Below are 72,089 nucleotides of genomic sequence, written 5' to 3' on the forward strand. Positions count from 1 at the left end.
TCTGTCCCGAAGACAAACACCAGAATACTAATTAGATATATATTTGTCACCACTCTCACAGAGCTGTCTTTGTCCTCCGAGGTCGAAACTAGTCGTGGTCTGGTCTGCATACCCGAACGGCAAAGACTAAAGGGCCTGGATTTCAGTAGTTCGCAGCTTGTGTGTGAGTGAATACGTTCTTGTGGAGCTCCAGAGGGACGGAGCAGAGGCTCTGCTGACTGCCGAACCCAGAGGGGAGGCAGCGGCGCTTGCTGAGTGCAGCTCTGCTCAATCTGGGGGCCAGATGGCTGCGGGCTTTGGGCAGGTAGTGGAGGCAGAAAGTCTGGGAGTCGAGTAGTCAGGCAGAGCAGATTCCCCCAGCTCGACTTTAATACCTTCTTGTGCCACCGCCATGGGCAAAGGCCACAGACAGGCCAGCGGACCCCTGACTGAGTCTCCAGTACAACCTAGATGTAGTTGCCTCTCAGTGGAAGTCCGGGCACAGTTTATTGTTGCACTTATTTCTGAGATAGAAAAAAACAGATAATAATAATAATAATAATAATAATAATAATTATTATTATTATTATTATTATTATTATTATTATTATTGTTATTATTATTATTACTATTATTATTATTATATAACAACACTCATCATTAATTTTGTATGATAATACATTATTACTTTAATTCAGTTTTATTATATAATTATTATGTTCATTATCATTTACTTTTATATTATAATTCTAATAATAATGAATTTTTAAGAACATATAGTTGCAAACACTTAATCAAAAATTAACTACTTAAATACTGATTCAGTTTCGAATCCTGAATTATTTCTACATTCAATAAAATTTAACAAATTGTAATAAAATTGTATATTTTTTATTAATAGTTATAGAAGACATTGTCAATGATGCACTGATTAAGATTCATAAATAATTTGCCTGGTTTATGAAAAGGGCATGAATGAAATATAATTAAAATAAGGTTAATGCCATGTTAGATTTAAATGTCAATAATAGTACTAATAATAGTACTAATAATAGTAATAATAATAATAATAATAATAATAATAATAATAATAATTTTACTAGAAATGGTTTTGATTGATTTAATTGATTTAAAGATGACGATGATGATGATGATGATGATGATGATAAGAAATGAAAAGCATCATTATTATAATAATAATAAATAATACTAATACAATTTTATATAATTTATATCCGTCAATGAACTCAAAATTATACTAAACAATTTAAAAAGTAATAAATTTTAAAGTCTTACCGAATGCATATTATATTATTAATATTGTATTGTATTATAAATACCAGGCCTTCTACATTAGATTTATTAATCTGTAATTTTTCACTTTACCTGAATTTCAAACAATAATTTAACTTTAATTAACTTTTTACATCCTCATCATCCTTGACAAACAGCAAAACCACTGTAAATAAACAGACATCTACACATAACTAAAAACATCATTCCCCAAGCACAAAATTAAATAAAAACATTTGTAAACAGTTAATAGGCTGATAAACGATTAAAGGGTATCTGAAACTTAGTTGACTCCAAAATCAAATGCGACTCAATCAGTATCCCTCCCAAACCACTTCCTAGCCTCCGTAACATCAAAAGAAGGCGTCACACGGCTCCTAATAGAATATTTTGCCTTTGGCTGGAACTCATGCATCCGTGTTTGCATGTGTTATGTTTATCCGCCGGTGCGCCGCTGTAACCACCAGGGCTTTAATCGGCATGACTGGCAGCGAGACTCCGGCAGGACGCGCCCGGCGAGGTGAGTCTGGCGCCGCCCTTCCGCGATCCCCGCGCTCTCCTGCCTGCTTCTCCGCGCTCGCCCTGCTCGCATTATATAAAGAGTGGCAGCAGGCAGAGTGACAGACTGCCCCCAGAGATGACACCTGTCACAGAGGGGAGCGCTGCTAATCTACAAGCCTCATTTTGTTTGAACTCTCTGTCACCTCACTGTCAAATCCTCATCTTCTCAGTCACTGCCAGCGTCCCTCCCTTCTATTGCTCCAGAAAGCGACCCTCCCCCCGCCGGCGACACCCCCGGGCTTCATCGCCCGCCCTGACCAACATCACCCGGCGGAGATGCAGCCGTTCATCCGCCCGGCCGCCACACACATGCACACCGTTATATGTGAACATTCAGTTGGATAACATGCATCAGGATGAATTCGTGTTTCGGTTGACGTTTTTCCTGCACATGTCTCGTTCGGTGTTGATGGGGTCAGGATTGTGTTGTCATTCACAATGTGCAAGCATCAATGAACAGAATACTAATTTAGTGAATACATTCATGCAGTTTGAGTACTTTTCATGCTGTTTTGGAATGTTTTCAAAGCTTGTTGGGTTCCCAAGCCAGTAATATTTTGAAAAATTGTTACAATTTATAATTGTTACAATTTGGATATTTACATGCATTTGTTTCTTTGATAAAAAGCTGCATTTTTGGAATCATTTATGAAAAATTATTTATAATGTCATATGATACTTCAAAAATAAAATTGATATTTGATTTGAAGCTAAATGTTATTAATATTTTATTAGAAATAGTTTTAATTGATTTATTCCAAGGATGATGATGATGATGATGATGATGATAAAAATTAACAGCATTATTATCATAATAATTATAAATAATACTAATACAATTTTATAATATTTATATCTGCCAACGAACTCAAAATTATTCTAAGCAATTTTTAAAAAGTTATAAAAGGCTATTTTGAAATCTTACCAAATGCATAATTATATTATATTATATTATATTATATTATATTATATTATATTATATTATATTATATTATATTATAAATACCAGGCAAGCTACATCAGATTTACTAATCAGTCATTTTTCAATTATTCTTGACCTGAATTTTAAACAATAATTGAACTATTATTTTCATCAGCAAAACAGCAAAACCAGCTTAAATAAACAGACAACTAAACATAAGAAACAACCTTCCTCAAGCACAAAATTAAATAAAAACAGTTATAAACATTTAATAGGCTAGAAAAATATTTTTAAGGTCATATGATACTGATATGATACTGATATTTGATTTACAGCTCAATTTGATAATAATTTACATTTGAAAACATATTAAAATGCAAAATAGTTTCCAGAAATTGAAATAATATTTCCAAGCATTTTTTGCAGTGCTGGCAAACATTCATTAGCTATTATTCACATCTGAAATAAGTGTTTGTTTTGACAATGCGTGAGATGTTACAAAGATATTTAAATGTATAATTTGCATCACATACATAAATATTTTATACCTAAATATAACTAAACATTTTATGAAATATATGCATGCATATGTTTATTTATATATGCATAATAAATATACACACTTCACACACCTCAAACTTTTATTTTTGGATGTGTTCAATTGGCACTGACTTCTGCTATACCTATTTTTTTGTCAAATAAATCAGTATATTAAGTTATGTGTTTGTTTAAAATAATATTTGTTTTATTCTGCTGAAGGCATTTGCTCAAAATTGTACAAAAAAAAAAAAAAACAGTTGCCATTTAGATTGTTTTAACTTATTGTATGAACTACCAAAATTTGCCATGTTCATTTTTTACAACATAATATATTTAAATCTCATAAGAGCTAAGAAAATAATATTTGCTGGAACCAAACCAGAACAATAACCATAGCATAAAACATTTGTTATTCTGATGACAAAATATTATAAATTCTAAAAGACAATAATTTGAATCAATTCTTATTTCATCATAACTTTTTACCCTTTAGGACTCTTCATTTTCAGAACAGTCCAAAATAAAAAAAAGAAGATAGAAACAATATTTTAAACAACTGTCAGTCTGTGTAGCGATCATCCCAATGCACATTAAAAAGCCTGAAGTGCTCTGCATACTGCGAGATAAAGCCCATTCACGGCGGCAAAAGCTAGTGTGCAATCGTGTTAAAGAGTGTGAATGACCGTGCTCTGAGGCCGAAGTCTCAGTGGAACAACCCTCTCCACCCCCTGCTCAAATATCTGTTTTGTCCCTTTTGCGTCCAGCCTGTATTATAATTATAATGTAATTCATTATGTCTCCGCAGCACATGGCACAAAGGGGGGAGTGTTTCCCCCAAAGTCCCTCCTCGCTGTTCAGGCTGACCCAACACGTCCTACCTCACCCTACAGCTCCTACTTCCCAGGCATAAATGCAGCCTCACACCCCCAACCCAAATCATGCATCCCTCCTTGTGTTGATTAAGATATCAACACCCCGGTTGACAGCTGTGTGCAGATCCAGCTCATATAAGGCACACTCTGAGGTCCAGACCGGCACCTACGATCAGATAGACACAAATAACAGAGGCGGACCAAGTGTAAAGCACTGGAGAGAAATCAAATAAAGAATTTTTTTTGTAAAAAACGGCAGAATTTGAGTCTTCAGGCAGCAATAGGAGCTGTTGCTGATTACAGATTTATTGGCACCGAGTAAGTATTGTATTTTGTAGTTAATTGTTTAAATTATTTGGAATAACTTTCCATCTGTTAATATTATTTCAAATATCCCTTACCATAAAATAACTTTTATTAAATTGACCTGTATAACTTTAAAATATTGAAGTATGATTAACTTATATTTATAGGTTAAATTAGCATAATAAAACTATTGATTCATGACTTATTTACCATATCTAGGTGCATTAACTACAGATAAACCGTTGTTGCACAATGTAAATAGCTATTTTTCATAGATTCAAGTTATATATATTTTTTTGAATAATTAGATCATGTTTATTGCTAACAATGTTACTAATTAATTATCTTACTAACTAACTAATCTACTAACTACTAACTAATCTTAGTTTTACATATTTTGTTTTAAAATAATATTGTTTTTAATTGACAACAAGCTAAAATAGGGTATATTCATGTTTTCGATAAACCAGTTATTCATTCATTCATTTTCTTGTCGGCTTAGTCCTTTTATTTATCCGGGGTTGCCACAGCGGAATGAACCGCCAACTTATCTAGTAAGTTTTTACGCAGCGGATGCCCTTCCAGCCGCAACCCATCTCTGGCAAACATTCACACACACACTCATATACTATGGACAATTTAGCCTACCCAATTCACCTGTACCGCATGTCTTTGTACTGTGGGGGAAACCAGAGAACCTGGAGGAAACCCACGCGAAGGCAGGGAGAACATGCAAACTCCACACAGAAACGCCAACTGAGCTGAGGATCGAACCAGCGACCTTCTTGCTGTGAGGCACAGCACTACCTACTGCGCCACTGCCTCGCATAAACCTGTTAATATTTTTATTTAATATTTTTATTTATTTTAGATTTTAGTTTGTCTTTATAGGAAATTTAAATGACTTTGTTTTTAATTACAAAGGAAAAGACAAAAACAACCTGCTAAAACAGAATATATATCTTATTGATCATTTAAATTACTTAGTAAGACTTTAAATTAAGTTCTCATCTGTTAATATTATTTAAAACATTGAGATAATAGCTTATATTTTAACACTTATCTATAATTTTTAATAAATTGACTTATATAACTTTAAAATATTGAAATATGTTTAACTTATATTTCTAGGTTAAATTAGCATTATAAAACACATACTTTATGACTTGTTCACTATATATATATATATATATATATATATATATATATATATATATATATATATATATATATATATATATATATATATATATATATATATACTGAACTGTTTTATATATGAACTGTTTTATATATATATATATATATATATATATATATATACTGTATATTATATATATATATATATATATATATATATATATATATATATATATATATATATATATATATATATATATATATATATATATATACTGTATATTATATATATATATATATATATATATATATATATATATATATATATATATATATATATATATATATAAAACAGTTCTGTCTGGTTCTCATATGTGATTGGCTGATAGCCGTGATATATTTAAGTAATATCAGCACCCGTACAGCCTCTTTACCCTTTGTTTATTACTCCGCCCACATACTGCCAGCAAAAACCACACTACAGATCTAAAGTTAAAAAAAAATGCTTGCTCGGCTGTTTAACTGTCAGCATATGATTTGAATCCAACATGGAAGAAAGTAGTTGCTCATACAAAAGTGTTTTTTAAAACTTTCCATATTTGATTTTGTTTTTATATACAAAATTATGCCATCAAACTGTTGTATAAACGCAATATCACACTCGTAGCAGTGCGATATTGCTGTATATCGGCACTGGTGGGGGCACTAAGGCACTCGGCCTGCAACCTCGAGCCAACGCACGCCTTCCACCAGTGCCGATATACAGCCATATCGCACTGTTACTCGTGTGATATTGCTCATATATATATTTATTTTATATATAAGTTTTAGTTATTGTTTTTTTTTTTTAAATATAACTATATATTTTTTATTTCTATAACTAATTAACTTAGCTTTAGTTATATTTGTTTTAAATAATAATTATTTAATTGATAACAAGCTAAAATATTCATTTTTTTTATTAAAAAAATGTATTTTGTTTTAGTTTTAGATTTTGGTTTATCTTCATGAAAAAATTACATAACTATGTTTTTAACTACAAAGGAAAAGACAAAAAAAGGTGTTTCCGCTTTTCATTTATTCTTTTTTTTTTTGGAAGACTGCTAACTTTTGAAAACAGGTTTTATGAAAACAGTGCAAGTTTTTAAAAACAATAAAGATAAAAATAAATAAATAAATAAAAATAGTCATGTAAAAATCTTCTGTCAAACCCCTAAAACACAAGTCAATGAAAAAGTTTAAAGTCAAACGGATGACTATTACAATATCAGACTACGGGATAGTGCAGTTTATTTTCAAAGTGGCAGTGCCAACTACTGGCCTGGCATTCTAGCCACAGCATGTTTAGCCATTATTGTAATTGTAACATTTTGAGGCAAAATTTTCACTTTTTGTAAACGGCTGTAGTGTTCACTGCAAAGTTAACCACAATAACCCTGTTTTGGAAATAGTGCAAAGTAACATTATGAAACAACAATGTATATAATAAGCATTGGCACAATTCAACCACTGCGAATGCCGTCTATTACACACACACACACACACAGAGAGAGAGAGAGAGAGAGAGAGAGAGAGAGAGAAATACATATCATAGTATACTAAGGTCCAGTTTGGGCTCCAGTCAACGTATTCAAAAGCCCTCCATTAAGAGGAATTATCTTTTCGAGACACATGATTGTGTCCCAAAATTACTTTCTTTTGGAATGTGTTGGGCTTAATTAAATCCTTTGGCTGAACAGGATGCTGCATTTTTGACAATGGTGAGGCCGTTCCCCATTGAACATAATGGTTCTGAGGTTAAATTGAAGGTTGTGTGAATTCTGAAGAGAGCGGCTTTTGCTGTACCCGGGATGAAGCATTCATATTCAAATGCTTAAAGATGGACATATACTCCAAGTACATGTATGTTGCAACATTAATAAAAAAAAACTCTGCCAATGAAATTTAAAAAGTTATAAACACCTCACTGCATCCATAGGACACAGCAATGCATGAAATGATCGCATTACTTATTTACTCACATACTGTACAGATAAATCACTTCCACAACAAGAAATGTGCATCATGTACATTTACGTTCAGAAGATGATTGCAAACTGAAACATAATCAGACATTGTGTGCATATGAATTGAAATAAACCATTATATACAATCACAATCTGCCATATAGCACTATTAAAAGTGATATCAGTATGGGATGTCTAACGCATGCCTAACCAGCATAATAAGTCTTTATGTTAAGATATAATTTATATTTTACTTTCTTTCTTTCTTTCTTTCTTTCTTTCTAAATATATATGTATATAGGCTTAACTAGGTAAATTAAGGCTTTTACTCTAGCCTAAATAAAACAAATAAGACTTTCTCCAGAAGAAAAAATATTATCAGACATACAGTGAACATTTCCTTGCTCTGTTACACCATTTGGGAAACATTTAAAAAATTAAAAAATAAAAGAGGGTTTATTAATTCTGATTTTAACTGTAATTTATTTATTTATTTATTAAGAATATTTGTGGATTTTATATTTCTGAATCCTGTACTACAAAACATCATAAGGGTCAGTTAGTGGAAATTGAGATTTATTCATCATGAAAGCTGAGCAAGTATGCTTTCATTGATGTATGTATGTGTTATTCAAGCAACAACAACTTGAAAATCTAGAAACTGAGAATGCAAACAAATTAAAATGTTGAGAAAATCACCTTAAAAGTTGTCCAAATTAGGTTCTTAGCAAGATGAATGTGCAAATTACTAAACAAAAAATAAGCTTGAATGCATTTACAGTTAGAAATGTAAAAAAAAAAAGACTTAATGAGATAGTATCTTAATATGATTTTTAGCATAAAGCAAAAATGTATAATTTTGACACATTGTATATTTCGCTATTCCAACAAATAAACTTGTTCGACCTAAAACTAGTTTTATTGTCCAACTCCAGGGTCACATATATATTTTTGGTCACACTTTACAATAAGGTTTATTAGTTAATGTTAATTAATGCATTTACTAACATGAACAAACAATGAACAATACATCTACTACTGTATTTGTTCATGTTAATAAATGTTAGTTAATGAAAATACAGTAGTTCATTGTTAGTTCATGTTAACTCATGGTGCATTAACTAATGTTAACAAGTATGGACTTGGATGTTCTTAATGCATTAGTACCTGTAAATGTTCAATTATGATTAATAAATGCTGTGCATGTGTTGTTCATGATTAGTTCACGTTAGTAAATGCATCAACTAATGAACCTTATTGTAAAGTGTTACCATATTTTTTTATTAATACATCTATCATTTTAATTTTAAGCTATTTTAGTTCAAATCTTATTCTTTAATGTGGAAGTTTTTGCGATTGATTTAGAACTTCCGATTCAGTTGCCTATGGGAGAAATGTTAAACCACAGAAATTGGTCAAACTTCTTGCTCTACAAACAAGTGCTTGCATAACTATACAGACAAAGTAGAATAATATTATAAGAAAATATCAGTTTGCAACATCAAGCAGCATAACAAGCTGTTTTTTCCCTCTAAAAATGAATGGAAGTGAATGAGACCGAAAGTCTCTAAGCCAAAAAGATTCCAATGGTTGCGCCCGCTCGTTCGCAATGAATAAGAAAATTAATACAATGAATACTTGAAATCGAATAATTACATTTAATTAAAATATGTACTTTTTTATTAATTAAATTTTTTTTAATCGTTAAATTATTATTTTTTTGGTTATCTTTATTTAAAAAAAAATAAATAATGCAAATCACCTACACCAAAACATAATCAGCCATCTTTTGCATACACATTTAAACAAGGCATTATATACGAACACAACCTGCCAAAACACATTAAAAGTGAACTCAGTATGGGGCATCTAACACGTAACAACATGCCTTAGCAGCATAATAAGTCTGTTTAAGATGGGCGCAATGACTTATGGGAGAGTTGGAGAAAACGCATGCACTCTGCAATGGGACGGCCAACATCAATCCACCATTGCACCTTCCCAATTAACACCTCGCCTGGCAATCGTTGGTAGGGCACGAGGCTGCCTCCCTTGGCACCCGCTACCTGTCTCAGCTCCTCTCAACACGTGCCCACCTTCAATATGGAATTAACAGTGCAACTCAACCCCTCTCGGACCCAGCGTGCCTCAGATTAAGCCTGTGCGGGTCTGAGATATGCCAGCCCTTCTGAATGAAGGTTCCTGGGGGTTAAGATTCAGAGGCCAGTGCCAGCTATTGTGCTGCCATTCTTTTAATAATAATTAAACTCCTGTATGAATAAGTTCTTAACTAGAACCCCCCATTTCTAATTCCACTTCCAATGAACACCTGATAAGACAATCTTTTTTTTTTTTTATGGCCACCTGGGTCCTTGAGCATATCACACTTGATAAGACCTTAATAAATGTAATAAGTTGTTGGGGCTTAGCAAGGGGCTTTTGTGTGACAGAGGAAGTGCTTTTTCGCTCTGGCTTCAATTGAAAACGCTGCATTTCCATAAACACAAAGATGGTGCGTTTTATCAACAAAGATCCAGGTGAAATCTTATATTTGTAATGACGCACACATACTCACGCACACACACACATACACACACATAAAAAGGCTTTTAAGATTTTATTAATTACAGATGGGCATTGTGCTAATATCAGAGGTTGATAGATTTACGTTGGCTTTGTTAAAGATGTCTTACCTCTATCAGAGAGATAATGGAAAAGATTCAAGTGAGAATTTGTGGCATGTGGTAAATTGGAGTGAAAGCAGAAATAAGAGATGGAAATAACAAGTTCTTTGCACATAGTGAAGTTGTTAATTAAAAGTTGTTTCTATAAACAAAATACTGTGACATTTTCTTGGAATAGTATCTAAATAAAATGTGTGTTCATTAAACAGTCCAAACAATAAAACATATTGATACAAATATGAGAATTGGGTAATTTACTGTTTTATGATTCTGTAATGCCACTAGGCATGGGCTGGTATATGTTTCTTATGGTATGATAACCTTCAATAAAAATACCAGTTTTATGGTATCACGGTTTTGTGATTACTGCTCTAAAATAAGGTTTTTGTTAATGTCCGGGTAAAAAAACAAAAACATTTTTCCCCATTGAACATTTACATTTAATTAGGAAACATTTACAATATTTTAGAACAAGATGGTGTGTTTTATCAACAAAGATCCAGCTGAAATCTTATATTTATAATTAAAAGGTTTTGAGATTTTAATAATTACAAATGGGGCATTATGTTAATATCAGAGGTTGATAAATTTACCTTGGCTTTGTTAAAGACGTCTTACCTCTATTAGAAAGATAATAAAAAAGATTCAAGTGAGAATTTATGGCATGTGGTAAATTAGAAATAAGAGATAGACAAAAACAATCTCTTTCAGCATAGTGAAATTGTTAAAAAATAATTTTAAAAAAAACTACAAAAAAAAAACATATTGTGACCAATAGTATCTGAATAAAATGTTTGTTCATCAAATAGTCCAAAAATTAAAACATACTGAGTAAATCACACAATTCCCATGGATGTATCTGTTTTATGATTCTGTAACGCCGCATGGGCTAGTATAAGTTTTTACGGTATCATGGTATTGCGATTACTGCTCTAAAATAAGCTATTTTAAAATGCCTGGGTAAAACAAAGAAATAATAACTCCCCCATTGAACACAGTATATTTTATTTTAGGAAACATTTATAATATAATGGAGCAGTAAACATGTCAGGCTAAATAACTAAAATAAATCATTGACTTCTGCTGTCTTCGCTAGTTTCAAAAACACAGATTTATTTACAACCTGAAAAGGCATCTTTGGATATCTTTCTTATTTTGGATATAAAGTTAGTCACATGCTGGATGTTGGCGATGTTGGTTTATAAGCGATTTGTTTTCCAGAATCATGGGCTGACCAGCAGATTTTGATGTGGAGGGTCCTTCTGCTGGAGATTCTGTTTTTAAATAAATTTGCTTAGTATATTAAGAAACAAAATTTAAAAAAAGAGATTGTCAAATTATATCATACTAATAATTATTTTCAGGTTATTTTTATGGTATCTTTGTTATGCTGCAATTGCCTATTTAAGCACTGAGTATTATTAATTAACCATAAATACTGCATGATTTCCTGTTATAATTTTAATTTATTTATTTTGTTGTTGTAAATGTGAACTGTTATTCTCTTAACTCTTTGTTTAATGTCCACAAATATATTCAAATAATTGTAATTGTAAATAATAAATTGTATTCAGTACATTTAATGAATATGATTACTTAAAAGATCAGCAATAATAGCATCAAATTAATTTCAATATTTGCTTTAGATTTCACAATAATACTTGAGTATTTAATACATCGCAACTTCAAAACTTAACCTGAAAAAAAACCTCTTGCACCAGCAGGAAATTGATTCACTTACTTGTTGTATACTTGTATTAAGAGATGTAATTATTTTCCTACTTTCCTTATGCTCATAGAATAGTAAATGAGGATCTTTCCTGATATAGTGTTTAATAAAAGCACACTTATTAAAATGGTAATTTTTTTATCTAATGTTTAACTGCAAAACCGGCGCATACTGTGGACGGTATTACGACTGTATTATCTTTTACTTTGGGTTCGACATCATTAATCCATCTACTTTTCAGAGATATTATGAAGTGATGATCTGACACATGCGGCTCCCTGCTGGAAGACACCATCACTAAATTCAATTTCTAACCACACTAAATAGGCAGGTGAACAGCGGTCAATTGCAATCTGTGATCATCTACATTCATAATTCATTTCAGCCACATTATAACAGATTTTCAATTTGCTGCTTTTATGAGTTGCAGCAGCAATTAGACAAAGCAACTGATATAAACCCAATCACTGCAGATTGACGACTGACGACCTAAATCAGATTAATATCTGCACATTAGCCATGAAAGTTTACTATTTGTAAACTTCAATTAGATGATCGGCTATAGCGGGAGTCAAAAGAATTGAAATATACTAAAAATTAGGGGAAATGAAGCAGTGGTTTACAGGGGTATAAATCAAAAATAGCTGTGTAAATTTTAATTGTAAAACCCAATAAGTTAAGGTAACTCAAACCATTTGAGGAGACCAATTGCAACAAACAATTTAAGTTTATAAACTAATCCTAATGAGTTCTGTGAACTTACTCCATTTAAGTTGAAGTAATGGGGTATTAAATTAACTCTTTACCTTCAACACTGAGATCAAATCTCTTTTCAAATAAGTAGAATTAACTTCACTTTTTTGGGTTTTACAGTATAGAGTCATATAAATAAAATAAAGCCAAGCTGGACAACATTGCAGTTAAAATTATAATAATGTATACTACACAACTGCTAAGTTGTTGTAACCCAGGGGTTGGATTTTTTTTTTTTAAATCAAGCATTTTCAGAGTGCATAATAATTGTCCCTGGACCACAAAGTTATTTTTCTATTTATGATTAAATTTTTTTTTTATGTTCTTGAATAATTTAACAGTACCATCAGTTTACACATTTTTAAATACATTTAACACCCCCTTCCCCTCCACAACAGCGGCAGTTAAAGTTATTAGATGTTGCTATCATAAATCCAATAAATACAGATAAATAATATAAACTCAATAAATAAAAAAGAACAAATACAAGAAAATAATAATAGTAAAAAAAAATGAATAAAAAAACAATGCAATAATAATACATACATACATTGTATGGGACAACATTATATATATATATATATATATATATATATATATATATATATATATATATATATATATATATATATACATACACACACACACCACTGTAAATATATCAAGACACATTTTTGATTAGTGATGTGCATTGCCAATAACTTAATTTGAACAAATGTCAACACAATTTGCTTAGCATTTAGATTTTTTTTTGAACATCAAGATTACAGATTGTAAAATGGTTGTATCTCAGGAAATAACTGTCCTATCCTAATAAAGTATGAAAGGAGAGTTTATTTATTCAGCTTTTATTTATTACATAAATCTCAATTGTCCAAAATATACTCTATTGACTGGTTTTGTGGTCCAGAGTCCCAATATTTTGTCAAATTAAAACATAAAAAGAAACAGAATTTATATTATAATTTCTATAACCAATCTGGGAAAAAACTCAACAAATTTAATTGGAATAAAAGAGGAGAACCTAAGAAAATAATGTATATATACACATTACAGGTCAAAAGTTTGGGGTCAGTGTGATTTTTAAATGTTTTAATATAAGCTCACCAAGGCAATTTTTTTCATTTCGGTTTAGTCCCTTTATTAATCTGGGGTCGCCACAGTGGAATAGCCGCCAACTTATCCAGCATGTGTTTTTACACAGAGGATGCACTTTCAGTCGCAACCCATCTCTGGGAAACATCCACACACTCATCCACACTCGTACGGACAATTAAGCCTAACTAATTAACCTGTACCACATGTCTTTGGACTATGGGAGAAGCCGGAGCACCCGGAGGAAACCCACGCGAACACAGGGAGAACATGCAAACTCCACACAGAAACGCCAACTGACCCAGCCCAGGCTCAAACCAGCAACCTTCTTGCTGTGAGGCCACAGCACTACCTACTGCGCCACTGCGTCACCGGGCTGTATTTATTTATTCAAAAATACAGTATCAAATGTAAAATTGTGAAATGTTCTTGTACTACAAAATAACTGTTCAAAAGTAGTTTATCATTAAATTTAATCTACTGACTTTATTAATCAATTTTCAGCCTCATTACTCCAGTCTTTAGTCACATGATCCTTCAGAAATCACTGTACTATTAATTATCATTATAATTATTATTATTATTATAATTATTATTGGTAGTAGTAATAAAAGCAATAATGATTGGAGTAATAATTTCATTTAAAACTACATACAATAAGTTATAAATAAATATTTAATAAATAAGTAAATAATTTTATTTTATATATTAAAATTATTAAATAAAACTAATAATTTATAATATATATATATATATATATATATATATATATATATATATATATATATATATATATATATATATATATATATATATATACATACATACTATGGGTCAAATATAAACCCAACCATGCAATCAAAAGACAATACAAATATTATATTTTTTTAATATATTAGTATTTGCCATCACATTTGACTCTCAAACGGCTCAAATCCAAAAAATAGATTTTTCTTTAATACTGTAAATTATTGAGTGTAAATTATTATGTAATGGAACGTTGGTCCAAGCACCAAACTCTGGAGGAGCACTGTGATTTATATTTGGATTTTTTGTCAACCTGGAAACAAACTCTCCAAATGTACAATCACTAAAAAATATGTGTGCTGCTTGATCAAACTACTTTATTTATAATAAGCTTAAACGACACAATTCTTCAGAATAAATTGTGAAAACTTAATTATTTTATGTTCAATACACTTAAATTTAATGCGTTGACTTAATCGATTTGTGTTTGGATGACATAAATTAATTGTGTAACCCTGCATTTTCTACAGTGTTCAATTTCAAATACATAGCAATCCTAAGAAAACTGTAAAAGCATGAGTCTAAAACAACCCAATATAGAAAAACCAAACACTTGGAGTACAATTTTACTTTAAAATTCAAAGTGTAATACAACTGTTGGTTTTATCCATATCCTATCTGCAACAAAATGCTATTGTCTACTTGAATATTCAACTTTTAATCAGTTCAATATTAGCTTTGTCATTAGTTTTGAAATTTACTACCAATTTCTTTTCAAAGAAATCTTGCATGTGAAATCCCTTGGCATGGACCATGAGGCTTTTGAAGCACAGGTCATATAGCATGAGAACACGCTGTCCCTTTACCCTTGTGGAATAACAATAAAGTGTACAGTAGCCACGTTTCTGCTAGATAAATCTGCTGCACCCACACTGTGCTCTGTTCAGGCTTGATTGACAGGAACACATAGTGAGCTATTAGCTGATTATAAGTACAGGCTAATCCCACATTTGTCAGTTTCCAGCTGATGTCTGTTTATGGAACAATGAGGCCCAACTCTCCCCTTCTTTTCTAAAAACAAGTGGACCGCAATCTCACACACCTGTAACACGAGCGAACACAAGCCACACGCTGGCATCCGCTCTCACACGCCGCACGACACACATATCGAATAAAGCCATCATGTACTTATTAGAGGATGGCTTTGGCACAGCGTGACAGCCTTTATACATGACTGTCTATTAAATACTCCCACAAACGCTTCAGACGAACTTTGAGGGCTATGCAAAAGACCTCTCATGCACTTCTGCTTAAGAAATGTTTTTCTGTTGTTGTTCAGTTGATGAAAGGCATTTAAAAAATAATTACAGAAGGAAAAATAAGGTAAAATGCCCTTGACATGGTCATTGTGGGGAAATGTGTTTGGATGTGTGTGTCTGTGTGTTTAGCTTTCACGAAGCCATTTCTTATTTATAAATATGACGAGAATGAAAGATGACCCCATCGTCTATGCGGACACTTTATTTATTCTTATTCTTTGACACGGAGATGAGCACTGGCCTTGGATGTTTCACCTTTCTATATTCTTTTTTTTTATGAATTTCAAGGTAGCAAGTTGTTTTCTTTGTGAAAAGAAGCTTCCTGTGAAGAACCACAAAGCGTTCAGATTGAATTGTGCACTAATTTTGTTTATTCAAGTTATGCAAGTTGCAAATAATATATAAAAGATCTTACAATGCATATTAAAAGGCCTATCACTCAAACAGATGGGCATAAAAAACTTAAACAGTAAATATAGGGATTTTGATGGTTCCCTTCAAATATCTTTCTGAGTTAGGGCTGGGCAATTAATCGAAAAGTGATTAAAATCAGCATTCAGAACCTGTAATTTTTCCAGGTCAATTTTTTCAGTTACTTTCCCTACCGCGTGTGGGGTCACGTGACCCGACTCCGTTAAGGCTGATTTATACTTCTGCGTTGAACGCACGGGTATGGTCTGAATCAGCCTTCACATGGTCGCATACCTCTTAAAAAATGTGACTACACATCGCACGTTTGCACCACATTGATGATGATTGGAAGCAGCGGCAGAAATGCCTTGAGGTGGCACCCTTTTACAATAAAATTATTATTTACATGAAAATATTTGTTTACAGAAGTTTCAAGAAACGCACAATTTAAAATATTATATACAAGATATACAAGAGTTATTTAATTTAGAAGAGATGCTGCTTGTTTTCTACTTTGAAAACATTAAAAATACTTAATTTGGTTTCAAAAAGTGCAAGTTATTTATTTACCCTTTTTTGGTTTTAGGCAAAGTGTGTTTTAATTTCAGTTCTTCAACGTTGATGTTCAGTAAATCATCATAAATAGCAGATAATGTATGTTTCCTTCAATTATTTTAAAATCAAACAATGCCCTTCATTCAGAAAACCCTTACTTGTAATATGCGAGCATATTTACTGTACAAAGCTTATCAACGAAGGCAAAAAATAAAATAAATAATTAATATAATCGATCATTAATCGTTAAGTGTTCAATTAATTGAGATTTTGATTTAGGCCAAATCGCCCAGCCCTATTCTGAATATTTGTCACATTGTTAACTAATTATCGTTAGAGTTTTAGTAAACATTGTGTTAGCGTATGTTGAAAAGTTCCTGCATACTGTAGTTATTCATAGTCAGTGTTGGTGGAAAATCAAAATAAAGTGCTAGCAAAAACATTAAAGGGACAGTCCATCCATAAATAACATTTCTGCTGCTCATCCTTCAATTGTTCAAAACTTCCTTTTCTCTGAGTTTCTTTCCTCTGTTGAACTCAAAAGAAAATATTTTGAAAAATGTTGGTTGCAGAGACCTTTTGCCTTCCATAGTATTTTTTATTACTATTAAAGCCAGAGGTCCCAGCAACCAGCATTTTTTTAAGTACTGTATCTTCTTTTCTTCATGTAAAAGTACTTGTATAGCCTGCCTTTCGTGTATAGTTTTAAGTATTTTATTTTATTTTATAGTATGTTAGTTTTTTTTTTATAATAGCACCGTTGTTCTGTGAGAAATGACATTTTGTTCCTCTGTATGTCCACACACGTAGCAGAATAACAATAAAGCTTGACTTGACTTGACCTGAGTTCAGAGGAAAGAAACTCATCAAGGTTCAAAACTACATAAAGGAAAGTGAACAATAATGTAATTTTGCTTTTTGTGTGAACTATCTCTTAAAGCAGACAGTTTACTAATATTTGAAATACTAATGAGTAATGTAGTAATGGAAATGTAGTAGCAAAGTCCTATTCAAAGGGCTGGTTTTTTCCTCAAAAAGTGGAGCTTTTTGAAGTTATTCTCCTCAATTTCTATAAAATTACAAGGTTCAAATACTGCATTTTTGTGACACATCAAGCACTAATCTTTGCTACATTAGCTTGTCGGATGGTGATCTTAACCACCCTTTTTGGTGCAACAAAAATATTTCTCACTTAATAACCTAATAAATAGCTTAATGTTACACAAGCTGTTTTAAGTTATAAGTTCAATGGACTAATAAGGTTAATTTGATTCAGCTTAAAGATTCAGGACAACCTGGATTTTTTTTTACAGTGTGCAATTTTGTCAGTGTTTACCATACTATCATACCACTAAGCGTTTATTTAGAAATGTGCATTTCAACTATATTCATTTATTTTCTTATCGGCTTAGTCCCTTTATCAATCCGGGGTTGCCACAGCGGAATAAACCGCCAACTTATCCAGCAAGTTTTTACGCAGCGGATGCCCTTCCAGCCGCAACCCATCTCTGGGAAACATCCACACACTTACACTCATACACTACGGACAATTTAGCCTACCCAATTCACCTGTACCACATGTCTTTGGAGTGTGGGGGAAAACGGAGCACCCGGAGGAAACCCATGCAAATGCAGGGAGAACATGCAAACTCCACACAGAAACGCCAACTGAGCCGAGGCTCGAACCAGCGATAAGTTTATAAGTTTTTATAATTTTATAAATAATTTTATAAGATTAGAATTTTAAATAAAAAATTTAGAATAAAGAAGTATTACATTTTTTTATTTATTATCGTGCATCATGCAAAAGAATGTCTAATGCCTACAAATAATAATAATTCTACATGGAAAAATATAATAGTTAAATTTATTTATTTTCTTTTTTAGGTTCTTTTTTAGTCTACAACGGCTTATTATCTTTGCAGAGAGGTGTTTCAGGCCTACTGGGACCACTTAAAAGTTTATGCAGAGCACCGGCCAAGTAACACAGAAAAAGCCTTGAAGTATACACACATAGCGCCTTTTCTCTGAGCCTCTCAGGCCTGGCCAGGGGGAGTGTTGTTGGTTTATGAGAGGGAAAATAGCCCAAGCTTCAGCAAAAGTGAAACAGGATTAAGGCCTTTGTGACACACACAATGGTTAGGGGAATTAGCAATAGTTGTAGGCACTTAGAGGGGCTCTCACACTGAAGCTTATCCCAGATTTTGCACAATAATCATTTGAATATCAACAGTGTTTTGCAACTACAGCGCTAATGTATAAACTTCTCTCTTTTGCGTTAGTCCAAATCCCCCAGCTGATGAAGCCGTTGATTGAATTTGTCTGGGGGAAAAATATTATATTACATTTTGAATTTATCAAAAAATATCTTCTTTTTTTCTTATAACTCTTATTTTGGATCTGTCTCCTGTTTTTAGTGTTCCAATTTTAAACATATTTTAAATCGTTCTAATCTTTCCCCATGTCATCCATACTGTTCCAAAGATGATTTTTTTTTCTTCTTGTTGGCTTATAGATGATAAATCATTAGGTTGGTGTGTGGAAAGTAGCAGTGGGACATAGTGTGGAGTCTGTTGGCATCTGCTTATCTGCCTCATTAGACTGTCTTTTACGGGGGCTGGGAGGGAGGCAGCCACTGCTGTTAGCAGGGAGCTCACAGAGGGGAGTAATCCTGCACTGCTACCTCACTACAATCACACTGCCATGCCTGGAGGAGTGTGATGGTTTCAAATTTTTTTTTCTGAGAAAGAGAGAGAAGTTGGAGAGAGTGAGAAAGGGAGAGAGAGAGAGAGAGAGAAAGAGGGAAAAAAGTATTGTCTATATCACAAAACATTGAGTGAGATCAGCGGACTTGTCAAGAGGCCTTGGCTTGAATATGAATGATGAGAGAAGAGCAGGGTGGTCTGGGTGGCTCGGGCGGAGGCGGGCGAGAGAATAAGCCCAACTGTCCCTGCCAGCCTCACAGCAGGCAAATCAAACACAGTTGAGACACCTCCGCTCAAAAACTCTCTGATGACAAAATAAGAGAGGAATGCAGCCGAATTTCACACAGGCGGAGGGAAAGCCGGCGTTCACAGCTATCCATATCATCCTCTGCGGTGAGGAAAGTGAGCGTTCCATATTTTATAAAAAGAAAAAGTTTACAACATGGTTTCTTGTCGAGTGTTACTCAAAACGTTTTGCTGGCTGCTTATCGTGGTTAAGTTGTTTGTTGTTGTTTTTTTCCTCTCCATCTTGAGGGAAGCAGTTGGGTCAGCCACAAGTAAGATGTGACGTTTTTGGGGTTGCTCTAAATGAAGACATTAAGACATGAAATACCCCGCACCCCTTGCTCACACAACTCTCCCCCCGCTCCGCCGTCCCTCCCGGCCTTCCCCAATCCCCACAGACTTGTTCAATTCACTAGAGTGTCTGCATAGTTCTCTCATTCAACTGGATACAATGATCCGCGAGATGAATAAAGTTATCTCTGGGGTGAATGGGATGTTGCTGAAGGGAGGAGACAGGGAGGACCCAGCGGGGGCCTGAAAGAAGCCCCGTTTGAGGGGCAGATCTGAGGGGTCGGGACCCAGCTGCCTGGCCGGGTGAAAGGGACACCAGCGGGCTGGACAGGCCCAAGGAAACAACAAAACAAATCCCCTTCCAATAAAGACATCCCACGCCGGACGCACCCGCGTCCTGCTGCAAAAGTTGCTGATCACTCACATTTCACACACTGAAACTTAAGGCTGTTTAGACTATACATTTAAGTGGCAGTCAGCTACTTTTTCCCTCTGCTTTTTGAAAGGGGGAGGCAATGTATTCAGACTAGTCCTAGTTAATTTGATGAAAACGACAGGGCTACAAAGGTAGGAGCTGTTTTGAATTCTCCATTTTTTTTTTCTTTTGGCATTTGGATAACTTTGGCTGACTGTCAGTTGTTGTCACCGTTCTGGCAAAGTCGAATGTGTTTTCTACTGTTTGTGAAGCGACAGAACTATTATGTCAAGTGTCTAATACGTTATTTGGAGGGAAAATAAACGCCAAGTTTAAGCAAAAAAATAAAAATAAAAATGACATTGTGCTGGAAAACAAATGCAGTCTGTTAAAGTTGTTTACTTGCGTTGGAAAAAATTCCTAGACCTGCGCTATATGTCTCCTATTGGTTAAAAAGCGCATTAGTCGAAGGGGTCACATCTTTTCTGGGGTTACACCATTTCCTTGATGGCACTGAATTGCTCTAAGTTGGAATTTGCAGGGGGTAAGTAGGATGATAATCAGGCCATATTATAAGGAATTGATGGTTCATTTTCCCTGTCAGCAGTAGCACTGCCTCGCCCAAAGATGTGCCGACCTGTGCAGATGGGGTTCAAAGCCAATTTCCATGTTAAAAACTCCACACGCTCCAAAAATCCCCTCTGAGTGAGGGCTTGCTGATAGGAGCATGTGACCGCGCTATCTGTTCTAGCGTGCATCTGTGTCAGCCACTACTCAGAAACCCGCCACCCCGAAGTCTGTGAGTTTGCATGATAAGACGTAGTAATAGTGCAGATATTTTATGCATACGTCGCAACAGAGTAAATTAGCAGGTAATATTTTTTGGTGCGTCCGCGTTGGACTGTCAGATCACAAAGACTGGCTTTGTGTGCGTCGCTTGAGTAATAGACCAGGGCTGTCTCAAAGATTTTTTCTTATTACATCTCATTTATTTCTTTTCTGTTTTAACTGCCCACATCAAATGTGAGCCAGGAGTCCTCTTGCAGTGATCCGGCTGCCAGAAAATCAGCTTCTTCTCATTCATCATCTCCAACATTAAAACCCAATTGCCTTCAGGCTGCTGTATTTTTCGTACGCGTGCGGTTTAGATGCGGAATAAAACCTGAGGAAAGAGAATAAAGGCTCTGTGTAGACAGCGCAAATTGTTTGATGAGTTATGAGATGAACTCATATGAAATGCAGAAAGAAATGATAGTGCCAAGCAGCATTGCCTGTATCCCGAGGACAGAACAGTCTTGCTTTTTATCCTGGTGTCTGCCAGATCATTTGTTTTCATGTGATTGGGGGAGAGTATTTTAAAGCTAAGCTCTGTATGTAATTATCCCAAACCCAGATTCCACTAATTTCCACATTGTGTTAGGACTCCTATCTTAATTGCAATCACACATTCCTGTAGGAAGAAAAAAACCAGACGAGACATTTATTATTTCTTTTTTTTTTTTAAACAGACTTTGTCAAGATTATTAATATCAGAGAGAGTGGCACAATGGTGTCAGTGCAAAAGGAAAAGTGGAGCTCCTGTCTGCTTGCTCGAGCTTTACGGGAGATACTCCTGCATGATAACATTATCCCAAAACAGACAAAAGTTTGTCAGTTTACACCGCCATTCTCACCGGACACACTGCAGGTAATATGATAGTGGTGTGATGACTTATTAAACAGAGCAAACCTGCTGCTTGGCTTTTTCTCATTACCTTTTCACTCTTTTTTTTTGTCCTCTTCTCATCATCAACCCTTGGAGCCAATGAGACTGGCGACAAAGCTCCCACCATGCAATTCTCTCTCCTAGCCTTCTTTCATCAGGCGATTTGGTGGCGAAATATGAAGCCGATTTTATCTCGCTTTATAAATTCACAAAAGGCCCCTAGAGTGCCCCCGTGGAAGACATACCGCATCCCAACCATGTGCCATCACTATCGCTGATCCCCTGCAATTGATAACGCCACCTCTCCTATTTAATGATTTGACAGGCATCAGAAGCCAGTCCAGCAGCCACGCTGGGTTTTTTTTTAATATACTTTTTTTTCATGTCATTGCCTGTTTACACAGAGTGGGTCAGAAGAAAGAAGGTATCTGCTCCATCTCCCCCTCTGAATGTGAGATTTATATTAAAAAGCTTCTGCTCTCATGCCAGTGTGATGCTATTCTTAGTCCGATTTTACACTAAAATTCTGAGAAAAGACCTCTATTTGGTTCTGCTTAATGCTTTAAAATCATATGAAATATATTCAACTATTTCTAAATAATAAAAAAAATCATTTTGAATTTATAGAAAATGCATTTCAATTTGAACTAAACTATAGAAAATATTACAACATAAAATGTAGGATTATTTTACTTTCTACATTTTTAAAAGAATCATACATTAATTGTATGAAAATAGCATCAACATGTAAAAAGAGAATTATTTAAAGAATCCTCCTGAGATCAAGCGGTATGATAATGAAAGATGATGTTTAATTATAATAATAAAACACATAATTATGCAGCATGTTTTAAAATGCTAATTCCTTTTTTTACATTCAATTTAAAGTTGAAATCTTATAATAAACTTGAACATTCTGCCTTTTCGCTTTAATTATTCAGTATTCCTATCCAAGATTAATCAGTCCAAATATCAATCATTTGTACAATAGTGTTATAACATCATGAATATTTACCAAAAAAAAGAAAAGAAAAAGAAACGTATGTGTGGGCGGCTTAGTTTTGTTTCATTATAATGATTTATCAAGCAGACAGGTATTTCCACTATTCTCTTGTCTTGCATTATTTGATCCACTTTTTTCTCTCTCTCTTTAAACTTCTTTCCCAGTAATAGATTTAAATTTACTTTTGATGTCGAAATCTGGGAATTTGAAGAGCTGTCATGACAACTAAGCAGGTGGCACAATAATCTAAAATAAACCACGACAACCTGTTATCACACCAAGAATTGGCTCTGACAACAATCGTCTCTGTTTATCAATAATGTAAAGGCTTACACAGAATTGATATGCAGCAACAATTTTAAATTCATTTCATTTTGGCCACTTAGGTAATAAGAATTTTTAACATCGCCACAACAAAGTCTCCAGGACACTGATAAATCATTCATCACTTCAGAAGTGATGTATTATTTATTGGCAATACATTTTTTATGTTTTTTGGCTCAATGATCCTAGAAAGGTAAAATAAAAATAAAAAATTAAAAAGTGTGAAGGTGAACTATTGGAATGAATTTTAGGTAAAACAGAAATTATTTATGTAAAGATTTTAAGGATTTAATATGTGAATTTTTATTTTCTTTTAAATATGATTGTTAATATTATTATATCATTATCATTATTATTCTTATCATTACATTATATAAAATATGGGCTTTGGGAGGAGGTGAATTATTGAGTTGTAGCACTGAACACATGGCTGTGCAAATTAACTTTTCCCCCCTGTGCTTTCTAGTAAAAGCCAGGCAGCCTCCCCCCGGGGAAGGAAGTCAGCAAGCTCCTTTGCAACACACTCTCTGGTTCACAGGGTTCCAGTTTGATCAACCTTCCATGTAAGCACACTACTCTTGATACTCATTAGGTTTCCTTCATTAAAAAGTTTGATGTTTTTTTCACAATTCCATGTCTTTTATCAACACGTTAGTGTGAAAACAGTTAACTCTTTCACTGCTCAAAATGACCTATGAGCTAATGCATGTATAGCATCACAAGAAAAAAAAAAAAATAAATAAATAAATAAAAAAAGCAATAATCATTGTCATTATCACAAATCTGCTCTTGGTCTGTTAGTCCTAAATACTAATTTAGCTGCAAAACAGCTTCATCTATTTTGCCTATTCATTATTCTTCCCTATCATATATCTAAATACAGATCTTCATTTTATAACTGACAGCTTATTACCTCTGAACACATGCTGATAAATTTAATTCCGATGAGTTAGCTTCAATTTTCCTATCCTATTACCACCTAATATCACACCATGAGGGAGAACACTGAGCTGATAGAAAATCTGTGCAAGAAAAAAGGCATCAAGGAGAGGAAAAATAACATGTTTTGATGCCTGTTTAATACATATGTTCTTTAGTTTGACAATCAATATTATTATTATAATTATTATCGTTATTATTATTACTACTTGATTTAATTCATTCATAATTATAAAAAACTGAAAACATTTAATAAAAAATAAAAGACATGCTTTAATTTTAATGAAAATATATAACAACTCTCATTGATTACACATTTGTACTATCACAAAAATTACAACAGTCTACGAAAGTGAGTTAAATTCTAAGTTTAATGCATACTTCAATTTACATGAATACTTCAATTTAATATAAAATTTGGTATATAATATATTTAGTAATTATAATTTGGTATACTTGGTATATATTTGGTATTATAATTTGGTAATAATAAATACAAAGCAATTTTAAACTATCTGAAATTGGATTTGTTAATAATGATACTGGTTAAACCATTCTTACAAAACCTGTCGAGCTTTATTATTTCACACACAAGTACACTTTGTTGTGGAGAAATGCCCTCATGAGGAGCAACCCTCTCTGCTTTGTGACGCCGGACAAGAGACGTTCTTCAAAGCAGCAAAAATGCAACTGAAACGCATACCATCAGAAGAGAAAATATTATTGTGCTTAATGTTTTAAACATAATGGCACACAATGCGCCGCGCAACTAATAAGCCTCCTTCAGCATATACCCCCCACGAAAGCTGCATTTAGAACCCTGTTGGGTCTCTTATTTGCCAAAAATAAATAAAGGAGCTGCATACTCTTCTTTTTTCCCGCTTTGATGTTGCCCTGAATAGCACTCAATTAACAATGTGGCTAATGAGCCCATTAAGGATGAAAGACTTCTCAACAGGTATGAGAGGAGGATGCTGTTCTCGGAGTCTCGGGGCTCAGCGCTCAGTGCAGCAGGAGTTGCGCACTGCTCCTTTACAGAGGCTCGAGAAGCAAAGCCCTTGTGCTAATATCAAACAGAGAGAGGAATTACAGGCGTCTTTTCTCCGCACACTTCAACGAAAGAATAAAATAATCTTATATCCAGGCAAATATAAGTTGAAGCGGCGGGATTTATGCATTTATTTTGCGCGCGTCGGGGTGTATTTAAAATAATTCAGTTTTGTTTTTTAGAATGAAAATATTTGGAAGTAATTCAACGACCGAGTCAAAAATGTAGATTGAGCTAATGATACTGGTTTATGTGATATGCCAATAAAGAAACGCTAGTTCGTTATAAACAAAATGCAATTCATTTATTAAAATAGCGGTGAACAAAAATAAGCGCGGTGGTAAAACTGTCTGTTTTGTGAAATTACTCTTTATTTGCTCCGCACAAACTGCGCTCGTTTACTTGCTGTGATAATATCATGATCATTTTATTTCCTCCGAAACAGCATACCCGACTTGCCTGTATTTCTACGACCTCTACATTTGCAAGACCGTTTTGATATGTGAACACAACCTATTTATTCAGCCCACATGAACTTAAGAGAAATAAATAGCCAAAGGATGTTGGTTGTCTTTTGTGCGCGGTTGAGTGATTTCTTTAGACAGAGAAAGCGGGCTGCGTAAAATAAATTATTAAATAAATAAATACAAATAATTGCAAATTAAAATTCATCACATGCACTCTAACAAACGATGAAAGTCGTGACGTTGATCAAACTTCAGCAGGATTTTAATAATGCCTAGAGACAGTGTGATGGCAATGACGTGTGATGGAAATTCCTTCTTCCTTTTTTTTTTTTTTTTGGAAGAAAAGTTGGACCTGCCATGTACTTCAACATTTTGATCTTTCCGATTGTTATTCTTCTTCTCAATAATTTATTCATCAATTATTACACTGTATTTATAAAATTTTAAAGAAAAATTAACAAAATGAGGCATGTGATGCTAATGACAGCCACGCATTGTAAAAAAATAATAATAATAAAATTGTAATAATAATAATAATAATAATAATTTACAAATTAACTAAACTTACAAATATTATGTTATTGCTTACAAGAAAAACAGTAAAATATATATTTTCTTGGTGAGAACGCACTTTATAATCCAAGGTGATGAAAGTGTGACAAAAAGGAAAAAAAGAAAAAGCGGCAATATTCTTTGACGCTTTAAACGTGATTAAACCATAAACAGTGTCATGCTGCAACAATTTTACGCATAAACGTTACAATATTTTAATAATTTAAACGACAAAAATAATAGTAATAATTAGCCTAATTATAGTAGCCTATATGCTACTGTAGTAACTACTCAAAATAGAAAAGGGTTAAACAACGGAGTGTTTCGCACAATAAACGAATAAATACATGAATGAATAAATAAATAAATAACATAATGAATACATGAATAAATAAATAAATAACTTAATGAATAAATAAATAAATTAATTAAAAATAAATAAATAAATAAATTCTGATTCCATTTTATTGTATGGCTTTTCTCCAACTTTTATTCAGACTTAGCGTCGCAAACACATGTAACACCTAATTTAAAGTAATTAGCTACTTTTTATGATTCCAAATCTTAAATGCAATGATGCCCAAATTTAGATATTCTGATAACTGTTTCTCCGTTTACCGGCGTTGTCCGTGCATCTAAAACGGATTCTTCTGATTTTAAAAGACAGATACCCCTCTCCATCCATCAACGACTTTAAAGCCTAAACGTTTATATAAAAAAAATCAACAAGAAAAATCCAAAAATAAAAATAACAACGTGCAATCAAATCAAATTACAAAGATATTAACAGACTAATTGCATTTTTATTAGCTTGTGAATATATGGTGCTGTGCCAAACATTGTGTGGTGACAAATGGACTGATGCAAAGGATGGGGCTGGTGTCTGACCGAATGGGGGGCCCAGTAAACTGATTATGAAAATGTGCAGGGCAGCACTCTGTTTTAAACTCCCAACCTCAGCACTTCAGCTTGAACACATCTCTCTCTGAATGATTTTCCACCATGGTGCATCTGCAGGCGTCCCCCTGGATGCTTTCCAGCTTTTGTTGTGCTGATGTGCTCTATTTCTCTATTATCAACAACATTTATTGCATTTCGCTAAAGGTTTTGAGCCTGAACAAAGTGTTCGATATGGTCTGCAACATATTGAATCATTGCTTTTTTGTATGTTCAGTAGGTGTTGTGTTTATAAAATGATGGCACAGTTTACATTTCATGGATTGTTTGCAGACTGGACTGTTTAAACTTGTGGGGGTGCGAGTTTATTGGCATGTTTTGCATTGTTCTGATCAGTTTGTGTGCTTGATTCCTTGGATTATCTCGACGAACGGAATGTAGTGTATTAAATCTACATGCTTGGAATGCAACACTATGCATTACCAGACATCCACCAGCATGCAATTTTCCATTTCAGCCTGCCACTTACTCTACATTATCATGTTCGCTGCTTTCTGAATAGACTGAATGAAAAAGGTGCGAGAGAAAAACCAAATAGCATCATTTTGCTTTCAAAATAAATGCGTCCATCTAGAGAAGAAGCAGAAACGCAAATTATATGGAATCCACTGACATGGAGAAGCTAATAAATTAATAAAACTGCTCATCTATGGAATGAAGTTATTGAGATGTTAAAGCGGAAGTTTCCCAATGTTATCTGTGGCTTCAGCTCGGGGTGTTTGGAGAGTGTGAATCTGCCTAAAGCCGCCAAATGCAGACATACATGGCATATGCTAAATACAGATAAGAGTGTTATTTAATAGATCTGGAGAAAAGACCCGTCCACATGGCTCAATGAATGTGCTTTGAATGTGCTTGATAAGTTGGCTTAAGCTGAATGAAGTATCCAGTGCAACACTGAGTTGCTGTTTGAGCTTGTGACAAACTTGCTGTTTAGTTAAGCCTGCATCCAGGGGAGGGATTAGAGAAAAGCCGTCAGGATCAGCCTCTGTCTCCCAAAAATTCTCATCACAAGTAATTGCATATACTCCCAAACAAGGCCAAATCAGCTACTTAAAGAACCAAAATAATAACAAGGTCTGTTCATGGGTCATCGACGTTATAGCTGAATGTAAAAAAGCAAAAATTCCCTCACAATTTTTTATTTTGATAAACATATAAAACATATAAAAAGATCTCCTCGTTTTATAAAACAGGCTAAATGTCAGATATTAATTTGTCTGGTTTTGAATCTTTGATTTGCAGCTAAATTAATTCTGGTTCACAATTCAATTTTAACACAGAATGATAAAGTGTTTGGCGCAAATGAAATGTATACAAAAGTGTTTTCTCTTTGAGGTCTTTAACGGCTATTGAGTATAGAGGTGATGAGAAGGGCAGCTAAGCCTCTTTTAAGCTTCTCAAACCTCTTAGTGGTTTGAAGCTCCTGAGGCTTGTGCAGCTATAACGGGAAAGATGAAGCAAGTCCTCCAGTGAAATAAAAATGACTGCTTGTTTAATTGTTGAATTTCAGTCTATTTACACACACAAAACATAAACTGCAGTTGAATGGCAAGCTTTTCTGTTTACCAAGGGTGCATTTAGTGGTTCTGAAATACAACGAAAATAATAATGTTGTAAAATACCATATAATTCAAAATAACTGGTTTCTATTAGGCCTGGGCCTGTATAAGATTCTGACGGTATAATAACCTTGGATAAAAATATGAAGGTTTGGGCTTTATTGTGGTTATTGCTCTAAAATATGTTCTTTTTAAATGTCTGGGTAATAACATAAAACTGTCCCCTTTGAAGACAATATATTTTATTTTGAGAAACATTTAAAATATTTTGGGCAGTAAACATGTCATGCTGAATAATGAAAATGAATCATTAATGTCAATCTTCATTTGTCTAAAAACACAGAATTCTTTACAATTAAAAATGGCATCTTTGGATATCTTTTCTGCAGGAGACACTGTTGTCCTAAAACAACAACAACAACAACAACAACAAAAAAAGTAAATAAAAAATCTTACACATACCTTAGGAATGGTATAGCAGGCAATTGTGGCCGTTTTAAAACCTTGTCTTTTCCAAACCACAGTATACCTTGAAAACAGTTATCATCCGATGCCTAGTTTATATTCGAATTTATTTTAAAGTGCAATTGATTCCTGTAGACAAAATTACATTTTCAGCATCACTTTTCTAATTTTCAGCATCAAACAATTCTTCAGAAATAATTCATCATCATATGCTGATTTGTTGCTATAGTCTAGATAAATCAAATATAATTAACTACCAAAAAAAATGTTTTTTCAGGATTTTTAAACAACAGCATTTTAATAACAATGTGTAAAAATCTACATTGTATTTTCTGATCAACTGAATAATTTCTATCAAACAAAGTTTTTTATTTATGTAATTTATTTTCAAAGATATAAGTAAATTAATAATTAAATAACTGACCCTAAACATTTGAACGGTAATGTTACAAAAACTACACTGTAAACAAAAAATGTTATGGATCCTTTTCACAAGCCTGTTAAGATGCGTTTAACAGTCATCAGCATCCTAAACCCTTTAAAGTTTTTAAAGTTTCTTTAAAGTTAATACTTTTATTTAAAAAAAAACATATGAACATTTAAATGTATTTATGTATGTATTATATCATCTTTGCTTTAAATGACAAAAAACGAATTACCGCTTGTGCAAGGCGTTTCTAATGCAGTGTCTATGGACAGCACATTTGACATTATTCTCTCCTCTGGCTGCTGTCACCATGCAGTCTCGCACATTTTTTTTTTTCCTTTGTCTGAAAGACTTTATAACATCAACGTGAAGTTTTTCTTTTATTATTTGAGAAAATAGGATTGTAAAAAAATATATATTTGTTGTATTCTCCCATTCACGGCGGTCTAAGTTTTCCCAATTATGATGACTTCCGCTACTGAGAAACCCGGAAGTGTGAAAAGGGTCTATTTTACATTTTTACACCAGCTGCCAGAAGAAAAAAAAATAATAATAATAACAGCCATTAAATTTCTGGTAAGTTTCTGTAATTTACCTTCAGTTATTTTACGTCAAATGTCTGTAATGTAATGGTTGTTATTTTAGGTGTTTTGTTCCAACACCCCAGCTGCCAGAAAGAAAAAGCAAAATAACAGATTTTTTTTACAGTGTACTCAGCATATTAGAATGATTTCTGAAGGATCATGCTGATAATTTAGTTTTGCTAATGCTGGATTAAACTGTAAACAGGATTAAATTATCTAATAGAAATTTAACAAATATACAATTTACAATATCACTGTCAAATATATTAAATGAATGTAGCTTTGGTGAGCAGAATTAACTTTTTTTATGTTACTGTTCATACCTTCTAAACGATGTTATTAAGTGTATATCAACCCAAAAGATGAATTTAAATGCATATATTACTTTGTGCCCTTGAGGGACTTGAGAAATGTTATTTTGTCTTCTAAAGCTTAATAACTTCTCCACCAGAACTTTCCATTAATCAGGCCAAATTGGCTCTAAGGTATACACATTTTAGAGGGTGTAGAAAGCCATATCTCTGAAGCAGTGCTGCAGAGTTTCTGGCATATGAGCTGTCTTGTCAAATCAGCCTGTCTCAGCTTAGCTTCTTTAAAGTCGCACTATTTCAAATGTTGGCATATAAAAAAAGGAAGAGAAGTCTGATTTGCAGCAAGCCCCGGGCGATGGTTTTGAGGAGAGCATGATAAGCAGGGGGTTGGTGCACATACTGATCCATTTCTAAAGGATGGTTCTGGTGGAGCTGTTATTTCATGTTTTTTTGGGATACAGGCACCCCGTTCTCTTTGAAGTCACAGTCACTCAGGGGAAGGTGGTGAAGGTGATGCACTAGGGCAACGTGGCCTCTTGCATAATTCTTCATTCTTTCTTACCAGAGGGGCTGAGCAGCCTGACTGGAGCATATGTCACAGCAAAAAAGCAGCAACATCTGGCTATACAGACAATGAGATATGAGAGGTTTGAACCTGATTAAAGACTGGAGAAACATTCGCCGTTTTTCCTTTATGGTTCCTGCAGCTATATCAAGTCTTTTGCTCACTCAGGTTTTTTCTGTTTGGACGTTTATGACAATTACTTTAGAGAGAGACGTTTTGCAAGTGATAATCACTCCCAATATCATTATAAAACGCTAAAAAAGGTAAATGTATAAATGGAATCAAACATATAATATCTCAAAGATGCCAAAAGGATAAAATATGTAAAGCTTATGTCTCATGTAAAAAGAAGAGATACGTTAAAGATGAAATAAGTTGAAGTAATAAATGAATCGTGTGTGATAATGGGGAAGCTTGTGCTTCATCCCACTCCATTTCAACCATGTTGAAATGTATTTTGTTTAAAGAATTGTTTCGTGTATGATTTTTCTGTTCGAAATAATTACATCAAATCAATTAAAAAATAACGTGAAAAGCTATAAACACTTCTTAATAATGAAATATAACTAACTAATGTATTATAATTTATTGAAATATATACACAGTTGAAGACCAATTTTTTGTTATTTTTTAAATAATTCCCATGTGCTGTTTAATAGAAAAAAATTTAATATATTATAAAAAACTTTTTTTTTTTTTTACAAATTTTTTAACTTAATAGTATAAATAACTACTTATTTAAAAAATGCTAGTATATTCAGCATAACATTTCAACTAAAAGGCTTTACTAAGTAAATTAGGTTAACTAGGCAGGTTATGTTAATTAGGCAAGTCAATAGACAACAACAGTGTATTGTTCTGTAGACAACTGAAAAAAATAAGGGGAAATCTTAGGGCAAAAATATTTATGGTGAAAGATTTTAAAATTTCAAATCTGTTTCTCCAGTCAAAATAATGTAATAAGATTTTATCCAGAAGAAGAAATATGAAGGAAATACTGTGAAAATATATCTGTCAAACATCACTTGGCGATTATTTGAAAAATTTTACTTTATTTAATTTGAGTGTGTTAGTGTATAATAACAATAATGACATAATGCAAAACGTGTATTGTATTGGATGTAAACATTCTGAAACATGCCAGTTTTTATTATTTTATGCAAAAAATGCTTTTATTTTTTACACATATTAAATTTAAAAGAAATGTCATCACTACTTACTACTAATAACACAATAATTATGTTTTACTCAAACTGAACTATACATCATAATCTAGAAAAAACATTCTAGTGGTCTCTTCGTTTGGCTGTTTTTACATCCATATACCCATTTATACAGTTGAAGTCAGAATTTTTAGCCCTCTTTGAATTTTTTTTTAATATTTATCCCAAATGATGTTTAACAGAGCAAGGAAATTTTCACACTACGTCTTATAATATTTTTTCTTCCAAAGAAAGTGTTATTTGTTTTATTTTCGCTATAATAAAAGCAGTTTTTAATTTTTTACCAAACATTAAGATCAAAATTATAAGCCCCTTTAAGCTATTGTTTTTAATAGTCTACAAAACAAACCATTGCTATACAATAACTTGCTTAATTACCCTAACCTGCCTAGTTAACCTAGTTAAGCCTTTAAATGTCACTTTAAGCTGTATAGAAGTGTCTTGAAAAATATCTAGTAAAATATTATTTACTGTCATCTTGGCAAAGATAAAATAAATCAGTTATTAAAAATAAATTATTAAAATTATTATTTTTTAGAAATGTGTTAAAGAAATCTTCTCTCTGTTAAACAAAAATTGGGGAAAAAAATAAACAGTGGGGGTAATTATTCAGGGGGCTAATAATTCTGACTTCAGCTGCACTTATCAATCAAGAAAATCACTGATCTATTCAAAAAAATGAAGAGATCTGAAACGGTCTTTATTTACATTCACCTTGTGTATACGGTGAAGTGTCAGCTCACCGGACTGGGCAATGGCCTTTGACTGCACCGTGAGCGGTTAATGAGCTTCAGTGACTTCTCCTCTGCTCTCCTCATCACACATGCATGAAGCCCGTTAAAACAGGCTGTTAAAGATATTCAGCTCACCACTTCTGTTTGCATTAAAAGCCAATAGCAATTTGAGGAGGTAATCGAAAAAACAGAACCAGCCAGCCATTATGCGCTGAAGAGAATTCCTTAACATTGGAAGCTGATTATATTTCTCTTTCCTTTCCTTTAGAACACAATATATAACAACCGATTGGCAGTGGTTGATTATCTAGCTGTTTTAGTATTCAACGAACAAGAAATAGGTTTCAAGTCTTCTTTGTACTAAAGTCTTCCCCTCCTTTACTAAAAGGATAAAACCAATTCGCCATCGTTACTGGGGTAATGTTTGTTTAAACGGACCAATTATTGACTCCTCATAAAACCCCAGATATTAAAAGGCAGAGTAGTACAATCCTGACTTATAGTAATTTATTCAGTAATATGGAGATACGCGCGGTGCTTGGGAAATATGTCAAAGGGGCATCTCTTTCACACCCCCACCTTCTAATAAGGCAGTTCGGCTGGCCTCAACTGTAATATATTTTACCAATAAAGCAGCAGCAAAGCCCGGGTGGCCTTTTGACCAGGACTGAGCACTCGGAAAGCAGCAGGCAGTCGCTGCTAACTAGGCCGTCTCCTCTCTCTAATATTAGCTACCTGTCCCCTTGGCTCCGCTCGACACGGAGAAGGGCTTAGCGCTTGATATTTTCATTTGGGCTCTGCCTAGATGCAACACCCCTGCTTTAATCTTGTGTTTGACGTTAAGCTCTGTGTCAGTAAAAAAGCCTGGCTGAACTTCAACCTTAGGGTGGTGCTGTCATACAAAGATGATGTGGCTGGGGAGTGGCAGCGCCTGGTCCGTCCTTGACCCCGACTATTGGCCAGTCGAAGCCTTTCGCCTGGCCTTTTCTAACCAGGCCAGTGCAGTGACAGGTGAAAATTTAGCACCGAGCGCTCCTTGCCGGGCCTCTCTTGTTCTGCCTGTTTCCGGCATAGTGCCTAGGACAAAGCACTATAGCGATTTTCACTTGAATAGAAGAGGACAAATCCCCCCCTAAAAATGACCAGACTTTGACAGCCATTGACCTCCGAACTCTTGTCACGCACTTGTCATCCACGGGATTATGGACAGTGATGTCTCTATTTCGATTCAAATGTGCAAAAGTTTGAATAAGACGTCACAATCAAAGCTTTTGTTAGAAAGAGTAAGAACGCAGACAATGATAGCGAGCGCAAGGCTTCATTATGGTCTCCATTTGACAAGCGGCTGAGAACGTCTATTAAAATATGGAGAGGATAATTGTTTTAAATGAGCAAAATTAATATCAGTGTGTTCATAATGGCGCTGTTAAGAGAGGTACAGCGGCTGAATGATACGCACATCTTCACTCGAATATCGCATAAAGGCGATACTATTATAGCGTTACATAAGCGTAGACAGTTAAAGACTGGCACGGAGTCAGGTCTCCCATGCTGAGCGAGACTCCATCACAAAGACAAGACAGGCATTCCTGCTCTCCGATCCACTCTCTCTCTCTTACGCACACAAACACTTTGCCTCTTCTCCCTCATCATTTAGTCGGCAGCCCACCTGACTGATGCCGGAAAACCAATTGTTCGCCATAGCATCAATGTCAGTCTATTACTCCATTCGCATGTAATGACAGCCTGTCCTTTTGGCACAGATTATAGTGCTCTGTCTCAAAGCAGCAAAGTGTGGAGTTTCCCTGACCTGCGCGGGGATGAGTGTAAACACCCTCATTTAGCCACCAAAACAGAATACATTTCACTGATTAGGGAGTCATTTTCTGTCAAACTAATCACAGAGCGCTTGGTAGCGACATCAGAAAAAGAGTGCATTATTGATCTACTCGGCAGAAGCACATTGTTGCTGAGAGAATGTGTGTGAGTGTGTGCGTGGCTCTTTATCTCAGGCAGGAGACGATTTGGTGCAAACATCACAACAAATGCGGCTTATATAAAGTCTATTTACCACACCAGACGTAAATATGCATTTTTTCTCTAGGCCTCAGCACACTTAAAAGATAAAGAGGGAGGGGGGAAATGGTTTCGCTGCGCGAAGGAGACATAATGCATCATTATAAAGCATACGAGCACAGGCATTCGGGAGTCATTACCGAGCCCCAGGTCTGCTCCATTTGCCATGCCGCATATGTGAAGCCTTTGTGGAGGTACTACATAAAAGTAATCTACCATTTCAGGCATGACTTCCACTGCACTGAAGACAAACCTGTGGGCTTTTCCGTCATTATCAGGGTGACAGGTCCACCTGAAAGAAAGCTTTCTCCTCTCTTTCATTTGCGGCGTATAGATATTGATTGTAATGGGAGCAAATTTCTCCGAGTCATTATCATGCTGACCAATATCAAAAGACTAAAATGGCGCATTTAAGAGTCTCCTGCATAGCAACCGCAGATAAAGCACATTGTCCTGACCCTCATTATACGCAGCCAAACGGCAAGCTGCAAGCGTCTTTGATCAGCCATTTGAGCCTGACTGAAAACTGCATGTTCACCGCCACAAAGTATCTCTCTGAACTGACTAATTGAATAGAGTTGGCCGATTCTATTATGCTGTAATAAAGCAGTCAGCATATTTCCACAGGTTGACCCTAATCATTGGAATGTGCGGTGGATTTAATTACCTCCACTGAAGTAACCAAAAATATGGCGGAGATCAAGTGAATTATGCCCCCTTTCTGATACTGTTCTCTATACTTAGTGCTTATATAAGAAGGTGACATGAGACTTCAGTCAAAACAAAAGCCAGAAGCTACTAATGAGACTTGTTAGTGATGCTAATTTATGTAAATGTTATTAATTACAGACACCTATCTTTCATCTGTGCCATTTGGCGGAGAAGTAATTAAAAACAACAATGAGAATCCCAGCAGTGGAAAAGCAAACATGATCAAAGGAGTGCACGAGGAAAAAGAAAAAGAGCCTTTTTCCTGAACTATGCATTGCCATGGGCAACTAAGGCCTCATTAGAGTCCGAGACATTTGGTTGATCACCAGTTAACCTGATTTGCTTTTTTCCCCTTTCATTTTCATACAGGCCTCGCACCTCGCTGCTTTCCCTTCTCCTTCTGATTGACAGGGCAAGCTGGCAATCTGCGCCTCTGTTTCGCCACAAGGTTACAAAGGCCCCCATATGATCAGTTACAGTATTATGTCACCAAACAACTTCAAAATCGCCCCATGTTGGGCGGAAAGCCACGACCGTCTTTGTAGCCCTGCAGAAGGGCCCTTTGATAGGAACAAGGGCAGGAATTGTGGCATGTATCATGTGAGCTGAGGTAGAGCACTGGAAACAGATACGGAGAGATCAATAGTCCTCTCTGCTGTGCCAGCCCTCAGGATATTGACCCAGTCTCCATGGAGGACCTTCCATTTTAAAGAGTTCACTGAAGATAAGAGCTACTAAGAGGAGGAGCCCTTTAGTACTTTCGCTAGCTTGCCTATGACCATGATTTCCTCAAGACCTCCGTGGTATTATTGCCACCAACACTTGCAGCAAAAAAAAAAAAAAAGACCATGCACTGGGTCAAATATATACATGGGAGAAGAAATCGATCGGGTATATCAAATGGTCTGAAATGTTAAAAGTTCATTTATTTACCAACAAAAGCCCATGGGCTTGACATGCAATAAAATGCTCCCCATTTTGCATCCCCTTCATATTAAATTGACAAAAGAGATGTTATATACATGGAAGGTATATTAGTATATTATATTGAATTGTGAAGATAAAAATGTCACAATAATGAGTCATTATCATTCAGCTAAGCAGAAATATTGATGAATACATGCTTTTTATGGTTGACCCTTATTAAAACAGATAAACAAATTAGTGATATTACACTTTACAAAATTTCTGTTAAAATTATATTGAGTATATTTTTTAACCCATAGAGTGCCCAGCATATATAGGTACACCCCTCACAGATCTATCTTTTAAACTTATATTTTTAATAGGAAGCTATACAATATTATATTTGTGCATATACATTAGATTAGTCAGTACTAAAGCCAAATATGGAGCTTATCTAACAAAATAACTTACGATAACGGTCCAAAAACTAGTGCACCCAAATTTATATGTCATAGAAAAATATTAAATACAAATTTTAAAAAGGGCAGCATGGTGTCGCAGTGGATAGAACGATCACCACACAGCAAGAAGGTTGCTGGTTCAAGCCTCGGCCGGGTCAGTTGGCATTTCTGTGTGAAGTTAACATGTTCTCTCCGTGTTTGCGTGGGTTTTCTCCGGGTGCTCCGGTTTCCCCCACAAGTCCAAAAACATGTGGTGTAGGTGAATTGAATGAACAAAATTGTCTGTAGTGTATGTGTATGAATAAGAGTGCATGGATGCTTCCCAGTGATGGGTTGCGGCTGGAAGGGCATCCGCTGCGTAAAACATATGCTGGATACTTTGGCAGTTCATCCTGCTGTGGCGAACCCAGATTATAAAGGGACTATGCCGAAAAGAAAATGAATGAATAAATTAATTAAATAATTTTAAAAGAGGAAAAATCAAGAGAACCAAACAATTGAACAATTTAGTTGAAATTCTGTAGGTTGTAATTGTTTTTGGCAATATTTTGCTTGAATTAAATTGTATTATCTTTCCAATTTTAAATAAATTTCTAAATATTTTTGGTGACTATTATTTTCATAAATATATCTGTTTAATAAATCTGTTTTGTTTAAATGCATCAAAATATATTTTCTATAATCAATGAGAAATGGATAAAAAGATTCTTTTTAAAATGGGGTGTACTCAATTATGCTCACACTGTATCTGAGAAAAGCTTGGGTTGAAACAACCCAGCAGATTTAGAGTGTAGAATTTTTTATTTTATTTTTTATTTTTTTGAAAAAGGTCCAGTGGATTGATGGATATTGACAAAGAATAAAGATATAAAATAACAATTTGTTCACATTTTAGGTCTTGTCCTTAATATATCTGACAAGAGTAGTTTGATCTAAACCTCCTTTAAACAGTTAAAAATAACAGATTACATTCATAATGCATATGGATAATTTATGTATTTGAATTGTGTCTCTAAATATGTTTCTGAGCTGGAAAAACCTTTCTTAAAAAGCTCAAATTAATATTGCCTTATTCACAATACCAATTTGGAAACATCTTGCTATTGGCTGGCTACAGTATATTTCATACTTGTTTTGTACTTCTGTAAAGTGAGTCTTTTTCTCCCTTTTGTTTCACATAATTATACTGTAAATTGCTGTTAATCACTGTTCTACTTCAATAATGAAGAGCAGGAGCAGGCATGTGAAGAGAGACTTTGGAATACAATACAGAAAATGAAACATGAAATGAATGGGATCCACCTTCCTGGCCCTTTCTCTCACTCTGTAATTTGTGGCATTTAATGGAGGAAATCATTGTGATTTTGTACAATAATATGAGCTGGAAAGTGGAAAGAATTAAAACCAAGACCAAGACCAAAAACTACAAATATTCAAATAATTACACCATATTGTGTTTCCTTTCGTCTACCTAGACTTCCAATCACAACTTTCTTGTTATTCCACATATACTGGAACCTAAACGGAAAAGCACTTAATATAATATGTATAAAATTAATTTTTAAGAGAAATTAAACATCCCAGATAAAAAAGGAAAGAGTTTGATAGAGTCTACCGCATATAACCTTGATCATAAACAGTTCATTTGAAACAATTATTTATTTTATTTTTTATTTTACTTTCAGATGTAAATATATATATCAACCAAATGCACCAAAACCATAAAGTTGAAAGGAAACCACTATTTGTATCCTTTCCTAATGACCTGGTTCCTTAAAAGAATTTGAAACATTTTAATTATAGGAATTTGTCGTCATTTAACTTGTTAGACTGATAAGTTAAAATTCAAAAGACTTGACACTCATGAAAGGCACCTAATTTTATTTAGCCCATTTCAATCTAATTCAAACTAAATTTCTAAACATTAAATCAAGACCTTACTTTGACCTTCAAATATTTAGACCTCAAAAAATACATTATTAGTAATATCTTTAATTGCTATACTTAAATGTATGTCTTAAGATTTCATAAATGGACCGCACATCTTTTCCTAAAAACCCATTCCTTTAAAAAAATGCACAGGCATTCCTGTCAGTTGTAGCATGCATACCCTCATTGTGTGAAAAGTAATTAGAAATAGGAGTAAGTGAATTGCATAAAACAGAGACGCCTGTAGTGGGAATGCAAGGGGTGAAGGTTGTGTTTAAAATGGGAGATTAGCTACTCATCACAATATTATTCCACCCGCAATGAAAGGGAGTCATAGGGGTGGGTCGATAAAGGTTTGACAGCATTTCCAATTCATTTTCCTCAGCTCTCCAAGCCAGACTCCAATCTAACCATTGATCGCACTGTTAATCCATAACCAAGTCCAATCCATCCCTACAGAATGTACCATAAAATAAAACCGATAATAGGCAAAGGAACTCTTGACTTGCCAAATAACTGGGGAAGAGTTAAGCACAGATTAGGCTTTGGTTCATTTAATATACACTTACGCACCTCGCTAAAAGCACTCAGGATTGACACAGCCTTGATTTACCATGCTGGTGTGACAGTAAGTGTTTTGTTTGTGGAGAATGGTTTAATCCTAAAAATAGAAAGGGGGAGAAAAATCCCAATTGTGGTAAACTCTCAGCAATTTACACTATTTTAAAATGCAACATTGAACTGTGAGCGTTTTTACTCGCATCTGTTTTTTTTTCTTTTCCAGCTGAGTGATCTGTTCTGTTGCTGCGATCTGGATCTGACCTCAGAGCATGCGAGGTCAGTGTTTTGTCTACTGTCCGGTGACCAGCAACAACCTTTCTGATCCTGGAAAATGTCAGGCAGGTGAAATACTGGTCTCCTCTTATCGTGGATGATGGTACAACATCGTCTTGTAAATAATGTCACAATGTTGTTATCCATTACAGTTGTTTTTGTTTTATTTGGCACAATTTTCAAAACCAATAGGTCCATTTTCAAAACGCTTACTTAAATCACAACAGATCATCAAGTCTTTTTTTCAAACATTTTAGCATATTTTTAATTGTGTTAGTACAATAAACAATCACAAAATATCCTTTTCACTACATAAATTAAGTGTTTCATCTTAACTGTTTCATTCACAGTAACTGCCTTTTATAATACAATCACTATCAAACTTTTGATTTGCATCTCTTATCATTCATTTTAAAAAAATTTTATAATTTAATTCAACTGATCCTAAAGTTTAATCAAAGATTCATTTATTACATCTATAGATTTTCAACTTGTCTGATCATTTGTAAGTTACAAAATGCTGCAGGAGCTTTCAGTAACCAATTACTAATTATTTTTACCCGTTAATCACAATAACATACACATAAGTTGCAAAGTAAAATAAAATTATATTGCAGAAATTTTATTTTCTGCTTGCATATGTAAATGACTCAATGTTTTCTCATATAGAAATCTGTAAAATGGAAATATATGCAAATTACATGTTTGACAAATAAGTTCATATTGGGTTTTCACATATATGTGTCATACATGCAACATGCATTGCAAAATACAGCCAAAAATGCTGTTTACAATATATTTACACATTTGAAGTGGATCAAAACCTTTCATCCTAAATCTGTTGATCAACACCCATTCTTGTCTTAAAGTAGGACATTTAAAAAATATTTTTGATCCACTTTAAATGTTGACTACTTTATATATACTGCTTGTTCATATTATGTGTGTTCAAATATAATTTATTTGTATTTTTTGTGTTTTTAAAATCTATTTCATATATAACATATTTTGTATATGTGAAATCCAAATATCAACTTGTATGTCATATATGTAATTTGCATTTATTACCATAAATGGGATCTTTGATCATGTTTTCATGTTTTATAAACTTTTTTAATTATAGCTTTTGTTAGTTTGTCTGAACAAAAGTATGATGTTTGCTGTGATGGCTGTACAGCACAAGAATAGTAATTTAGCACTGATGGTGATTTTAAATCTGTATTGTGTATTGTTCACTACTGAATGAAATGATTGTTAAAAGCACAAAGTTGAAACAAGACGTTATTGTTGCGTTTTGGTGATTAAAGCAAATGTTCTCAGTATATATCACAATGATCTTGTGGAACGAAAATGTGCAACGAAAATAAAATCATGAAATCAGATTTAAAAGAATGACTAGTGATGTTACAAGAGTGATCAGTTAGAAGTTTTGTACGAAGAGATTTAAAAATGCACACTTTACTTATGTAAATAGTACCAAACCAATTTAAAAAAATGTATTAAGGCTACATTTAAAATAATAAAAAATAAATAAATAAATAAATCGCTATACATTGTGTTGATTAAGATTAATATTAAATATTTGACTAATTGAAGACTTGGTATTATCTTAACTCATTGTTGTTAAGATGTTGTTATATATTAAGGGTAGTATAAACTATTATATTAAGGGTAGTATAAACTATTAAGGGTATACGGGTCTTATTAAACAAGTGGCTAACTGAAAGCTAGGTTTTCACACATTGTCAAATGTTACTGTTCACTTTCTAGTGCACAATTACAAGTATTCTTTACAAACCATAATAAAAACCATTTGTACCTTAAAAAGTGGCTGATTTAATGTTTACTTTTCACTCCTTATCTTAAATTATTATTGTTATTAAATGCTATAATGGTATTTCTGAGTCTTCTCTCTCTCTTGAAGGCAGCTAGCACAAAATGTGATTGCTAGACTACTCTCTGGCACCTGCAAGTATAAGTCCGTAACTCCTATTTTAGCTGCACTACACTGGTTACCCATTAAATACCGAATTGATTTTAAAAAGTTATTATTTGTTTACACAGCCATCAACAATCTTGCTCCTCAATAACTTACTGACTTGCTCTGTCTGTATAACCCCTCTAGTTCATTGAGATTTTATGATCACAATTCACTCACCGTGAGGTGATTGAGAATTTGCAGTTGATGGTCCTAAACTCTGAAACACCAATTCACATAAGACTTTTCCCCTTCATTTCTGTGTTTAGGTCTGTTTTAAAGACCCATCTATTTTCTCCTGCTTTTCATATTCTTTGATCACTGTTTCAATGTTCTGCTATCTTCTCTGCCTTTAGTATTTCTGTGTACAGCACTTTGGTCAACTTTGATTGTTTTTGAATGTGCTTTATAAATAAATATTGCATTGTATTGTATTGTAAATGCTGTTATTCACTCTCTGCTACACTTTTAGGGGTACTAAACAACTGCGACAATGTGTGTCTTGTGTCTTTTGAACACACCTTTGATTATATGCTTGCTGTTCACAGATTATCTTAAATCTTTTCAAAGAGTTGTATTCACTCTCTCTGCTGTACTATTAAAGGAAAGATCTACTAAGCAAAATGAAATATATGTTTTGTTTATTGAATGTTGTGCACTTTCTGATGCAGTAAAAAACATTTTATTTTTAAATATTGCATGTGTCATGAGATTAAACCCTGCAAGTTTGTCTGGCATCATCTTTAATCAGTGGAAATTGTAGTCAAATAGTTCACTTTCTTTTGCATTATTAAAATTACTTTTTATTTGCTTTTTTTGTAATCTGTGCTTTTATTAGTATTAATAGTAAACAAGTGATTAATTGAATTCTTGCCTTTTGGTCTTTAAAACAGTGCTAAAATAATTCAATTAAAAAGATATACATTTCCATAAATACTTCTCACAAAGCACAATGATTTAAAATGACGACATTGTGCAATCTGTCAGCTTTCACCCTTGTGTCATAATGGGAACTTAATAAAGAAATGATTCAAGGATGCACATTTTATCACAAAAAAGAAATGGGGGGCCTTTGTCTATAGACATTTTTTCCCTTCCAACAAGAAACATGTTTCAGCAGCCCTGACAAACGCATGATTGATCCTTGAAAATGACCCAATCCAAACAGAGAAGCTGATAATGGTTTGAAAAGATGGCTCTATTATGGGATAGTATTTCATGTTGTGGAGAAATTGCTCCTAATGAGGCTTGTTCTTAAGGCCTGCAGGCCTGCCATCCCTCCCCTTACTCTCCAGACCTCCAGGGGTTAGTGTCTGTGCGTCAGGCCCCCATTGTTGCCTGCCGACGGATAATGTCCTTATTAATTGTACCTCTTTGTAAGGTGTCAGCTGCAGCCTTCGATTGAGACGGATGGGTCCTCTGGAGTCTGCTCTCTGGCCCTCTACTGCTAACCTATCTTTAGACAGCACACAGGTGCACCATTTCTCATCCTGCAGCTCGGCACTTGCCCAAGGCGTTCGCTGAAATATGACCAAAATTGTGAAATGAAAAGAGGAGAAAAACGCTAGATAATGGAGGTTTCAAAAAGCATTTGTGCGTTTGCATGTGCGAAGGTTAATATGGATAAGCTGAATAAATTGCTTCAGTAAACAACAAATGCAGTGTGATGAACAATGCAAAACGCAAAATCTATTAAACATCAATTAGATGTCATATGGCATGTCTGTTGAAAATGAAGACAGAAAAGGTTTGAGACCTTAAAGTTAGTAACTGAAATGTATTAAATTAGTTCTGACAGGACTGCTGTGTGTGTGTGTGTGTGTGTGTGTGTGTATATTTCAGTCTTTTAATAGTGACACTGTGCAGTGAAGTTCTGACAGACAGGAGGTTGCGAGTGGGAGGTAGAAACACCTTTTGCATCTGTCAAAGTGTGCAATAAATCTGATGGTTCAGGTGAAACACAACCAAACATCGCAATATGTCAAAACTAACCTTGCTACCTTTTTTGTATATATATATATACAAACTTTGTGTTATAAGTCAATTCATCGTTCAACTTTGGCATTAAAACTACTATTTGTATTATAGAAGTACAATGCAAAACAATAAAATAATTGTTTAAATGGGTAAAACATGCAAGCTAGTATAATTGACAATTTACTCATGTGTATAGGTCAAAGACGAGACATCTTATTTGAAGTTGACACCAAATTCAATTTAAAAAAGTGATTTCAAATACATGGAAAACATGTTAAATACTAGTAAAGTGTCTTTGTTCATGTTTCAATTAACTTTTGAAAAAAGAAACGTCAAAATATGGGTGAAATGTTCCATTCTCATTCAGCATAACAGTGATCTTTATGTTCAAATTAAACAACACATTTGGGCCCGTAAATGAGTGCGTTACATTTTATTATATTTCAAATGATTGCAAACTTCTTGCAGGCAAACTTATTGCTAACAAAGGAAATTAGCAAATATTGGTAAAGATTTTGAATTACATTCAATTAGTATTTTGGGGCAGCACTGTGATCTTTAAATCTTTTAATATGTTCTTGAATGTTTCTTGTGCTAAATATGTCTAACAACATTTTTTTTTTTTTGGTATAAAAACTGCTTTTACACTGAATGATGTTTTAGCGGGTGTCTTATCTGTAAAGCATGGTAAAAATATATAACCATTTTCATTTGCTCAAGAGAAAAATTAATTTTAAAAAATTAAACAATACATTCTATTCATTCCTTCATTCATTTTCTCTTTGGCTTAGTTCCATTATTAATCTGGGGTCGCCACAGCAGAATGAACCGCCAACTCATTCAGTATATGCTTTACGCAGCGGATGCCCTTTACAGACAAAATACAGACTAAATACAGACAATTTAGCTTACCCAATTCACCTATACCACATGTTTTTGAAAACAGATAGTGTATAACTTGGAGGTTCATTTCTCTATGGCGACCTTTGATAAATGAGGGGGCTAAGCTAAAGGAAAATAAACAAACGAATGATCAAAATATTCCTTTGTCTTTGATCCATTTTTATTTCCCTTTAAAATATTGCTTATGATTTTTTTAAGGTTTTAAAAGCACTTCTACAAGCAAAAAAAGTCTTAAATACAGTACAGACAAGCCTTTTTGACCTGAAAACTAAATTAATAAATAAAAACCATTCTGTTATCCTTATGATGAATGAATGTGACGGGAAGCAACCCCAAGTACTGATGTGGGGCAGGCTGAGGTGATAAGGTACATCGGTGTGGTCCAGACTTTTCATAATTACCTTCTCTGCTTATCTCAAAGGAAACACTTGTGCTTCTGGAGTATACGGGGCATAGCTACACTGGGACGTCCACAACAAATGCTCTGTCCCATGGCAGTACGCCATAAGCCACTGTCACTTACCTGGCCCATTTATCTCTGTAATTATGCTCACCTGGACTACATGCCTGAAACTAATTTAGTCATTAGTTTCATTGCACCTAGTTCCTGTTCAAAGTCAGCATTGGAACTTACAGTAACCCCTAACAGTTACTATAATCATAACCATTTACTCATGAATAAAAACAGGTCACTGGTCATGCATGATTAAGCACAGACTGGAGGGGAACAGGCAATGCCATCAAAGTGTTATATATATATATATATATATATATATATATATATATATATATATATATATATATATATATATATATAAATGTATATATATATATATATATATATATATATATATATATATATATATATATATATATATATATATATATATATATAAACAATGTAAAAACTGTCTATAGTTGTATTTACATCAGGAATTAAAGCTAACGTAGCCCATTCACACCAAGAATGGTACACTTTTACACTATTACAACAAGTAAGGTCAAATTATTTATTTATTTATGATGATTAAATTCCTTAAAATTATGACTATGTAAAGCGCGCGCTTCAGTAACGTCACTCTTGACGTACGTCCAAAACTTAGTTATTGGTGTGAATGAACATGGCAAAAATTATCCACTTTTGGCGAAAATAACTAGACGTGTGTTTGGTTTGATGTACATAATTAATAAAAGGTAGCCTAACTGGTGGGTTATCTGTCGAGTAATAAGGAAAATAAAAGCGGTCCGACCTATATTCAGTAAAAACAAATGATTCGCACAATGGCGACAGACAATATGTAGCTGAGGTTACCTGAATGAAGGCAGGTGTATACAAGGACGTCTCTGTAGAAAGATATCCATAAAACTTCGCGGTCAAATCAACATGTCAGAAAGAGTAAAATATTGGCTATTAAATTTTAAGATTTTATCGCAATGCTATATAGAATTCATATTCAGTTCCGGAAGAATACGTCATGTGACTGAACACTCCCTCTTTGAAGTCCTCCAAAACAACGTATTACTCGTGAAACCTCCACAGTAATAAAGCTGAGATTATTGTGTTGCTTAGAACAATAATTATTTAGTTAGAAAATATTTTAAATGATCGTCCTTTATGGAATTAGCCATGTTTTACTACTGATTAAATAAACAAATAAATAAATAAACAAACATAGTTCCTGTGGTTAAAGCATGATAACCACACATTTCTTATAGTTTTGCTACACTAAGCAAAATTTGTGGTTACACCAAAACAATGATGGTTGCTAAAGTTTTACTATAAAAAAAATAATTATTACAAATGGGTGATGTAGTTAAAATAAATATGATACAAGATAAATGTGAATTTCGTTTGGCTCATGTTTGTTGGCTTGTATAAATGTTACTATTTGTATTTCCTGCTGTTGCCTTTTTAAGTGGAGCATTTTTTCACACAAACCATACAGCTTGACCTGTGTAGTCTAATTTGACAACACAATAGTTTTGTATATATCAGGTTCTTTTACTTTAAAATGCAGAGGCTGCAATTAAAATTTGTACCCGATTGGGTACACTATAAAAATTATATGATCAATTAGTCCTGACAGCGTCGTTTTAAGTCATTGTAACTTATTAAACGTATTAAAAGTTAACATGTTGTAACTTAAATTTATAATTTATGCAAGCTGCTAAAAGTCAGTTTAACATAAGTTCAATAAGTCTCAAGGTTAATTTGATTCAGCTTAAGAATGTAAGGCAACCAGGATTTTTTTTTTTTTTTTTTTTCATTTACAGTGTGGGCATTTATTTTGAATAATTGTTTCACTACAGCTTAAATGTTCTATTATGTTTGAATTTTTATAGTATGAGCACAGTCATATATTTTCCGTGTTATCCTATCATGTGACCTAATATGTCAGTTGTATCCTTTTTATTCAACAATCCACAATGGCATAGTAATTATGGCCATTCTACAGTATGCATGTGCACTTCACAATCTTGGTGAAAGCAGTAGGGAAATGATAAGGAATTGATCGTTTTTGCCAGCTCTATAACTGCTTTGTACAAAATGAACATGTTTATTTTGTCACATGCTGTTATTGCCTTAGAGCAGTATGCCTTTTTGGATAGAGCCTATACTCTATTAAATCACAAACACTACAGTCTAATGTTTTGAAATGGCATCTTTACTCTCTTAGGCATTTTCTAACACCAACAAACTTTACCTCATGCCAACACTCTGGTGTTAAAGACACAGAGGTAACCTACATAACACAAAGAGGAAAATTCATCTAAAGACTCCTTCACTGAATGATCTCATTAGATCTTCCAGAAAGACTAGAGAATCAACACTGGAATTGCTTTCCACACATGTTAATTCTTCATTAAATATAACCATTAGGCTGCATAGTGGCACTCAAAAAAAAAAAATATATATATATATATATATATTTATATATATATATATATATATATATATATATATATATATATATATATATATATATATATATATATATATATATATATATATATATATATATATATATATATCTGTATATCTTGAAATCTTTATGTCAAACAAGCCTATTGCTCTTGATTTTTTTAACCCAACGAAGATGAACGGGTTATATGGACTTCTAGAAAACATGATTGCTGGGGCTTATTTCAACCATTTCTAAGTAATTTGCTTCAGTTTATCACTGAAGCAAATTTATATGTGACTTTATGAAAATGCAAATAATAAAAAAAGAAATGTAAAGGTTTCACACTCATCGCTAGCAGAAGAGAAGGTCAGTAACATAATCTGTAACTAGAAGGACAGCTTGGTGGGATAAGAAGACTAATAAAGTTATTCCCAGTCAATAAATGAACCTTCCTCTGTAGACCATATTATTTTAATAACGTGTGGCTCTGAGACGGGTGCTAATAAGTTAGTAGTAATGAAATATCTTTTTCATTGATTATTTTGGTTTGTTGAGAAAACACAGTTAATTAAGTGGATTGAAGCCTCTATGAGATCACCAGCATTAACATCAAATCCTTTCCTCCTCATTAAAGGCAACGCAGTCAATTTAATTAATGCATATTAATCCCCACTGATGCTCATTTCAGCTTTAGGAAAGGGAAAAAAAGGGATCCGCATAGCAGGGCTAGCCTGACTTCAAATCACTTTGTTTAAAACATGCAAGTTTGATCGTTGGATGAATTTGTGGGCACCACATGGAGGGGCCCCCATTTGAACATTCTGCAGCAATTCGTGTGATCTTTGCATGAGCTAATTAAAAAAAGGGACGATTAATCACAGTTTTCCCTTTCATTGTGTATGGACACTGGGCTGTATCAGCCTCTGGATATCTGAAGTCAATGACTGCTATACATTACACTTCTAACCCTAAAGCTAAGTACGCTTACATTCAAAAACAACACAAATACACTAAAGACAATGAAAATAACTTGACTCGCGGAGGCTTCAGTTCTGCAAGCTAAAATGCCTTTGGTTGCCATTTTGCAAGTGCAGTTCACCTTTCAAATATTTGTATAATTTCAAGCTGCTTGCTAAGTCAAGCCTTTCCCTTTCCTTTGACTAGCTGTGTCAGAGGTTATCCACCATGCCCTTGGCTGTGTTTTCAGAACGAAACACTCTCTTGCCAACACATTACTCCCACTGGTGACAGTGAAAAGCAAATAGCTCCTGTCAGTGGTCAAACATGACCCAGGCTCTGTTTCATGGACGTTGATATGCAGCAGCTGAACTCAAGTGGCAAATTTTGTACTCTCTTGTGTTTTTATCTCCACGATAGCGAGACTGTTAATGATCAACAAAACATTGGCGTCTAGAATTGAACCGAAAAACAATAGAGAGTTGATCTCAAATGCACCCTTTATAGAATTTCTGCTCTCTGGTTTGTGTTGTATCAGTCAGAGAGTTTGCAAAGAATGATAAGCAGAATAATGAAAGGTTTTGACGTTTGGACAATATCTTTTGAATGACTTTTTCATTCATCGTAGTAAAAGTATATTCACTGTTACCCCTAATAAGTTGATATTACTCAAATGATTTGAAAAAAAGTGATTGCCTCAGTTCGTTCGAGTAATAGGAAATCGACAACTCATTTAATTCAGTTGACGAAATGTGGTCTCTTCATTGAATTAACTTAAATGTTTAATTATAGATAACTTAAACGTTTGAGGTCCAGATAACTTAAAATGGCTAATAGACTAAACTTACACATTTTTCAGCTTTTATTTTCTTTACTTACATACTTAATCCCAGGGAAGTTGATATTTAGCTGCACCATGTTGGTGTTTCGTAATTTTTACAAGGTGGGTTATTAGCCCAACACTCAACCCCTAACCAGGAGAATCAGGATGAACACTCATACACTACAGACAATTTAGCTTACCAATTTCACCTATAGCGCTTGTCTTTGGACTTGTGGGGGAAACCGGAACACCTGGAGGAAACCCACGCAAACACTGGGACAACACACAGACAACTCCACACAGAACTGCCAACTAACTCAGCCAGGCTTAAACCAGCAACATTCTTGCTGTAAGGTGACAGTGCTAACCACTGAGCCACCGGGCTGCCCTAATAAAATAGCTAAGTAAAAAAAAAAACTTTACTATCCATAAATTATAGGTGCTTTAGGAGATCTTGGATAACGATAACATTAGCTTAATAGCACTGCAAACTACTTCCCACCCTGCAAATCACCATCCAAATCCAAGCCACCTAAACACGTGAAATTTCACTAGTCAACATCCATACAATACATCACTTAAATATTCACCTGAGAGAAAACTTTATAGTTAAGTTGCTAGTCTACCTATTAGCTCGGCACTTGTACACCGAGACTATATAAACTATAAAAAGACACAAATAATTTTGTACTCTCTGCTTGGTCTGTTTCCGAGTCGTACATGTACGGCTGAATGCTGATCCTAGCTTAGCTTAGCTGATAACTGATAAGACTGATAGACTGATAACCACATACACTGAATTAACTTTGACTGAGGCACCGAATGCCCCGCGACACGGCACACCAGACACTCTCAGTGGTGCGGCAGAAACATGAAGAGTCCCGAATTGTCGCGCCACACATTCCAGAACTCCAAACATAGGCCTCCACCAGGGCAAACACAATCGGGCCGCCGAGCCACCAACCCGAAGCTCCGCCGCGTGCACCCCGACAGAAACCCACGCCCAGAACTCCGAAAGGCACTGCACCACGCCACTCAAAAGGTACAAGCAATAATTCTGATTACAATGATAATGTGGAGAATTTTGATCTTGTGTTGAGCCCAATGAGCCTTTCATCTTATAATAGAGCAAGGGTGTTCCTTTAGTCATATCACTTTGACTCACATGCTGAAAATGGCAGACGTGAAACAAGAAACTGAGGATGTGATCATGACACGAGGCTGTCAATCAATATTGGTGGGCGGGGGTACCGCTCTCCTAAGTAAAGTTGCGGTCGGTCTGAAAACCGCTCCAATTGGTCCACTGTTTTTATGTTGTTAAATTGAAAAAAAGGACTGTGTGTGTTTATATCACGCCAATATGACAGTCTATACACTATATATACACACATGTCTGTCCAAACAGTTTGAAAACTAGATTTTTCACCATAGGTGCCCTTTAAGATGTTGACTCGACTGTCCAACACAAGCTAAAATCAACCAAATATCGATGTCATTTGGCGTCGTTATTGCACATTAAACTAAGATTGTCCTTAGACGCTGGTTAGCCATTGAATTTTGGTCACCTGATGTCACAATTTAAATATAACCTAATATTAACGTCTTATGACGTTGTGTGCCTGCTGGGCAATTACTAAATGCATTACAGAATGTTACTTTTACACACATCCACATATTACATGTAAATGCATCAGCTTGAACAGAGTAATACTCACTACTCTTGAGTACTTTTGCACTACTTGCACTACATTTACTTAAGTATGATTTTTTTTCAATACTCTTTCAACCACTGCAGATAGGACAGAATATCATAATGTTCTGATTTAGACAAACTTTTCTTAGTTCTACACATTTCCCAGAATATAAAAATACATTAAACATATTTGGACCATAATCATTGCTGTCAGGGCATGAAGAGACTTTCAACTAGCAATACAAAGCTGTTTCTGAAGATAACCCCCTATTTGCACCCTTAAAACAAAATAAATATTTAAATGCTCATTAATTACAAATGTAAATTGTAGCAAATGTTAGCACCATCTATGTGATTATTTCTCATCTCTGTGTTATTATCATTAGCTGCAAGAGGCAGGTGTCACTACAAACATGACCTCTTTACTTAACATTTGCTCCTTGCTCAGTATTTACATGTCAGCATCACTGAGCATTTCATACCTTTCCAAAAAAAAATGAAACCTTGTTTTCTTTACAAAAGCGTGACGGCACAAGCTCGTATGAAATGGGAAATAAGGCATGAAGCAAGAAAGGAGGGGAGCAACCAGCCTCCGTTTCCATTAAGAAAGGTGCTGCACTTTTTCTAAGTGTCAATTGTTTTTGTGTCTCTTGAAGTATAGATGATGTTTGAATTCAAAGTATTAAGTCCTGTGCCTGCTGTGTTAAATTATGGTCTGTGAGCGACAGGGTGGGGGTAATCAATGGCAATGCACAACTGCAATGTGTAATGTGTGTGCTCCTAGCAGCAGGGACACTGTACCCCCTGCTCTGTCCCCTCAGCAGGTTAAATAAATATGACAGTGTAAGTGAATGCACTAGATTATATGATATCATTGAGGAATCAGAGAAGCGCTATTACACTCCCTTGCCCACTGTGAGCAGTACTGACAGAGTTAGTTTCAGATGATACCCTACACACACACACACACACACACACACACACACACACACACACACACACACACACACACGCACACTGAAAACATGCTCACACTGAATACACAATAGCTAAAAGAACAAATATAGAATTGAAAATATGGATTACTGTGATCCATACTGCAATCTAAAGAGATAAACTCACAGTGACTATATCTTATTTTCTGGCTTGCTTTAAAGAGATTGTTCAGCCAAACATTACAATTCTGTCAATTATTACTCACACTTGACTCATCATTTATTCAAACTTTCCATACCTTTTTGGAGAATATTGGAAACCAGTAACCATTGACTTCCATAGTATCTTTTCTTTCTTTCTTTCTTTCTTTCTTTCTTGCTTTTTTGTTTTTTTCCATCTGTTCATCTATCTATCTATCTATCTATCTATCTATCTATCTATCTATCTATCTATCTATCTATCTATCTATCTATCTATCTATCTATCTATCTGTCTGTCTGTCTGTCTGTCTGTCTGTCTGTCTGTCTGTCTGTCTGTCTGTCTGTCTGTCTGTCTGTCTGTCTGTCTGTCTGTCTGTCTGTCTGTCTGTCTATCTATCTATCTATCTATCTGTCTGTCTGTCTGTCTATCTTCCTGTCTGTCTAGTTAAAACTGTACAATTTGAAGGTACTGAAAGCAGATTACACAGCTCTTGAATGGACAAACACATCATTACAGGATGATTTGCCACTGAAGTTGAAAAAGTGATTTGAAGACTAAGCCCAATAATTCCTTTGATGGCGGGAGTGATGTATGATGAGATCGATGAAACATCACGCTAGAAAGAGGCAGATGCGGAGAGAACAGTTGTGGAAAGATAGGTCTCTGCCACAGATAAAGGTTGATGAATGGATGTGCTATTTTCAGGTTGACCTGGTGAAATGACAAAGCTCAATTAGCTGGCTCTTGAATGTTGCTGAGCCGGTGGCGAGTTGGCCATATAGTAACCCCAGAGCACTGATCCACTGCAGGTATTGATTAAGCCACTCTCTCAGCCAGCAAAAGGTATCAAACGAAGCATGTGTGAAAGGCATTATCAGTGACCACTTCAGATAACCTGATACAACCCGATACAGCCTTCTCAAAAGGTTGTAACCCCTCTGCCCCTCTGGCTGTCTTTATTTTACAAGCTCTCCTCCAATCTCTCACTATTTCGCTTATTCCCATTGCAGCAGTGTTGTTCGTGGATCTTATTCTCAGTTTTGTGCTTTATGGATCTGTTGTATGTGTGAGGTGTGAACATAAAAAAAAAAAAACTCAAAGTTACGAGTTACGTGCAGTATCCACAGTAACATGTGAAGATGTAAGTCATGGTACAGAAACCACCCAATAAGCTGATTGTACCTTTTCATTGGCAGCTTTGTTTAAATTTTTCCTCATGTCTTAAGCTAATAATGTTTATTTTCCTTATTCCTTTTTCACTCCTGTAGTTCCTGCACTGTAAATATATATATATATATATATATATATATATATATATATATATATATATATATATATATATATATATATATATATATATATATATAATTTTTTTTCTTTCTTTTTTTTCTGTGATTTCCTACATCCTTTGGGTTAGACAAAATGCTACAATTTAGAGTTTTTACATTTTGTTTTTATTTTTAATTTGACAGCATGTCCATTGTAGTGGACCACAGGACCATTTTAGTTCAAAACGACCGCCAAACTCGGACAACAAAACTGTTCAGGATATAGCTTTAGGATATTAATCCAATATTAATGTAACAAAAACAAAACAAAAGCCATTTTTTCTTTTAGATTGAAATTCCTGAAACAGTTAAGTCTGAAAAAAGCCAAAACAAAAGAAGTGAGGTTAATCCAAAACAAATTCAACATAAAAGCAATTTAAAACTGATTGTCATTCTCTAACTGTCAGACTCTAAATCAGAGTCTCCCTCAACTATTTTATAAAGAATCCTCTCAGCTTCAGTTCTGCCCCTGACCCCATGCAGCCATTAATTACATTAAGATGGTCCTGGTGTCCACTAAAGTGGACATTTAAAAAATTATGATATTTTGAAACACATATAAGTTAACAGTTTTGCAAGCTAAATGTATTGTTCCTGACATTTTAATAAACAAATATACAGTTAAAGTCAGAATTATTAGCCCCCCTTTGATTTTTTTTTTTGTTTTTTAGATTTTTTAAAAGACATTTTCACAGTGTGTCTGATAATGTTTTTTTCTTCTGGAGAAAGTCTTATTTGTTTTATTTTGGATTTAAGCAGTTATAATTTTTTTAAACACCATTTTAAGGTCAAAATTATTAGACTCTTTAAGCAATTTTTTTCCCGACTGTCTTCAGAACAAACAATCGTAATGAGGCAATAACTTGCCTCATTACCCTAACCTGCCTAGTTAATCGAATTAACCCAGTTAAGTCTTTAAAAGTCACTTTAAACTGTATAGAAGTGTCTTGAAAAGTATCTTGTAAAATATTATTTACTGTCATCATGGCAAAGATAAAAGAAATCAGTTATTAGAAATGAGTTATTAAAACTACTATGTTTAGAAACGTGTTAAAAAAATCTCTGTGTTAAACAGAAATAAATAAACAGGGGTCTAACAATTCAGGGGGGGGGGGCTAATAATTCTGACTTCAACTGTATATGTAATAATAATAATAGTAAAAATAATAAAAGCAAAATTTTACACACCTCTCTCCTTCCCATAAAATGTGCTTTTTTGTATGTCGGCCATTTTCGATGCAGTGTAAGAAGCGGTTCTGAGCATGCCAGCCAATCAGTAGCTGGTTTGACCCTCGGCCGGGTCAGTTGGCATTTCTGTGTGGAGTTTGCATGTTCCCCCCCTGTTCATATGGTCAAAACCAACCATACCATATAGGGCACATTTCTAAGGTTGGAAATTAACCCATAAAACCATTTCTGGAGATTTTTTGCATTTACCTAAACTGCATACCTTGTATGTAGATAATAGAGATCAATTTAACAGGTTGTATCAATGCAAAATCATTTATTCATTTATTAAATTTCCTTCAGCTTAATCCCCTTATTTATCAGGGGTCACCACAGTGGAATGAACCGCCAACTATTGCAGCATATGTTTTACTCAGCGGATGCCCTTCCAGATGCAACCGAGTACTGGGAAACATCCATACACCCTCATATACCACAGCCAATTTAGTTTATTCAAAAGGAAACCCATGCTAACACCAGGAGAACTTGCAACCTTCACACAGAAATGTCAGCTTGACCCATCCAGGACTCAAACCAGCGAACTTCTTGCTGTGAGCCGATAGTAGTAACCACTTAGCCACTGTCACGATCAATGCAATCTTTTTTTTCTATTTAATCTTCTTTTTTTTTTATTAAAAATATTAACTTTATGTTTTAAGTCAGATTTATTGTGTTGAAAAAACTATTAAAGTTAACTTGATTCAATTTCAAATGAAAGTATATTCTGAGTTTTAGATGTGTGATGATAAACCCTCAAAGACTAACATGCAGTTTAGTATATAGCTGCCATTCCTTGCGAAGATGTTTCTCAGCCTCCTCCATTGTCAGCTGTCTTGAGTCGTCTCTGGGGCCTTGTTGGTTTGCAGGGTCTTAGCAGGTAGATGTGGTGTTGCTTGTTTGCCTGTTGGAGAGACAAGTGACAGAGGTAACCCCTGAACCTCCATGCTACTGCTCAAACAGATTATGAAGACTGATGTAACAAAGCCCAGTGGAGATTGTAGAGCGATAGCAAGAAAGCAATAGTGAAAGGCAGAGATAGAGAGTGTGTTGTTGGCCCGAGGGCAGGCGGAGATGTATTGCATGTTAGCATGTTTATGTCAAGGAAAGGTACTCAGCCCTCTTTGCTAATTAGATCATGATGCTTGTTTATTGAATTAGCTTATATGAAATATATAAATCATGTGATCTTTGTTTCTGTTATGCTTAATAGCAGAATAATGAGAGAGATCATTTTTAAGAAATTGTTTTAATTTTTCTTAAAAGTCATGCTGTGGGGCTGTTTTGCTGCAGGAGGTACTGGTCCACTTCACAGCATAGAGTAAATGTTTTGGAGTGGCCATCACAAAGCCCTGATCTCAATCCCTAAGAAAATTTGTGGGCAGTGTTGAAAAAGCTTGTGCGAGCAAGACAGCCAACAAATCTGACTCAGTTACACCAATTCTGTCAGGAGGAATGGTCCAAAATTCCTTCAAACTATTGTGAGAAGCTATACAGTTTAAAAGCAAAGCTAAATAAACAATTATTTTAAATAAATTCTCTCATTATTCTGGCATTTATAAAATGTAAATCATTTAGGTAATCCTAACAATCCTAAAATAGTAAATGTTTAGTATGATTTACCATCAGACATTTAAAAAGAAATGGTTATGTTCCTTTTATTAGTGTATGTAAACTTCTGGCTTCAACTGTATTTATGTCCAAACAAATCAACATACTTAGTCTGACATGCACTTATTAGAATAAGTAAGAATAACTAATTTTACAAAACTGTATTTAAAATGTTTATAATCTTCTTGCTGGTAAATGGTAAAAACCTAACGGTTTGGAGGAAAGTAGCAAAATATAAGGATTAAAAAAGAAAATTAATTAGTATTTTGGGGCTGCACTGAATCCTTAGAAGTTGTTTTTAATTTGTCATCAAATGGTTGTATTCGCTAAATATGCCTGATGAGATTTTATAGAAACTATTGTTACGCTAAATTAAATTTTAGTGGGTGTAAGTCATGGTAAAAAAGATATGATAGACAGCTATTAAAAAGACACATCCTTACACTCAAACTTTAATTTCTTTGATGCTTGAAAACCCCTAAAAAACAGGAGTCCAAATCATCATTGCCACAAACGCTGTCAACAGAGCTCAACCTAAGTTATAATCTAGACAGGTATGACCTTCTATATTAGACTGACTGAATGTAATGGTAGGCATAACAGTTAGCTTAAGATGTTTATAGACAGACATGCCTTTTTTCATTTCCAGTCCTTATTTTAGCCTCTGCCAAGCTCTGTATTTCATATGAAAATGGTTCCTCTGCCTAGAGAAAAAATTATCTGTTTATTTTATAGTCTTAGACTAAAGCACATTATGCATTCATATAATTCAGAAGTGACTACGAGGCAGACATCCACTCTCGGTCCATATACGGGTAATTATATGAATACTCTGCATACTCCCCCTTTCTCTGCTCTGATATGATCTAATAACATGCCACAAATTATTGCATGCCTGCCTAAGCCTGGCACATGTCTGATTGCTTGGATACATTAATGTGCCTTCATAGAGCTTTTAGAGAGCTTGAAGAGATGCAATTTGAGAATGTAATGGGAGTGGGTGCTTTTAGCCTTGGACATGTCGCTTACTGGGGCTTAGGGGCTAGCTGACATTTGGAGGCATGTGTTCATTGTGAAAGCTTCATATGCTGCGCGCCTAATGTGCAGAACGCAAGCATTGTAAATCTCCCATGCATTCCCACATTAAAACCAACAGCAAAATATCACAAAAGCATGTTTTCTTACTGTCTGTCAGAGAGGCTCATCATCTTCTTTTTCAACTGTGCCGGCTTCTTTTCTTTGGCGAGAGAATGGCCTGAAAGGGAAGGCTTGATGCCAGGTATTGGTGACACGGCAAGGGGAATTTGCTGCCTTTGCCACAAAAGATTTGGGGAGCCACATTTGCATAAGGTCAGAGCCTGCCTCCCGATGGAAGTTGTGCAGCATCTCCCGTCTCTTAGCAACCCTCTTGCTCTCTTGGTCCTTGCGTTAAATTGACTGGTCCTCTCCTTTTCTTCCTTTTCACTGAGAGGCTCACAATAAAATGCCACCCTCCAACCTATGTCTGTCACCCAGAAGGTCATCCTTCTCTTTTTTTCCCTTCCCACTCATTCTCTTTACAGCTCTTTCATCTCCAATTAAACGATGCGGAGGATATTTGTTTGGTGGTCACAAGTAAGAAAAAAATGCTTTATTTTAATATAGGCAATTTTAAAATATGCTTATGTGTAATAATAAGTTAATTCGGGAAGTTAAATAATAATAATAATAATAATAATAATAATAGTCTGTAAAGCATTTCCATTCCAAAATGTAAGTGAAATCGACTCAAATCAGAATAACTCTCAAGAGGGAAATAGACATTTGAGAGGGGAAAGAATGTTACATGTCTTTTTCCGTCCTGGGTCGAGAAAGGATAAGAGCAGTGGAGCTGGGTGTGTTGACTGAAATTGGTTGGCCCTTCTGCCTTGGTGGTGGGAGGGGGTGAAAAGATCCAGATGCTGAGAAGCAGTGTTAATAGAGGGTCAAAATTGGACAATAGTATCCATCACTGCTTTCAAGCTGCCTCTGTTATCCAGACCAATTTCTGACTGCTCTATCAAACAGAATTGGAGGGATGATTCAATTACTATGGTTTTGGCATGGCAGTGGCAGCAGCACACCATCATTTTCAGGGCACTTTAAAGACTCCTCCTCCACATCTTTGCTCGTCCTGCTTTAATGTAAAGTGTTGTGGGTTGTATGCACATATCTAAATGAATGACTTTTGATGAGGTAATAAAATGTGGTAAATAAAGAGTTAATGACAAGAAATGAGTCTAAGGAGGCAATCTACGACGTAGATTAAGACCAGACAAGCTGTGATTATAATTATGATAATGTGATGATGTTGATAGCGGAGATGATGACGATGATGGCGATGGTGATGATGATTGTGATTTATATAGAGAAAACATACCTAGTTGCATTTGAAAAAAATGTTGCTTTGCTATGTCCAAAATAGTCATCTTAATTATGCATAAAATAACCAAATTTTCTTGGACATTTGAATAGTGTAGTACGTTATACAGTCATGTCTTGGTTTGTCCATATATATTTGAATAATGTAGTACGTTATACAGTCATGTCTTGGTTTGTCCATATATATATATATTAAAAGTGACGATGATGATGATAATAATAATATCAATAATAATAATAATAATAATAATAATAGTGACAAACAGCGACAATTGTTAATAATAATTATTATAATTGTAAGAAAAATAATAATAATAATAGCACTACCCTTATTCTACTACTATGTGTCAATGTGTGACCCAATATGTTAATTTGCATTTAAATAAAAAATACTACATTTGCCCTGACATTTCTAATTTCTGTTTGGAAATAAAAAATAGAATGGGCATTGGTAGAGGGTGATACATTCAAAAATTATTTAAAATCTATTTGATTATGAATCTAAACTGATCCTTGTTTATGTGTTGATATTGTATGCTGATATTTGATATTAATTTACACTGATCATGGATAAATTTATGGATGCTAATTTGTAGCAGAAACTCTGGATATGCACCGTCACAAATAAATTAACAGGGATAGCCTACTGACGTAAGTAAGAACAGCTGTTAGCCACAGTGTTACACCTGTGAAGTTTGCTCATGTGAAAGCTGCTGGAAGGAGGGCGGCAAGCAGCCTGAAGTCAGAACAGTGACCCCTTCAAATTTTAATTAACTGCGAGCAGATGCACTGAAGACAAAGGTTCAATAAAGGACAAATTGGGAAGCATGAAGAAAGGAGAGAGAGAGAGGTAAAGAGGTGGGAAAACACACATGCAGCCAATCTGATCATTTTGCCCTTTAAACTTAGTCCGACGGCTTCACGAGCCAATCCCAAACATAAATCACATGTTTAGTCATTCGTTTGAGAGCTAGACGTATTTAGAGACACTAAATATTTAAATTGCATAGTTTAAAAGAAATGTTGAAGTAAATAACTAGACAACCGATAAATCCGACGAATGTTAACGAGGAAGGGAGGAAAGGTCCCAATGAACTAAAAAAGATCAATCAGACGTCATAAGGGAACTTACAGATATTGTCTTTTGGGAATATGACGCATACAGCGTATATATATATATATATATATATATATATATATATATATATATATATATATATATATATATATATATATATATATATATATATATATAGACACACACACACACACACACACACACACACACACACACACTTCTGTTCTTTCTGCTTAAATTTTAAACAAGAGCTAAAAACAAGCCTTTTCGAGTTACCATTTTATTTCTTTTAAACGAAAGGTTGAATGCGCATAACTTCTTAATTGGATAGTTCACCCAAATATGAAAATTACCTAGTCATTTACTTTCCCTCGTTTGGTTTTAAAAATTAATGAGTTTTCTACTATAAAAAAAATTTAAAAAATAAAAATTATATATATATATATATATATATATATATATATATATATATATATATATATATATATATTTATTTATTTATTTATTTTATTTATTTTTTTTTAAGAATGTTGGCTGCTGGGACTTACTGATTTCCAAAGTATTTTTTTTTCTATAGAAAATCTAATGATTTTTAACAAGTGAATTGTGAGTAAATAATGACACATTTCTCTTAAACTATTATGACAATGAGAATGTCTATTTTTATTGCTGAATGATGTAAATTTCTTCTACGAGCAAATGTGTTTTCTTTGGTCTTTCCAAGGGTACGCGGTCCACCTGCAGTGAAAAGAAACACATGCCTAAGGGGGATAAAGCCACCTGTCTGACAGCGTGTGACCTGTTTAAAAGACTATTACACTGCGATGATCGTGTGATGAACACGTGAAGTTTGCCCCTGGTAAAGGGACATTCAAGTGAAATGGATGTTGCGCTCATTCTGACACTGTGAAGATGATACGGTAAGATTTTGTACGCTGGGGTAAAATAAAATCGGTAGAGATAGGGGGGAAAACAATATTTCAGGTTGTGGCAGAATGAAAAACAATTCTGCACTGTGAATTTTGGGACCAATGATAAAAATAATTATTACTTAAAATCGATAAATATAATTTATATTATGTCAATTTAAGTCGTATGGCCATTACTGTACAAATTGTGATTAATTTTTGTCGTTTTAAAAATAAATAAAACTATTAATTATTGTGACCTTATAACTAACGGGTTTTCTATAATGTCGGGTTAATTCTTGACCCTCTTGTAATGAACCAAACGGTCTTAGATTGACTAACTTTGGTGTCCCTTTTGACTAAACGGCGTTTGAATACACGAAAGCGAACACAATACGCAAGATCAAAGACGATTATTAAACTATCTATAGCCACTAGATATCTCAAACTTCTCAGTTGTGCCTGTGAGAATAAAATATTCCGCTGGGATATCTCATTTTTGATCGATATAAGATGAGGAGTGATGGGCTTCTAAAATCGAGTTCCTAAACGCGATAGCTCATGTATAGGGGCCCCAACATCTCCCAATCTGCACCTCAAGATTGTGATGATGGAAAGCCCTTGGACTTAGAGAACTGATTACATCAAAGAATCCCACGCTTATAGCTATCATTTGAAGTAATCTCCAGTCCTCTCCGGTCTCCCTCCTAAACATCCAGCGTTTCTCATTCCACTTGTCATTTTCCCAGTGCTCCTGTCTCTCGTCTGCTCGTCATAGCCTGTAATAAACTGGCCTTTTTGTACGGAGTTAAAGTCCAAAGGGCATCAGATTTATTTCCAAATGACAGAAGAGAAGACAAGGGTTCATATCAGTCCTTCTCTTTCTCCTTGTGCTCTTCCATTTCTCATCACAGACTCACAGACACAATCAGACACCGTATCTTTGCGTTCATATATATATATATATATATATATATATATATATATATATATATATATATATATATATATATATATATATATATATATATATATATATATATATATATATATATATATCTGTTCTGTTTAATCAGTCAGTCTGTTTAATAACAGTCTGCCCAGGTGAATAATTGTACTTTGAAAAAGGAGTTATTTCCTGTGTTTAGGCTTACAATAATCAGTTTGTTTTACAATCATCATCCTCTTGACTTATTGCCCATGTCTTTTAAAGATCTGAAGAGAAACAAATTGCACCCTGCCTGACTGAAATATCCCAAGCACTTAAAAACGAAATAATGTCATTACAATTTTAGGACCCCCTGCTAGCTACTCCCTCTGATTCAAAATATGGTCTTTATGAGCTTGCTTCTTTCTTTCTTTCTTTCGTTCTTTCTTTCTTTCTTTCTTTCTTTCTTTCTTTCTTTTTTTTCTTTCTTTCTTTCTTTCTTTCTTTCTTTCTTTTTTTTCTTTCTTTCTTTCTTTCTTTCTTTCTTTCTTTCTTTCTTTCTTTCTTTCTTTCATTCTGACAAATTTAATAAAAAGAATGTAAAAGTATGAGCATGTTTATTTAAAAAACGTATTTAATTGTTTAAAGGGATAGTTCACCCAAATAAAAATGTATTCACTATTTACTGACCCATTTTGTTCCAGACCTTTAGTAGTTTCCTTCACTGTTTAAACAAAAGCCACACACACACACACACACACACACACACACACACACACACACACACACACACACACACACACACACACACACACACACACACACACACACACACACACACACACACACACACACACACACACACACACACACACACACACACACACACACACACACACACACACAAACACACACACAAACACAAACACACAAACACACAAACACAAAAGATTAAAAGATGATTCCTTAGATTTACTATATTTGTACTATAAGGGTAAGTGGTTGTAAACAATTTGTTTGGGCTGAATTTAAACAAAGTACGTTGAACATTACTAAATTTAATTTGTTTAAATTCAACCCTTATAAATTGTTTGCAACAATTTTGCAAAAATAATTTTTGTACAATATATTTTGAACCATATTGGCCACATGTAGCTATTGAGCTTCATTGTAGGAATAATAATAATAATAATAATAATAATAATGAATATTAAGCAGCTCAATGACTATTAGTTAATGACATTCTTTAAAGTATATTATTTATATTTTTTATTGTATTTTCATTTATTTAGAATTTTTATTCCTTTAAAAGATACATTCCAAGAAGATTGTTGAGGCCAGGGTTCGAGTTGAATGTTCACAATAATCACCTCCTAAAATGTAAGTAAATAAATAATTTAATAATTATTAAAACTTTCTTAACAAGATGAAATGCTTATTTTTATGCAGTGTGACCTTCTAATTACTGCAGTTCCACCACTTTCAGAACCAACAAAAAGCAGCAGATTGTTTAGAAAGCAAAAAGTAAAACATAAAAAGATTTGGGGAAAATCTACGAAGGTAGTAAATAGACAAATAAATAACTACTGCAATTTTGTGAATATTAGGCAATCCTTCAAATTGTAAAAAAAAAAAAAAAAAAAAAAAGCTACTCTCATATTTTTAAAACATAATTTAAATTAATTATGAGATATATTTTAGGAATCAGTTACTACCTTAGCTCCTTTTTTCAAACACACCATTTCTAACATTTTTGTTAGAAAGAAAAGAACAACCTTGATCCTAGAAAGTGTGGACATCAAATAGCCATTGGCCCTCGTCACGCTTTATCCTTTTTCTTCACTGGGCCGCAGCAGCAGCAAACACACACGTTTTGATACGTCTGCTGTATCAGAAGGCTGTAAAACATCTGTGCATGTGCTGTTGCGTGGGCAGGACTTCCACCCACCGTCAATAACCTGCAGTGATTCCTCCTGGACCTGCGCCAAACAGAGGCTATGAAGAACAGCCTCAAACTTCTAGACACTGCCATTCCATCACAGCCACAACTCCTCCTTTTAGATTGAACCGGTGCACAGATGCGCCACCCCCTGCTGCACTTGACCACTATACAGGCTAAAAAGTACTGTCAAAGTACTGACACAAATCCAGATCAACGCTAGCGCTTTTGCTCTATAGCCTTTCCTTTCATCTCACTGCAATGTAAAACCAAAATATTGCTTGTCGTCGTTAAAGAGGGTCAAGATGATGGTGAGCACAATAACTCAGGTTGTGTCCCCTAATTAAGTATTTATGCGTGCGGCAACTGGAGAAAGAGATATACTTTTACACAACACCAACCTCTCAGACAGTCTTTTTCGTCCCATCCCCCCTCTCTGCTTTTCCCAACGGCAGTGAGGCCATCATTTCGTGCACTTCCAGCAATGATATCAAAAGGTTTTTTGGTCAAGCCAAAGAGAGGTCATTCTAATAATACCCAAGGTCATTGGTGGGAGCCAATGAGTCTCCCAGTCATTTTTCATTTGTTGGTAGAGTTAACGACAGTTGCAGGGAGACGGGGACTTGGAGCCAGCAGCCATGTGATGTCACAGACACATGCCAGGGGATTATAAGGGCAGGCAGGGGACAAGGCCTGTGGATTTAAAGAAGTAAATATATGCATTTTGATTTCTGTTTTACCATAAACATAGGCTAAAGAAAAACAATAGTTTGCATCAATAAAATGTATAATAAAATGAAAACATTGTGGCTGTAAAAAATTATCAATGCTTGTTTAAAGCATTGATATACAGTGCTCAGCATAAATAGGTACACCCCATTTGGAAAATGAAAACTTTTATCCACTTCTCAGAGAATATAGGTAATGCATTTTAGTGTATTTAAACAAAACAGATTTATTAAACATACATTTATTAAAATAATATTTTAGTCACCAAACATATTTAGAAATTGAAAGATAATACAATTAGATTCAAGCAAAATATCACAAAAAAAAAATTTACAACCTACAAAATTTCAACAATGTTTTTTTTTTTTTTTGCTTTTCTTGATTTTTCCTCTTTTTTAAATTTATATTTAATATTTTTCTATAACATATAAATTTGGGTGTACTAGTTATTGGACTGTTATCATAAGTTATTTTGTAAGATAAACTACAGATTTGCCTTCAGTCCTGACTAATCTAATGTATATGCACAAATATTGAATAATTTTGTAACTTCCTGTAAAAAAACATTTAAAAGATAGATTTGTGCGGGGTGTACTTATATATGCTGAGCACTGTAGTTATGCCATTATAAGTACTTTCAAATCTCAAGATGAATCCCAGAAGGATACATTTATACCTTTATGTATTTTAAGGCTTATTCCATAAGTATGTTTAAGCAATATTTTATGCATGTTTTAAGTTTTAAAAAGTCATACAAATTAAGATGATATTAATATTAAATGGGCACAAAAAGTCTGCCATCTCATTTTGACAAGTTTGTGTAAGTTAATATGTGATGCTCACTTGAAAAAAAAAAAAAAACACTGGATGTAATAATCCTGGATGGATTGAGAAAATGCTATTTTTTTAACCTTAAAAGACATCAATTTCACAAAGAGCAAGTAGAAAAGAATCAAAGAAATACCAACCTTGAAATGTGCAGGGCCTTGAAAACTGATTCGATGTGAAACTCATCTATTAACCCACACATCACTTATGGTACTGTATATGCAGTAAATAAACTGAAAGCAAATGTATTTATCGTGATTTTTATTGATTGATTTATTTTTTTAAATGCTTAGGGACATGGAAAAATCTCTTTAAGCTGAAATAGAAAACAAACATCAAATTAAATATTACCTATCATTTCAAACCACATTTCCATTCTTCAGATTTATTACCTAATAATTGTCAGACAGTTCCCAGCAAGAATTTTTTTGTTTTTAAAATATGTCTAATAGACAGAGTCCACTTGGCTAAAACAAGGCTAAATTTGGGCTGTCAGTGAAATTCTAATAGATGTCTAAGAATAGGCCAAAACTAGACTAGTCGGGAAATAAACAGAAATGAATGACTACACTTATAAAGTCTGTTTAATCTGTCTATTTGTTTTGGGCTATTCTTAGATGTCTATTAGATTTTCATTGACAACTTTCACAAGTTTAGCCTTGTTTTAGCCAAGCTGCCTATGTTTAGATGTCTATTAGACACAAAATTGTTTGCTGTTTATATTTTTTATTTTTATTTTTAGAGTTGCAGTTGACAGTCAAGATGGTTTGTCCTTTTGCTGCCACTATAATGACAGCATTGACCTAATTTTTAGCAGGCTTACACATCAGCCAGAGCCTTGTGCGTAACTTCATAGCGTCACTACTTTGGAATAGAATGTCCATCTGGTGATTTCTAAACATTGCTTTCTATATTCACAAATACACATGTAATCCATTAGATTACATCATTAAGAGTAATGTAATCTGACTTTTGGATTACTTTTTTAGATTACTTATAAGATGTTCTCATACCAAAACGCAGAGAAAGAAAATGTATTATCTTTGCAGTTACAGGTGGACATCTATGTTATGATGCTGTTCAATACACTTTGCCGATTCCTGCTACTGCCACCGCAATGACAGCATTGACCTAATTCTTCAGTCGTGGGCTTGTGCATAACTTCAGCTGGCGATAATGATAAGGAAAGGAAGATTTTGACAAATTTCTTTTGAGGAATGATCTGCACTCCATTCCCCTTTGCTTCATTGGTCTGCATGCAGATAGCTCTGTTCCTCTAGCACAAGGTCATGGAGTGTAAATATGAATTGCATTTTGCATTACTTCCAGATGAGTGAAGCTGTCAGACAAATAATACCAGCTTTCAGTCCCGCATTCTGCCACTTCTCCCCCATTTTTTGGCCACGAGGTCACAGGCAAATTGAAAGTGGCAGCTCGGCCAGCATGTTCGACAGACTGATATTGTTAGAGTACCCTGTCATAGTCCAGATCAGAGCTGCACAACACATACTGTCTGCAAGGGGTCTCCGTGTTTGGGCTGATGGAACAACTCCAGGCAGCCTCAATAAGACAGAGGCGTCTCTTTCCAATTTTTCGATACAATAGTAATTCTCTAATTCAATTCTTTTAATAAATTTGTATTATCTAATAACTACTGATCTAAAGAAATAGTCTAAAAGGCCCAACACAATATTAATGGAACTGTTTGTAATTTATGTAATCTGACTCAAACCTTTTCGCACAATCTGCACACTTTCCAGTGAGAGTTGTGTTTGCTTTTATCAAATGTTAAATGCAAGTGAGATTGTATGAATTCACACAAAATAGGCAACATTTCACTAAAACAAACTTGTTTTCTCACATGAAATCAGATCACCGCATATTGTTTTTTTTATGTGGTCATTTTTACATTGTTTTATTATACCTTAAAGACAAAAATTATTAGTCCTCATGTGGAAATTTAAAATCTTATTTGTTATCTGGAGAGATAAAATGGAAAGATTTTATCAACACATTTTGAAACCTAATATTTCTGATAACTATTTTATATATAATTGATCTCTTTTGTTTTTGTCATCATAACAGTATATAATATTTTACTAGTAAATTACACATGAAGTTATACAGCTTAAAGTGCAATTAACTAGGTTAACTAGGTTAATTAGGTTAACTAGGCATGTTAGGTCAATCAGGCAAATCATTAGACAATAGCAGTTTGTTCTCTAGCCAATTAAAAAAAAATTGTTAAGGGGGCTTATATTATTGTTCTTATTTAGGTTTTTTTTTTTCATTTTATTTGTTAATTAAAATTTTTTATTCTGCCTGAAATAAAAGAAATTATAGTTTCTCCATAACAAAAAAAAAAAAATAGAAATATATAATAAAAATATTATTTTTTCTGTTAAACATCACTTGGGAAATAAAATCATTCATATTTCACAGGAGGGCTAATAATTTTGTCTTCAAATGTAGTTCACCCATAATGGTCTACACAACTTTCAGTCTGTAGAACAAATATATTTTTAAGAATGTTTGAACCATTTGTGTTTAATTATTTGGTTCAAAACTATGGTAAACTTTAACTTTTAATTCTTTAGTTTAATGGAAGAAGAAAGAAATTTTCAAGAAAGGTCATTTGTGTTCTTCGGCATCAAGTAAGTCATCCAAAGTTTGGAATTGGAGATGGAAAACTTGTCAATTACTTAAACATAACTGGTTGCAAAAAAAAAAAAAAAAAAAAAAAGCATAAGAGAAAAGCTTTTATTGTTATTTTTCAGAGGAGTATCCCAAGTGAGGAGCACTAAACTAAGCTGTCATTCTATTACACACCCGTAAAGTGACTTCAGTGAGTGTCTGCTATGAAAGTGGGAAGTTGTTAGGAAGTAACAGTCTTTTGAACTTGTATTTACATTTCTATATGATGTATATTATGAGGTCTGTTAGCCATACAATTACATGCTTACATTTTTAAAATGTTTGTCATTCTGTGATATCTTACCCAACTCTTTCGTTCTTTCTTTCTTTCTTTCTTTCTTTCTTTTTTTCAAAATGTTTTTTGTGTGCTAGAGTTTGCTTTTATACATAACTGTCAAAATATTCTTTCAAAGCCTCCTCATTATTGATTTTGGAGGTAAACCAAAAGTTACAAACTAAAGAACTTTCTAATCAGTTCCAAATCTTTCTTTCTTTCTTTCTTTCTTTCTTTCTTTCTTTCTTTCTTTCTTTCTTCTAACAAGAAGCAGAAAAGAACTTATACTCTCTATCCATTTTCCTTGCCAAGGACCCTCAAAAAAGTGAAGCAATATGAACGAATGTGTGGATGTCCAAAGAGTATAATGATTATAAATATATGGGGATTTACATATTCTACACCTCTGAAAAAGCCATGGGACAGATCAAAAACATTCAAAACATGAAATAATGACACCTGTCACTGCTTTAATGGGAGATGTAGTACTAGGACTGCTTGAGGCAGAGACGGGGGGAGGTTATATGGGAAAGTGAAAAGAAAGAAATGCCTCCTTGGGAGTGAATATTCATATCAGCGTTGTCATCTACAATAACAAGAGGTGTCCATTTCACATCATTCAAATTACACTGATGTGTGTTCGAACAGATCTGGACGACATCTTAAAGAACAGTGGAACAGCCATCTATTCAATGTGGGCACAAAAGATGCAGACATGCTCAGGCTGGCCTTGCAGAAGCTCTCTGATGTTATCAAAATATCAAAAGTAAGTCGTGCACAAGAGCTTTGACAGGGGTCAAGGTCTATGTCTACATCTTCACATGTGTCAGTATAGGTCTGGGTAGAAGACCTATGGTGTAAATGGGCTTCTACGCCTGTCATCCCCTTAATAGACTTGTCAAGCAATGGCACAGCCCAAGGAGCAAAGCTAGTGGCATGTTGTGCAACGACCATATGGGAAGGTGTCATGAAGTCATTGAGGACTTAACGTTGAGCATTAAAAAAAAAGAATAAAATATCGGAGCATGGTGTCAGTGGAGCATTTTTAATCTTACCTCGTCCTTAACAATAATTAAATAATTTAATAAATAACGATCTCCACAGATTTAATGCAAAGCGCTCAACGGCTAAATGCGAGTCGGAAACTTTTGCAGAGAAGTTTCAGGCATAATTTTGAACCTCTCGCGCTTTAAAAATATGTAGTATGCTACCATTTTTAAATAAGATTAACTAAATTAATGCAATGAAAATATATTAAGGAATAATAATATAAATAAAAATAATAATAAAAATAAAAATAATAATATTTATATTATTATTCGTTGTTTTTAAATGTTGTCATTAATAACAATGATATAATATTGTAGTTTGTTTGTCGTTGTTGTTAGGCTATCCTATTGCTGTTATATTGCATTTAGCAGTTACTAAAGTAACCGTTCTATTTATTTATTTTATCTTATTTTATTTAGACAGTGAAAACAAAATCCATTTGCTTCCATTTGTTGGCCTGTGTTTTTTTCTTCTTCTTTAGATTGCAAAATGGTTTATATTTATATAACCCCAGAAGGAGGCCATAAATCAAGTCTTGAGGGTTAATTCGTTTCCTTGACTTTCTTGGTTAGAATTTTCACCCATGTGGGCGCAGAAAATTTCGATCTGTGTCTTCTATTCTCGTTTTTTTTTCTGGTATAATGATGTTAAGGCGAAATACCTCCAAGCAATCTTATCGATCATAATCAGACTATATTGGATTCTGCATACATTAAGATTAAAATTTTAATACACCCTTACGTTTTAGCGGCTGTACTATGATTGTTTTTAGGGGAAAAAACAATAATAATGCAAAGTATGCTTTTGGGAAGGGGCGTGAACAAATTCACTAGCCCGAGTTATCCGGTGTTGCGTATAAGTGCATGTGATAAATTATTTCGTCATTTATAGTTAATTAGGGCCCATTCAGTGATTATTTTGTGCTCTATACTTTTCACACTCTTCAGACACCCACACAGACTCACTGAGGCTCACCATAATTAAACAGCGCTCCTTTAATTGTATTATAGGCTATTTGCTCGTAATAGTAGAAACCATCGTCTCTGTTCTCCCCAGAGCAAAACACGGATTCTCTCTCGTCTCCCCAAATGTCTCAGTCCAGACCTCTGTTCATCATGAATTCTTCAGCGGATATCTGTCTTATTCTCTCACTCTGCCTCTGCTTCTCTCTCTCTCTCTCTCTCTCTCTCTCTCTCTCTTTTTCTCTCTCTCTTTTTCTCTCCTTTATTTCACTGATCTGAGCTTGAAATGCGAAGGCAGCACAGCACTAAGCCTTCAAACGTGTGATTTTTTCAAAGGATCTCTGGAAGCAATCTCAGCTCGCCTGACCCCTGACAGCTGCACATCTCTTTATTTCTCTCTCTGCCGCCACTTCATTTGGTAGAAAAGCTCTCAGATTCACACCTCTGTCGGTCAGCACAAGTGTTTAAATGTGCATGCACATAAAGAATGTCCTGTAGAGCGTACATATAATAGAAATAATTACTTATAACAAAACTGATCATAATTAGCTTAATGTGTTCACGTCAGTTCGCGTTTTACGTAAAAGTTAAAAATTTCACCGCAACTTCCAAAAAGTTGTTAATTTATGTAGCCTAGTTAAAAGGTGAATTTATTTCTCGTGTAGCTGTACACAAAACGATTTTTTTATTTTAATTATTGCACAAAAAAGGTACACTATTTACTAGACGAAAAGCTGGCCTTGAATGATGATTCCCAGCCTGTGCATGACACGACACAATTGAATTGCTAAAATAAACTGAATATGTAGACTGGCATTGATGAACAGACTGCATTAAATGCATACCAACTTTCCTACCTACCTACCTACCTACCTACCTACCTACCTTTTTATTTAATTAATTATTTAATTTGATTTATTTCGCTGTTATTTATGCATGCTAAATCACTCAAACGAGACAAAAAATAACATAAATACTTACAAATAAAACAACTACCAGTAGCCTAAATAAATATTCCAAAAATGCAAAGTATGTGCAGCGGTGTAATTTTTGTTTCCTCGCAGAAACTTTCAACAAACTGTTCTTATAAAATGATTTTAGTAATCCAAAAAATCTTTTTCCTTTGTGAAGAACTTTGTGTGCAATAAACGTTATAGGTTATCAGACCCTTTCATTTAAAGTATGTAAACGAGCTTCTCCGACTCTTTTTCCCCCCTTTTCCTTTAATGGTAATTGAAAGTCTGCAAGTCTGCTCCAGCCTGCTATACTCTTACATGGCATGTTGCTTAAACTATCACAGTGCTTAGACCTTAACTCCGATGGTCTATAAATGCAGCAAATGTTTCCTTATTACCGAAAGAACAGAATAGT

The 72,089-nt window shown here is 34.2% G+C and overlaps 2 long non-coding RNA genes across 2 annotated transcripts; one reads left to right on the plus strand and one right to left on the minus strand.

The window, feature by feature from the left end:
• The first annotated feature begins 20,624 nt into the window (after nt 1–20,624).
• Nucleotides 20,625–43,180, plus strand: LOC110438093 (uncharacterized). Its single transcript, XR_002456049.3, has 3 exons — nt 20,625–20,760; nt 24,107–24,203; nt 40,342–43,180. It is a non-coding gene; the product is annotated as an uncharacterized lncRNA (long non-coding RNA).
• LOC141378831 (uncharacterized) lies at nt 40,630–46,765 on the minus strand. Its single transcript, XR_012394316.1, has 2 exons — nt 46,562–46,765; nt 40,630–43,889 (listed from the first exon to the last, which is right to left on the minus strand). It is a non-coding gene; the product is annotated as an uncharacterized lncRNA (long non-coding RNA).
• Nucleotides 46,766–72,089: the final 25,324 nt, after the last annotated feature.

Source organism: Danio rerio, chromosome 18, assembly GCF_049306965.1.
Source record: "Danio rerio strain Tuebingen ecotype United States chromosome 18, GRCz12tu, whole genome shotgun sequence".
In the NCBI taxonomy this organism is placed as follows: Eukaryota; Metazoa; Chordata; class Actinopteri; order Cypriniformes; family Danionidae; genus Danio; species Danio rerio.